The sequence below is a fragment of the Bos indicus x Bos taurus genome, chromosome 21 (genome assembly GCF_003369695.1).
Source record: "Bos indicus x Bos taurus breed Angus x Brahman F1 hybrid chromosome 21, Bos_hybrid_MaternalHap_v2.0, whole genome shotgun sequence".
In the NCBI taxonomy this organism is placed as follows: domain Eukaryota; kingdom Metazoa; phylum Chordata; class Mammalia; order Artiodactyla; family Bovidae; genus Bos; species Bos indicus x Bos taurus.
The window spans coordinates 19547668-19617489 of NC_040096.1; the positions used below are offsets into that span (position 1 = coordinate 19547668).

Sequence of the window (69822 nt, forward strand, 5' to 3'; positions counted from 1 at the left end):
ATCTTATCTTCCTACCAACGGCTGATTCTTATTCATCATTCTCCCTCCTTGAAGTGCCTAATATAAGACCTAATACTGGTAAACAGCAGTGCTTAATACCTGCTTCTTGAATTGAAATGAATATCTGCAGCAGACCTAATTAGCACTGTATGCAGCACATTATACCATTTAGCAAGCATTCTTGTATCCATTATCTAATTTCATCCTCCCTAAAGTCCTGTAAGAAAGGCATCATTAGTCTTACTTTATAGGTAAGAAAACTGAAGATTAGGGAAGCTAAATAGGTTATTGACTAGTAAGTGACTTGTCCAGCTGCTAAGTATGGGAGCAGAGTCTCACAACAGGACTTCTCAGCCTAAGGAACAGGCTCTTTCTTCTCCACTGTGCAGTCACCCAGGGGAACAAGGAGAGGACATCAGCACCACGGTTTGGATCCCTGCTGGCCCAGCCCAGCTAGATTCAGACACAATCAGCCACTGCCCACCCAGTAAGCTGGTCATCAGAGTCTTCAACCCTACATACCTGGAGATGGTCTTGCTGTCAGACCATATGTCCTCGGGACTAAGCCCTGGGGGCAGGAATGAATGCTGAGCTGAGAACTGTGGTACTAGGCAACCTGATGGATTCTCTGTCAGTGCTCCCACCTCCTGCTACTCTTCAGGCCTCTACTGAGGCTGGAGCGAAGCAGGGCTGAGTTATGAACCTAATAATTTATTGACATATAAAATCCAAAGGCTTATTTCCCCAAGATTCTACTGATCGTGCATATTTTTAAACAATGACTACGGCCACTGAAAAACATGCCTATCCATCTGGTGACTGCCTTTGAAAGAATTGATATGCTTCTGAACATTTGTTTACCTGGTATTTCTAAACTGAATTTAGAATTTCTACATATTGATATTAAATGCATGTCATCTATTTGGAACTGTATATAAAAGTATTTATAAGAATGATATGCAATAGAAAGCCCAGAGATAAATCCACGCACATATGGACACCTTATCTTTGACAAAGGAGGCAAGAATATACAATGGATTAAAGACAATCTCTTTAACAAGTGGTGCTGGGAAAACTGGTCAACCACTTGTAAAAGAATGAAACTAGAACACTTTCTAACACCATAAACAAAAATAAACTCAAAATGGATTAAAGATCTAAACATAAGACCAGAAACTATAAAACTCCTAGAGGAGAACATAGGCAAAACACTCTCTGACATACATCACAGCAGGATCCTCTATGACCCATCTCCCAGAATATCGGAAATAAAAGCAAAAATAAACAAATGGGACCTAATTAACCTTAAAAGCTTCTGCACATCAAAGGAAACTATCATCAAGGTGAAAAGACAGCCTTCAGAATGGGAGAAAATAATAGCAAATGAAGCAACTGACAAACAACTAATCTCAAAAATATACAAGCAACTCCTACAGCTCAACTCCAGAAAAATAAATGACCCAATCAAAAAATGGGCCAAAGAACTAAATAGACATTTCTCCAAAGAAGACATACAGACGGCTAACAAACACATGAAAAGATGCTCAACATCACTCATTATCAGAGAAATGCAAATCAAGACCACTATGAGGTACCATTTCACACCAGTCAGAATGGCTGCAATCCAAAAGTCTACAAATAATAAATGCTGGAGAGGGTGTGGAGAAAAGGGAACCCTCTTACACTGCTGGTGAGAATGCAAACTAGTACAGCCACTATGGAGAACAGTGTGGAGATTCCTTAAAAAACTGGAAATAGAACTGCCTTATGATCCAGCAATCCCACTGCTGGGCATACACACTGAGGAAACCAGAAGGGAAAGAGACACGTGTACCCCAATGTTCATCGCAGCACTGTTTATAATAGCCAGGACATGGAAGCAACCTAGATGTCCATCAGCAGATGAATGGATAAGAAAGCTGTGGTACATATACACAATGGAGTATTACTCAGCCATTAAAAAGAACTCATTTGAATCAGTTCTAATGAGGTAGATGAAACTGGAGCCTATTATACACAGTGAAGTAAGCCAGAAGGAAAAGCACCAATACAGTATACTAACGCATATATATGGAATTTAGAAAGATGGTAACAATAACCCTGTGTACGAGACAGCAAAAGAGACACTGATGTATGGAACAGTCTTATGGACTCTGTGGGAGAGGGAGAGGGTGGGAAGAATTGGGAGAATGGCATTGAAACATGTAAAATATCATGTATGAAACGAGATGCCAGTCCAGGTTCAATGCACGATACTGGATGCTTGGGGCTAGTGCACTGGGACGACCCAGAGGGATGGTATGGGGAGGGAGGAGGGAGGAGGGTTCAGGATGGGGAGCACATGTATACCTGTGATGGATTCATTTTGATATTTGGCAAAACTAATACAATTATGTAAAGTTTAAAGATAAAATAAAATTTAAAAAATAATAATAAAAAAAATAAAAGTATCAGCTAATTAAAAAAAAAGAATGATATGCATTTTCCATGTATTTATTTAATTTTCTAAATTAACCTTTGAATTTCTAAAAAATGCTGTGCTAAACATGTCACCTTTCTCTTAACGTAATATATAAAAATATTCACAAAATTGCATGCTTTTGAGCATTTCTCTGCTTAATCAAAAATGTGCATGTTTGTACATTTATTTATTATAACTAATTAAAGGTTTTAAATTTTCAAGAGGAGCGAAGATGGCTAATCAAATACAAGAACTCTGAGGAACCACAAAGAAACTGCTTGGACAACTTTAGAGAAGCAATGAGATGAACTGTAACGCTGAAGTGAAACAATCACAGTGAAGACATGCAGGGAAGACTACAAACTGAAGGAAAGAAAATGTTGCAGAACAGACTAGACAAAGAGATAGTGTGATATCCATCGTCAATAAGTACCATGGATTCAATGTTTGTGTCTCCCAAAATTCATGTGTTGGATCCCTAACTCCCAATGAGATGCTGTTAAGAGAAGGGGCTTCTGGAAGGTAATTAGGTTTAGATGCGCTATTAAGAATGGAGCCCCCATGATAGGCTTAGTGCCCTTATTTTTTAAAAAATAGGGAGTTTGGGGAGAATTGATACATGTATAACTTATGTATGGCTGAATCCCTTTGCTGCCCACCTGAAACTATCACAACACTGTTAATCAGCTATGTGCTAAATCACTTCACTCTTGTGCGACCCACGGACTTTAGCCTGCCAGGCTCCTCTGTCCATGGGATTCTCCACGTAAGAATACTAGAGCAGGTTGCCATGCCCTTCACCAGGGGATGTTCCCAACCCAGGGATCAAATCTGCATATCTTATGGTTAATCAGTTACGCTCCAATACAAAATATAAAAGTTTAAAAAAAAAAAAAAAAGACACCGGAACTTCCTCTGTCCACCTTATGAGGACATAGTGAGAAGGTAGCCATCTGCAAGCCAGGATGAAAGCCCTCACCAAGAACTGAATCTGCCAGCACTTTGAGCTTGTATTTCCTAGGCTCCAGAACTATGAGAAATATGTATCTGTTGTTTAATACCTGGTTTTTGGTATTTTGTTACAGCAACTTGAGCTATATCAAGATGACTGGGGCCCAAGATAGGAAATACGTAATGAATATGAGCATCACAGTGATCTCAGACACTATTCACCTCTCACTCCTGCTGTTGCCCTCCATATTCAAAAAAACGGGTTCCTGATTTTTCAATGATCACCTCTAAGACCCCAGGGGAAAACTTTTGGCAGAACTTCAAATAATGGAGAATGATAGGCTCTGTCAAGAATTCTATCATAGAGCTCATTAAGGGTTATATCTGAGAAGAGTAAGATTAACTTTTCACAATGAGATAGATAAAATACATATATATATGATTTTATTAATATCACATGAGATCTGCTGAAATGAGTGTGTTACTTACACTGGATATGGCTCATCTCCCGGCCCCTGCCCCTCAGGCTGTTCTCTATCTTTTGGATCCTTCTGACAGACTTCTTGATTCATGCTTCAGGCTCTCACTGGACTCGGAAAAAAGAGCAGCCTTGCATTCTGCCCAGGTCTTTAAAATTATACACTACACTGGACTTGACAATCTGGACTACCAATTGGCCCTATGCAGCTAACTATTTTTCCCAAGTGCTCCCCACCCCCAACCCTGCATACACACATATGCGAACACACAACCCTAGCAACTACAGTTCTTTCCTTGCCCCCCGCCCCCACCCAAAGATCTCATCCTATTTGAACTCAAAGCAGAGCGTGCTGTGATCCAAGGATTTAAGTGGTTGAAGGACTATTGACCATGGGCACCAATGGCCTTATCAATCAGATTCTTCACATTTTCCCCTGTTGTAACACTTGAGAGATATGTGAAGAATGTAAGAATGAAAGACACCCTAAGTACAGACAGATTTAACAAAAATTTCAAAGCATTTCTCAGACAACTAAGATATTACAATAATTCAGTTATCTCATCAGTAATGGTGAATTATTTAAGATCAGGGGATACAAACCTACAGCCTTATGGGCTAAAAAGCAGTTAGCCCGCAAAAGTATTTCCTTCATTCTGCAGAACATTTTTTAAATATTGGAATTTTTTGCTACCTTGAAAATGAGATGATTTCACACTAAAAGAACAATCATCTGGGCTTCCAATCAATAGAGAAGGTCATAGAAGACAGTCACTATCACCATAACAATGGGAAAACATCAAATAAACCGTAAAATTATATATTGGAAACCCAACAAAGAGTTAAGGATGCAGAGAGATCTAAATGAACTAAATTCTAGACAGAGACAAGCCTTTCATAAATGAATAGAGACCAGCGGCTGTTTTTATTCTTGGAAACACGGGCAGGCAGAGAAGCAAATTTATAATAGACAGGGGTACTTTGCTGAACTAAGAGGAAACCAGATTAACTCATAATGACCAGAAGGGCTGGGATAATGAATTGGATTTTTCTGATTGAGCCCTCAGGTAGAGATGGCAGTCACTACCTGCCAATCCTCCCCCACAGGATGTTTATCAACTATGCCGCAGCATGTGGACTTGGGCTGGAAAGAAAGCAAGAAGTCTCCCACAGAAGGAAAATGTGAAAGCAGGAAAGGGAATCAGAGAGAGAGATTAAGGTCATTTACTATTTAGGGCCCAGAGAAGAGCCCTGATCCTATCTTTAAGGCATTTGAAACCAATGATAAAACCACTATTTTACTGCCGAAGAAAGGACATCGTCTTTCCAGGGATAAATGTTACCTTCTTCACTTTCTACTGTTCTTTTCTATAAAACATCTAGCTTTTGACCCCAAAATACAATAAATGCAAAGAAGGATGACAACTCTAATCAAGAAAAAAATGGTCCAAAGGAGCACACCTACAGATGACCTAGATAATGAATTAACAGACAAGAACTTTGAAATGACAATTGTAAATATTTTAAGAAATTAGTAGAAAGTATAAACATGATGGGTAAAACAATGGAGAATTTCATCAGAGACAGAAACTCTGAAGAAGAATCAAATGGTAATTTCAGAACTAAAAAAAATCTGAAATAAAGAAGTAACTCAATAATGAACTGAACAAAGAAGAAGAAAAGACCAGTAAATTTTTAAAAAAAGATCAACAAGAAAATAACAAAATTGAAACACAAAGAGAAAAAAAAAAAAAAAAGAAGGAAAAAATACGCACATCAGAATGCTGTGGGAAAAACAAATCAAACAGTGTATATAAATGCAACTGGAGTCCAAGAAGAGGAAAGAGAGAACTGAGGTAAAACAAATATCTGAAGGTAAAATGACCAAAATTTTCAAAAGTTTATGGAACACATCAATCTACAGATTTGGGTTTAGTGAATGTCAAGTTGGATAAATACAAAGAACAGCACATCTGATGACGTAATAGTCAAATCACCGATAACCAAAGATGAATAGGAAATTATAAAGCAGCCAGAAAAGGGAGGGACATTAAATTTAGAGTAATAACCATATGATTTACAGAAAATATCTCAATATGGCTTATAGAAAACAATAGAATGACATAGTTTAGCTGCTGCAAGGAAAAAAATCTATAATTCTATATGCTGTGAAAATATTATTCAAAAATGAAAGCAAAATAAAGACATTTTCAGCAAAACAAAAGAAGAGAATATTCACCAATAGCAGAGTGCACCAAAAGAAATACGACAAGAAGCTCTCTGACTGAGGTACAAATGGAGGTCTAGATCTTCAGGAAGGAAGGAAGAGTAAAAGGGAAAGGGTAAATATTTTTTTAACTTTTTATTTTATATTGGAGTATCCATGCATGCGTGTTAAGTCGCTTCCGTCGTGTCTGACTCTGCGATCCTATGGACTGTGGCCCACCAGGCTCCTCTGTCTATGGGATTGTCCAGGCAAGAATACTGGAGTGGGTTGCCATGGCCTCCTCCAGGGGATCTTCCCCACCCAGGGATGGAACCTGTGTTTCTTGTCTCCTGCATTGGCAGGCAGGTTCTTTACCACTAGCGCCACCTATGGTTGATGAACAATATTGTGATAGTTCCAGGTGCACAGCAAAGCGACTCAGTTCAGTCCAGTCGCCCAGTCATGGCCGACTCTTTGCAACCCCACGGACTGCAGCACGCCAGGCTTCCCAGCCCATCACCAACTCCAGGAACTTGCGCCGGGACTCAACCATACACATACATCTATCCATTCTCCCCCAAACTCCCTTCCCATCCAGGCTGCCATATAACACTGAGCAGAGTTCCCTGTGCTATACTGTAGGTGGAAAGGGTATATTAGTATATTACATATTGGTATAGGTAAAATACATTAAAAATAACACCAATGGTGGGAAAGGAAGTAAAGGAATCATACTTTCTAAGGTTCTTACATTATTAAATGGAATAACACTAATACTAATTACAAAATTTAAGTTAAGAATACATATTATAATGTCTAGAAGAGACATTTAAAATAATATAAGGAAGTACAATTTAAAAGCCAACAGGAGAATAAAAAGGAATAATTTAAAATGCTTGATTAACTAATCAAAAGAAGATTGAAAATAAGAAGCATATAAAAAAGAGATAGAAATTGGACACAGAGTAAAAGGGCAAACTTAAAGCCAGTTATATCCTTAATTACACTAAATGTAAATATACCAGACACTTCAACTTTTTTACAAAATGATTGTCTGGATAAAGAATCAATCTCAAATTATGCTATTTGTAAGAGGCACACTTTAAAGACATAATTTGAAAGCAAAGGATGAAAAAAGATATACCATAGAAATGTTAATCAGAAGAAAGTTTGTATAGCTATATTCACATCAGACAAATATTCTTCCAGACAGGAATATTACTAGAAATAAAGGGAACACGTCATAATAATAAGAGTCAATTCATCAGGAAGATCCAACAACTGTAAATGCATATACACCACATATACACCTAATAATAGAGCTTCAAAACACATGAAGCAAAAACTAACACAACTTAAGGAGAGAAACAAATTCACAATCATAGACGAATATTTTCAACTAATAGAACACCTAGTCAAGAAATCAAGAAGTATATAGAAGATTTGAACAGCACTATCAATTAGCTGGATCGAATTAATATTCCCAGAAAACAATATTCAACGACTACAATCTGCACCAGTCACCAAAATAATCCACAGTCTGAGAGACAGAGCAAACCTTGATAAATCTCAGTGGTTAAAGTCATACAGAATATGCTCTCTGATCACAATGAATCAAAATAGAAATCATCAACGAAACAAAACCTGAAAGTCTCTAAATATGTACAAATTAAGTAACACTCTTAAAAGACAAAACAAATAATAACAACAAAACTCCAGGCATCAAAGAAGAAATCCCAAGGAAATGAGAAATATTTTTGAACTGAACAAACAGCATGCTAAAATCTGTGGGATGTAGCCAAATAATGCTTAGAGGGAAATTTATTGCTTTAAAAGGTGCCTATTAAAAAAGAATAAATGTATACAATGGCCAAAGATTTTACCTCAAGAGGCTAAAAAAGGAACAAAATTAACCCAAAATAGAAGAAAGAAAATAAAATATAGGAGCAAACAATCAAAAGAAAGGACGACTTCTCTGGTAGTCTAGCGGTTAAGAATCCACCTGCCAATGCAGGGGACATGGGTTCGATCCCTGGTCCAGGAAGATCCCACATACAAAAGGGCAGTTAAGCCCGTGCGCTGCAACTACTGAGCCCTAGAGCCGATGCTCTGCAACAAGGAAAGCCACTGCAACGAGAAGCCCACGCACAATTAGAGAGTAGCCCCTGCTTGCCACAACTGGAGAAAGCCTGTGAACAGCCACGAAGACCCACTGCAGCCAAAAATAAACAAATAAACAAAAAAATTTAAAAAGACAAAAATAACAGAAATCTCAAAAAGTAAAAACTTCTGTTATTTAAAGATTAATTAAATTGGCTAATGTCTAATAAAAATAATCAAGGAAAAGGAGATTAAACATAATACTAATATTAGGAATAAAAAAGAAAATTATTATAGATCCTACAGATGTTGAAAAGATAATACGGGATATTATGAGCCACTTTATGTTAATAGATTAGACAACTCAGAGGAAATGAAAAATATCCCTTGAAAATCACCACTGAAACTGACGTGAGAAGAGGAAATCCTATTTCATTTTGTTCATTTAATCTGTAGTTTAAAATCTTATATAAACTTCAGACCCAGATGGCTTCACTGATGGATTCTACCAAACATTTGAGGAAAAAGTAGCAGCAGCACCAAGAAAGTGAAAAGGCAAGCCACAGACTGGGAGAAAACAGTCATAGCACACATCTGACAAAGGACTAGTGTTCAGGATATATAAAGAACACAGAGTATATATGTCCTTCTCCAGGGAACCTTCCTGACCCAGGGATCGAACCCGGGTCTCCCGCATTGCAGGCAGGTTCTTTACCATCTGAGCCACCAGGGAAGCCCAATAAAATAAGGCACTCCAATTTTTAAAATGGTCAAGGAATTAAAGAGGAACACCAGAACAGAAAATATTGAATGGCCAATAGATGCACATAAAGGTATATCAGTAGTCACTGGGATATACACACTGAAACCACAGCGAGGCACCACTACACTCCCACTAGGATGGCCAAAAGTGCTGTTGAGGATGCAGAGTCGCTGGAACACCCACACACTGCTGGTGAAAATGTAAACTGACATAACCTCTATGGAAAATTGTCCATTTCTCTTCTTTAAAAATTTATTTATCTAGTTGGCTGTGTTGGGTCTTGGTTGTACATGACACCTTTGTTGTGATACGCAGGATCCTTCACTGCGGTGTGCGGGTTTCTCTCTAGTTGTGATGCATGGGCTTAGTTGCTCTGCAGCACGTGGGATCTTAGTTCCCCAGTCAGAGACCAAATCATGTCCCCTGCATTGGAAGGCGGATTCTTAACCGCTGGATCACCAGAGAAGTCCTGAAAATTGTCCATCGATAATTAAGTGTCAGATTTATACTATGGCCTAGCAATACTACCGGAGAAGGCAATGGCACCCCACTCCAGTACTCTTGCCTGGAAAATCCCATGGACGGAGGAGCCAGGAAGGCTGGAGTCCATGGGGTCGCTGAGGGTCGGACACGAATGAGCGACTTCACTTTCCCTTTTCGCTTTCATGCATTGGAGAAGGAAATGGCAACCCACTCCAGTGTTCTTGCCTGGAGAATCCCAGGGACGGGGGAGCCTGGTGGGCTGCCGTCTACGGGGCTGCACAGAGTCGGACACGACTGAAGTGACTTAGCAGCAGCGGCAGCAGCAATACTACTCCAAGCTGTGTGTATCTGTTATACACACACACACACACACACACACACATATGCAATAAACCCAAGAGAAATGAGTGCCTGTGTCCAGGAAAAAAAAAAACTTACACTTGAAGGCACATGGCAGTTGTAGTCACAGTAGTCAAGAAGTAAAAGCAGTCCAAATATCCCTCAACAGGAACATGGGTAAACAAAGTGTGGCATTTGGTAGTACTCAGCAATAAAAAGGAATGAACTACTGATAACATGTGGGCTTCCCTGGTGGCTCAGCTGGTAAAGAATCTGCCTGCAATGCAGGAGACCTGGGTTCGATCCCTGAGTTGGGAAGATCCCCTGGAGAAGGGTAAAGCTATCCACTCCAGTATTCTGGCCTGGAGAATTCCACAGACTGTATAGTCCATGGGGTCACAAAGAGTCAGACACGACTGAGCAACTTTCACTTTCACTGATAACATGCCAGATGGAAAACCTCAAGGGTCCTATATTGAACAAAAGAAGCCAGACTCAAAAGTATACATGCTGTAAGATGTCAATCGTAGGAAGTTCAAGATTAAACATAGCTAACTTACAGATATAGAGGTCATGGTTACCTTTGGTGAAGAAGGGGTAGGTACTGACTTAGAAAGAAGCACAATGGAACTTTTAAGAGATGGAAATATTCTCTATCTTCATATGGACAGTGGTTATGTATGTAAAATGTATATATATATGCTAAAAAATTTGTATACTTTATTGTATGCACATTATGCCTCAAAAATAAAATCCCACATGTATCCCGTTTCTTTTGAAAACATGAGAAAATCTGGCAATACAAGGTCCTTATTTGGCCACAACTGGCTGGAGGAACGCACGCGCCACTTCACCACAGTCCCCACCACTCTCTATTGTCACCCACAACCCAGCACACTCATTTCTGCCACCTGTCTGGGTCCCTACTACCCCAAGATCCAACTACCTCAGCACACAGGTCAGGCTGGGAGTCCTGAGGGAGGGCACCACAGCGGCCACTCACCAAGACAGCCTGTGAGCAGACTAGTCAGACTCCAGTTGTTTTTCTGCCTGGAACTTAGAAGTAAGCCTTCTTCCTTCATCCTGAGCCAGTGATTCACTGGGGCAGGAATTCTCAAAAGATAGCCCCTGAATAAAACAGACTGCTCAACCAAGCACTTAACTGAAGACATAAAAGAAATGTGATAGCATCTGCATTCCGAGCTGGTGAAGCAGGTCATATTGATTACATTTTTTAATCATTGAAGCAAACCATCTTTAACAGAGGTATATACTGTTGCCCCAGTTCAACCTCCAGATAGATGCAGGGCTCTGCCTTTGTCCTATAGCTGTGCTGGGGAGCACTGTGGGGATGGGGCTGCACAAGGTACCTGAGGGTGGTGGGCCAGGCATCACATCCACAAGCCAGGGTGACTCAGCTTACTGGCCCGACACCCCCAGGCTATAGACCTGTGATGCCAAATAATTTACCTACCGGTCTGGCACATCCTTGAGCAATCAGAACTGACACTGGCCAAATCACAGGAAAGGGTTCCCATAACTGCTTTAGTTAATGGACCGGTGGGAGCTCTGGGAGGATGGTAAGGGGAAGGCCAGGGTTGCTAGAGTGGTAGGAGGACTCTTGAGCCAGTGGCTATTTACCAACCAGTACGGAAAGTTTTAATATTTATTAAGCAGCCTGATCACACCATTAGTCCTGGACCAGAGCTGTGCCAGAACCAGTCTGCACCAACGCCTAAGAGTCAACGATGAGCACACCTCCCCAATCCTTTATTTAGTGGTACCACGGTGGTGGCTCAAAACCAGCCGGGTAGGAGGATTCACACCATGAAGTGAAAAAAGTGAGTGTTAGTCAGTCCTGTCCAACTCTTTGCGACCCCATGGACTGTAGCCCACCAGGCTCCTCTGTCCATGGGAGTCTCCAGGCAAGAATACTGAAGTGGGTTGTCATTTCCTCCTCCAGGGGATTTTCCTGACCCAGGGGTCAAACCCCAGTCCCCTGCATTGCAGGCAGATTCATTACCGCCTGAGCCGCCTGGGAAGCCTTATTTACACCACAGAAAGTGGCAAGCTCTACAAAGCAACACTCCTGCCCCACTGCCCACCACCTCCAAGGACCTGTCCACCAGCACACCACTGGCACAGACTAAGCATCAGCCACAACCTCACACTCGGGATGGCCTCTGGACTCAGGGACCCTTCTGTTTTATTATAATAAATGTATTATAGTAAACATACGCACTCATTTGATACTCACAGCTACCCCATAAGCTATGTCCTCTGTGTAACCCCATTCTGCAGACGAGGCACAGAGAGGTCGAATGACTCGCCCCAAACCACACAGACATCAGCGGGGCAGAGCTAAGTTCAGACTTGGCTATCTGGAGCCAGAGTCCAGCTGCCTCTCCCCTCCATGACACAGCCCTGCCTCTCTTCCTCCCTCAAAAGCTTCGGTGGACTCTGGGCCCATGAAAGTGTTAGTTGCTCAGCCATGTCTGACTCTGTGCGACCCCATGGACTGTATAGCCCTCCAGGTTCCTCTGTCCATGGGGATTCCCCAGACAAGAATACTGGAGTGGGTAGCCAGTCCCTTCTCCAAGTGGATCTTCCCGACCTAGGGATTGAACCCAGGTCTCCCACCCTGTGGACAGACTCTTTACCATCTGAGCCATAGGGGAAGCCATAGAAAGCAGAACCCAAATTACCAGCTACAGAAAACCTGACTTCCTATTCCTTGAAGGCAGGGCAGGCTAGGCTTCAGAAACACATTCTATCTCTCAAGCTATCTCCATTCTCATGGAGGATGGGAGATCTTTGCATCTAATCTTGATAAAAATCCTCCTCCCCTCAAACCCCCAGACCCAGAAATGTGCCTAATGAGGCCTTTGAAAATGCAAGGTTGAGTTTTCATTACATGAGCAGGTGGGCCGTCCATCTGTGGTAGTAACGGTAATGAATGGGTTCCCGCATCCCTCCTTGAGCTGCAGCTGCTGGGCCCTGCCTTCCTCTCTCTGGCACAGGGGGTAGAAACCCTACGAGGACCCTTGGAAAATCCTGGACTGGCCCCGGGCCCGACAAGCACATCCAGCCCTGGCCCAGGCCCACGCAGGGCCTGAAAAGACCTCAGGGAGGTCCTGGCCAGCAGTGCCAAGACCAGATGGCAGGGGAGATGACTATACTTTTATTTCCACATAGCCCATTAACATGGATGAGCCCGTGTCCCTTCGCATGCCTTATCCTGGAATCCCAGGGAAGCTGTGCAAAGAGTCCAGTTCTCCCACCTCCACAGGCCCCAGATACTGAGCAATCCCGGGTGAGGGATATAAGGGCCAGGGAGCCCTACCAGAGGAGAGGCCATCACCAGTGCCGTGGCAGCTCTTCAGAGCCTGGCATTTGAGAGCGGGAGGGGAGTTCCCTAGGCTTCTAGAAGTAACATATCTCACACTGGAGCCATGAAGACCCCACGTGGCGTCTGGGAAACAGCCTGGGGCTGGAAGTCTGGACTCCCTGGGTCTCCTGCCTGGGCCTCTGGCTCTATATGAGGCCTGAGATGAGAGGCTCTCCCTCTGGGCCTTGTTATCTGAATGTAAAGAGAGGCACTTCCCCGTGGCACTGCAGGAGACAGAAGAGATGCAGGCTCGATCCCTGAGTATGAAGATCCCCCGGAAGAGGGCATGGCAACCCACTCCAGTATTCTTGCCTGGAGAATCACATGGACAGAGGAGCCTGGCAGGGCTGCAAAGAGTCAGATTCGACTGAAGCAACTCAGCACGCACACGCACAAAGAGAGAAACCGAAGCATAGGTGATTTGAGGAGCTCGCTGGCTTCCTGTCTGCCACGTGTGACTCTGGGCAGCACTGCCTTCATGTCTCACGGACAGAACCATCACAACCACCCTGAGGCAGGTAATCACCCCATTAACTGTTTCCAGTACCCAGGGGTATCCTTACTGGCTCATGAGGACCCCGGTTGACATTCCAGCTCTGTGACTGGGTAGGTATATGACAAGGGCCTCACCACTCCACTTCCCTGGCTCCCGGTTACCTGTATCCATCAATGGGGGCCAGCTCCACAGCCCTGCTGTCCTGGGGCATGCTGTAAGGATCACATAAATGTAGGAAGCTGGACGGCAGGGAAATACAGCATGTCAGTCAGTTCAAAGTAAAACTGTATTAAATTGAATCATGTATGTGTGAAAATGCTTGGATGTTGTTATTACTTTATTTTTTCTTGGTTCTGTCTTTCCTTTCAAATTATACCTGTCCCGGGTACCCACACCCTCTTCGTGATTCTGTTTAATCCTACGAGCTCATTCTAATGTGTTAATGACTCCGCCTCACCCTGTCACTGCATATTCGCAGTGATCTTCGATGCTTCAACTCAATTTGTTATAGGCGGAGGACTACTCAGAGGAACTGGCATGCCGGGGAGGCTCTGGGGAGGAAGAACATGGGCTTTCTGACTCCAGGGGCATCGTGGCCGCTTGGGCTGGAGCAGCGTCCGGGGCTGTGTATGAATTTGTGTGTGGCGCCTCCCTGTGGACAACATAAGTACTGCCTGAGACCCACCCCGACCACCAGTCACCAACCCCTGGCAGCCTCCAGCCTTGTGAAGACAACTTCCCTAGGTTGCAGATGAGAAAATATACGTGGGTATGTATTAATGTTCAAGACTAAACCGTTCCTTAGACATTTTATAAACGGAAGTAAGTGATGGGTCATGGTCCCTCGTGATTCTATAAGCAGGATCCTGAGACAAATAACAGCTTGCCCAAGTCAGTTTCAGAACTAGGAATTTACATTCGAGGGCATTTCTCAGACCACAGGTGCACTCAAATCATGAGAGACAGACACTCCCATTCCACTCCGTTTATCTCAGGCATCGAGAGTCCCCTTGCTTCTGATACCACATCTGGCCCAGTGATGCAAAAATCATAAGGCTTCATGACAGCTTCCACGACTCAGCTGAAGGTCACTCACCCTCCACTCTCCAAATGGGCTCTGGCTGAGATGGCCTGGATCTCTATGAGGCTGTGCTAAATGTGGTCATCACAGTCTATCTAGAGAGGGCGGAAGGTGCCCCGAGCCACCTAGTTCAGGGGTCCAACAAGCTCCGCCCCAGAAAAGTCCTGGAACAGGAAGGGGCACTGCACCCATGCATCAACAAATACTGAAGCCCTACTCTGTACCAGGACACCATCCAACACAGACACGAGCACGGCTGGAGGCAAGTGTCGGTCAGGGATGAGACTGTTTTAAAGGGTGGAGCAGTGGCCAGGGTCCAGTTAGGGAAAAGTCACCCATGCCAGGTAGCTCAAAGAAGGAATTTAATACCAAGAGCTAGTTACAGAAGTGTCAGAAAGACTGGAAAACTAAAACGGGGGATGATGAAATGACGCAGAGGTTAGCAAGAGTAGAAGCTGCCACCACCCCTAGAGCTGGAGGGACAGAGGAAGGAGGTGGTGCTGTCAGGACCCTTGCCATCCTTAGGACCTGGAATCATGAAGAAGGCTGCTAGCAGGGGAGGGGACCACAGAGGGATGCTGGGAGAGCGACCCAAACAAAGGAGGGGAAAAGCCTAGCTTCTCCCTTCACCCTCCCACCTGTCACAGGTCAACTCTTATTGGCCAAACCCAGCTGGAATCCAGTGGCAAGAAGGCTTGGAAAATGTAATCTTCAGGGATCAGCATCCCCCCTCAACACACACACACACACCCACACACACACACACACACACACACACACACTGCAGAGCAGAGCAGGGGAAGGGAAGGGAATAAATCTGAGAGAAATAGGTAAATGACCTAAACAGTGAACAGCACGTGAGGTGAATCTTCAAGGGTCTGTGTGTGATGTGAATATGCAAGAATGCGCATGTGTATTCTGCTATCAGTTTCAAAGGCATGTGTGTGTGTGTGGAATGTGCGTGTGTGTGTTTCAGTGTGACTGTTCAAGGATACGTATGTATCAGATGGATTTCAGGGGGCTGAATAAATGGGTGATAGGAACAAGCATCCAAGGGTTTGTGTGTGATGTGAACATTCAAGGGTATGTGTTTATGTGACAAGAATATTTAAAGCTCTCAGGGTGTGTGTGTGTGTGTGTGTGTGTGTGTGTGTGTGTGTGCGCTGTGAATGTTCAAGGAGGTGGGTATGTGCTGTGCATGCTCAGAGCTGGGTGATGTGAATGTTCAGAGGTGTGAGACATGCAAGGTGTGTGTGAGACTGCTGAGGAGCGGGGCTGGGAGAGTGGAAAAGCAGAGATGTTCCCTATGGACATTATGGACATGGGAGAAGATGGGGCCATGTGTCTTTGCTGGGGACAGATGTGTAACTGAAACTCTTCATTCAAAATGAGTAAAAATGATGATGTTCAGAGAAGGCTGTATGTAAGAGGCGACTACAACAAACAAACTTTTTTACTATGTTTCCATCCAAATGAGTGTCACCTGCTTCAAAGTAGCAGTCTTAAAAAAATAAGTCTTCATTTTTTTAAAAAAGGAAAATGTTAAATTTGTGTTTTATTGATGCAGCCAAAGTGCAATGAAGTTTTGGGACCTGCCTTCAGTCAGTTTGTGTGCCACATGTAAAGTCTACACTCCTTACTATCATCGTCACTTATTCTTATTGGTTGAGGTTAGAATTATCCAACTCTAATCACTTAATCAGTCTCATCTCTGGCTTTACTTGGAACTTTTCCAAAATGCAAATCTCTCACCTTAAAAAAAGAAAAAATGCTTGTTGATATATGGCAGAAACTAACACAATACTGTAAAGCAATTATCCCTCAATTAAAAATAAAAAAATGTTTTTAAATGCTAATGTGTCACCTTTGAGGTCAAGCCTCCTCTGGGTATGTTGGTTATTTGGGTATAAGCATCACTGCGTGATAATGAGCTGCTGCAGATGGGAGTGTACTGGGAGCTTCAAAAAGGAACTAGGAACCAAATGAATACCATACAATCACATCATATGTACATCTGACTTTTATGAATTCAAACTATTATACTGGGGCTTTTTTTTAAACCTTTTGGCTACACCATGCAGCATGTGGAATCTTAGTTCCCCAACCAGGGATGGAACCTGTGCCCCCTGCAGTGGAAGCATGGAGTCTTAACTGCTGGATCACCAGGGAAGTCCCCTATACTGAACCTTTTAAAGAGGGGACCAATAATCTGTCAATAGCACAGGCATTTCCACCCACGATTGATGAGCTTACTGCTCCCAGGGCTCCCTCCCCGCAGCGAGCCTTCGACGGGTGAGGCAACTCCATCTTGGGTCCTGAAGGCCTATTTATGTGTGAGCATCTCATAACTATGTGTGAGCAACTCATAACATTTCCTCATCCTCTCCCAAACTGCCCCAATTCAGGCCTTTCCTGGTGGGGGGAACAGACCTGTAGTCAATTGCTCCTCAGTGACAGGAATGGGAACCCTAGCGATTTATACAATAGAGACCTAAAGCCAAGCCAACCGGTTCATCTTGTGCTCAACCAGATAAATCATGATGGGTTCCATCACTGGGGAAACACTGGCCATGCTGGATTCCCCCGACAGACCATGTCAGTCATATATGTGATACCTTTCTAAGGGACAGTTCAACAGTAACTTTAATTGTGTATGATTGTGACTTGTGCACTTGGCTTTCTTTTGTTGTTTTGTTGGCCACCCCATACGGCTTGTGGGATCTTAGTTCCCCAACCAGGGATTAAACTGGGGACCAAGGCCATGAAAGCACAGAGTCCTAACCACTGGACCACCAGGGAATTCCCTAGGCACTGACTTTGGAATTCAACCCCCAGGTCAGATGCAGCTTCACTGTAGTAAGAGACCATGGAACTCATTTTCCTGCCTTCGGACAAAACAACTCAAACTGTCTGGGACAGTTAAGGAGGTCAAACACTAAAATAATTTCCACATGCAGCCCCACAGAATTTCCTTCAGGCCTCAGAAGGCAGGAGCTCCCTTCCGCTCTTCCCTCCCCAGCTCACTCCTTCTTATCCTTCTGGCCTCAGCTTAGCCAAGTCTGTCAGCCCAGAGGCATTCTCCGAGCCCCTGACCAGGCTGAGTGAGTGCCCAGCACATGCATGTCCTTCTGTGACACGACACCCTTTGCTGGTTGATGGGTCTGTCCCCTGCCCCCAACCTCAGCCCTAAACCATCAAGAGGACACAATGGCCAGGAGGCTTTTGATCACCATTTTATCCCCAGTGCTTGGCAGTCAAGCCACCTCCTCCACACACATTTGTTGAATGAGGACTGGAATGTCTCAGGAATTCATTTGAATGTTTAGTAATCCTAAATGTCAAGGAACTCTTCCCATGTTGTAATTTCCCAAAGACTCCCTCGCTGCATTCCGAGCTTATTGCTTCTAACTCAAAGGAGACTGGTTGACTTCCCCTGCATAATTAACACACGCACTCGAGGACCATGACTCTCGTCCTTCTCTTCTCCAAGCTCAGTAACTTCAATCTCTTCAGTCTCATCGTTCTCCCCTCCAAATCCTCTTCACGTTCTCCCAAACTTCTCCCAAAGCTCTGGCCTTTCCAGGGGCCTGGGGGTCTGCAGTAGGTTGCCCCTTGGGGACAGGTGTGGGAATTCTGACCCAGAGGTAATCATCCAGGTAACACGGGCAGCAGTGGGCTTTAGAATCTCAAAGTTCTGGGTTCAACGGCTCCACCACACACTGGCACGGAGACCCTCACAGACTTCCTTCACCTTCCCGGGCTTGTCTGCTGATCAAAACACAAGAGAAGCTGCCAGGCAGGGATGCTGTGAGATCAGGCGAGGCAGAGTATGTGAACACACCCCATCTGCCCTGGCCAGTGCATGTCTCACCCCAGGGGACAGGGCGCCGGGGCCTCTCCAAGGCCAGAACTGGTCAGGCTGTGGGGAACAAAGCGGTTGTCAGGCGAATCCTGCCACCTTGTGGAGCCCATGCGCTTGAGAGCCCACCCCACCCTGCTGAAGCCCTGCCTCACCCCTCTGCCTCCAGCCAGCTTATTCCGGGGTGTTCCCTCTCCTCCTCTCAGCCCTGCTACCCCAAGGCTTCCCAACACATCTTCCCAAACCCCCAGCCCCAGGGTGTTCTCAACTTTACCAGTCCTGTCGTCCTCAAAACGTCCTCTTCTAACACTATTAGAACCATTTTCTCCCTCCTGGACCAAAACAGAGCCTGGTGGGGGGTGGTCCTGTCCCCTATCTCTGTCCCTTCATTAGCCACTTAGCAGCTATATGAGACCCAGACATCTGATTTTTTCAGTGATCAATGGTGCGTCTGTGATGCCAAATCCTCTAAATAGAACATGTTGCTGGCTCCTCTGGCCCATCGAGGATGGTTTGGGGCAGGGGGTGTGTGTGCACATGTGGTTTGGGGCAGGGGTGTGTGTGTGTGTGCTTTGGGGCAGGGGTGTGTGTGCGTGTGTGAGTACACACGCACCTGTTCCTTGCTCTGGGCTAGTGATGTCCTCCTTGGCCATCCCCTCCCGACTCACAGGGGACCTCCCAGGGCCAGCCTCTCAGCTGCAGCAGTGTCTCACTGTCTGGACCCTTCACAGAGGCACCTATTCTGGATACTTCTGCAATCAAGGACAAGACCAGTTTCCTCCTTCATGTCCTGTAGTCTTATGCACTGACATTCCAAGGCAGGTGGGTGGTGACTGCTGGCCTGGAATGACTGGTTACAATCCAGGCTTCTGGGAAATAAAGCAGAAGACACTAGGGGACTGAGGCTGCCTCAAGATTTCAGGCAAACAGGCTTTTACATGCTGCGAGTGCTTGCAGCTTGATGATCTATAAGTTCTTTTTTTCTGATTTACTTACTTGGTTGCACTGGGTCTTAGTTGCAACATATGTGATCCTGTGGCATGTGGGATCTAGTTCCCTGACCAGGAATCGAACCTGGGGCCCCCTGCATCGGGAGCAGAGCCTCAGTCACTGGAGCACCAGGGAAATTCCTGTGAGTTCTTAATAACTGGGTTGCTGGCCCTTCTGCTGTGCTCCTCTTCCCCCTGCTGGGGTGATGGAAAGGGTCAGCCCGTCCATTCTGGTTTTAGCGCCCCATAGGAATGGGCCTAACAGTGGCTCTGGATTTCCTGGTCCACGGTGGGAAACAGGCCTGTCCAGATGCATGCGTATGTGGGACTGACCTGCCATTCATCCACTCTGAGATGGGCTGATGGAATCCATCAATGTCCAAACACCCATGTCCCTCTCCAAATAGGTAAGAAATGCTTGGCTGTCACACGTATAACTTGGAAAAGGTGAGGACAGGAGTTGTAAAAGCTAAAGACCACACAGTTGAACTCTGGAGATTTCAGGCACCTAACTATGTCGGAAGACAGGAACCATTTACTGAGTGTTTATAACAAGCCATGCATGGTGCTAAGTGCTTTCACATAAATTAACACATTACCTGAGAAATAGTATCATCTTCATTTTAACAGATGACAAAAATTAAGACAGGTTAAGAACTAGTTTTGTACACAGATCTGGGTTCAAATGACTAGTGAGTAACCCTAAGCAAGTTGACTAACCTCTCTGGAGCCTATCCTCTCATCTGTCAACTGGGAGTAACAGTTGCCTGCCCTGCGCGTTGCAGGTGCCAGCTCGTCTGGTTTCCGGCACTCAGGGGTCATTCCACTGTTGTTAAACAGTGACAGTACTTGTAATTCGCCTAAGGTCATACAACAAATTCAAAACTGGATTTTCTGACTTCCAAGTTCAGTGCTCATGAGGGAAAAAGCTGATTCACTTAAATATGTCCTGAGTATGGCCTTGAAGCAGGTTCTGCCCTAGGATCTGGAAGACCAGTTAGGCTGGGAGCCAGACCATGGCCCTACGAAGTGTGATGCGTAGATACACGTTCAAGGTGCAGAAGCGGCCCAGCAGGAGGTGGCTCTTGCGGCTACATCACCAGGAAAACAAGTTGACAAAAGTGGTGGTATTTTTTCTGTAGCCCCCGCAAAGGGGGAGAAACAGAAGTGACTGGAAATCATTGGGGAAGAAGATGACCAGGTGGGGCTAAACTTCTAGAGAGGTCTTCTAGTGAGGTGGTCTGTTTTACATGTTACACACACCCACACCCCCACCCCCACCCCCACACCCACTGAGGTGGTCTGTTTTACATGGTATACACACACACACACACACACACACACACACACACACAGTGGCATTTCTCTACTCAGAGCATACAAGCACACCTCAACTTGCAACTCCTAACACCCATATCACACACAGTATTCTTTCCTCCTCTCACTGATTTCCAAAATACAGAGAACATGTATTTTACTTTGTTCCCTGGTCATCTCCCCCGCAAGAACATGCCAGAAAGTTTCTCGGTTATGTCTGGCAGGCAATGGAAGATGCAGGCTGGCACTCAGCATATCTGGTCATTTCTACCAATAATATAGTGTCAAAAACATTTGCATTCTGCAAAATCACACTCCCAAAATAGCAGGACTCGTGAGCTAAGGAGGCTGGGGAAGACCACACAAAATCTATAGAATTTTGTAGCCAGGGTGCTAACAAACCAGAATCGAGTCCCACACCACACTAACACCATTAAAGCCCCACTGCCATGTGCATTGGGCCCCTGCAGCCTCAAATCCTGACATTTCTTTCTTCTTCCCGAGACATACAGCAGCTTCTTTGGGATGGGGGGAGAGGGGGTGGGGAGGGTCCCAGCAGAAACTAGTTCCATCAAAATCAAAAATGTGACCCAGGATGGGGCCTTCGTCATCAACTGCATAAAACAAAGCAGGGTTGGGGGTGGAGGGGGAGGGTCTTCCTTCCCACCTAGTTTCCCCCAGATAGTCTAACAGAGTAGGAAAGCTCGTGGTATGTCTTGAAGCTACTAGACACTCCTTGTGATAAAGGAAGGCACTTCTATAAAATTCTTAGCTTTTGTCTTAAGGTATTCCACCCTGACCCTGATCACTTCAAAATACTGGGGAAAACCTCACAGGAACCGACCTATAATTTCAGGTTGACATGACACAGTTTCTCCCCTTACCAATTTTACAGATGCTGTTTCCCTTTAAAGAAACAACTCTGTAACAAAACAGCCCATCTTATGAATGGCCATTAAGATTGTGGGATCAACTTGAAAGCGTGGGATTTTTTTCCCCACACCAAGCAATTCTCAGACACCAGCTAGATGTCCAACAATTCAACTCAATTCTGACCCTATCTACCTGAAGAAAGCGGTGGATCCCACAGGCTAAGGGCTTCCATCCTACCAGACCCCTTCTCTCCCTCTTAGGTGTCAGCTGCACCTAAGCACTTGGACTTCCAAGTGCTCATGTGTGCTTCTGACCCACTGGGTATAAACCAGAGGCTCCCAGGATCCCTCTTGTGTGCAGACTGCTAGAGGCCAGTCTGTTTAACCCAGAATGCCTTCTGAGAGGAAACCAGGAAGTCTAATAGGATCCAGGACTGCAGTCTTGTTCCTGGGACCACTATTCTGGGCAGAAACAAGCACGCTTAAGACCCTCCCTCCCCTCCTCTCATTTAGCAAATGTTCACTGAGTGCCCTCCATGTGCCAGGCACCAGGCCCAGTGGGGACCCAGGCAACATGGCGAGGGGTCCAGAGCCCCAGCCAAGAGGCAGGGGATAGGCAGTCTCCTCCTGCACCATCAGTGACCTGCAGCAACTCTCAGCCAGTCACACCTGACCAGGACTCCCACCCCCAAGATGGCAGGTAACAGGCTGACCCTGCTCACTTCACATGACTGTTTCAAAATATATAAGCAGCAATTCTATTGCTTAAATAGAAAATGCCGTTAAAAAAAAAATGAAAAGAGGAAGGAAGGGAGGGGAGGGGGAAGGAAGCAAAGCAAACAGAAAACAAGGAAGGAATCGTTTCCTCGGCTAAATTGATACATTTTCATATCAAGTAGGAAGAGAAATACAAAACAGAAAATGACTAAGAAACTACAGAGCACGAGGTGTTGTTTTTTTTTTCTTGGACCTAGAGGCTTTCACAGAAGCTCAAGGTTTTTAGAAAGTTGATTCACTTCCTTCTGCTCTTTCTTCCTGGGCGCACGAAGCCAGCTGATTCACTACGAAGCAATGCAATACTACTTAATCACGAGCTCGGGAGAAAAAGGATAAAACACCCTAAGAGATGGCTCTCTCTTCACAAGGAGAAGACAACAGTCCTCAAAGGATAAATCAACTGAGACCCACACAATGGTAAACCCATTTATTTCTCAGAACTTAGTTTGCCGCTTGATATTCCCGTAGAGATGGGAACACCACACCACGTCCTTGAGGCCCAACCGCAGACCTGTCCAAGCACTGTCCACAGGCAGCTCAGTCCATCAGAGGTTCGTCAGAGGTCCAAGAGAAACCTCCTAACCTGGGCCAGGTATTTTGGCTTCAAATAGTCACCCAGTTCCTCCTTGCTGGCCCACACGTGACGGCCCTTCTCCACGGCCGGGGAAAAGTCTCCGGTTAGCAGCAGGGCTTTGAAGAAGAAGATCTTGGCCCCGAGGCTGCCCTCCGCCCGCACTGCCTGGGGGAACTTGAACTTGTAATGGCCGCAGGGCGCATTTCCCAGGAACTTGGCTTCCAGGTTGTTTTCTGAGGAGGAGGGGAGCGGGGAACAGAAGTAGAAGATGAGGACACACCCACCTGTTTACCCTAGTGCCTGAAAGCATTGGGGGGTCTCTGTGAGAGCTGCTTCTGGCCTGAGGGGAACGCCGTCCCGAGGATGAGGACTAGGGTCGGTCCTGAAGACCCTCATCTCCTTTCAAGCCAAAAGCTCCTGGCCCGTGGGTTCCAGATTCTCTGGGTGCATTCCTCATGCCAAGCTACTGCTCTCAGACTGAAGTCCACAAGGCAACCTAAACAGCCCTACCTGGGAGTCAGAGCACTGAGCTTCTAGACTCAGCCTGGTCACCAGCTGTTGACGAAGGACTGAGACACTTGTATCTGTAAAGCAAAGTTCATCAGCCCTTTTAAAGGGAATATCATGGAAAGTATGGAAAGGTCCCAATTTGACTGCTGCAAGGTGAAAACCGAAGTTAAAAGGCAAAGACAGATGGAGCATCTCTGCAATCTATAACAATAGGTTAATAACACCAACACAGCATTTCAAAGGACAAGGAAATAATGGATCAATTACTAAATGGAACCGGGAGAATGGGCTAGCGAAGAAATAAAACTGGATCACAACCTCACTCCTCATATCCAAACTGACACCCTACAGATCAAAGATCTAACACAAAGTTAAAATTTTCACAAAAGGTTTGTTCATTTTTGAGTGATGGTTTCATGGATGTTTAATATTTTCTGAGTTTTTCTGTATTTTAAAATTCTTCACTAAAGAAAAAAGAAACCATAAGAGTACTATTAAAAAAAAAATGTGGGATACTTTCTGTATCATTTTTGAGAGGGGAAGTGCTAACCAAGACACAAAATGCAAAAAAGAATAGGCATATTTATTTACATAAAAGTTAAAATCCTTCTGCATAGAAAAATGAAGCATAAAAAAGTCACAGACATAATGACAAACTAGGAAAAATATTTTCGACACACTGAACAAAGGAGCATCTTAAGATAAAGTGTTAAATAGGACTTAGAAATCAGTGAGGAGAAAGCCAACAACTCTGAGAGAAAAACGAACCAAGCATGTGAACAACAAGTTCCCATGAAGATAAATTATCAATGAACTATAAACTCATAAAGACGCTCAACTCATTAATAACTCAATAAATACAAACTAAAACAACAAAGACATACCATTACTATTTAAGTTCAAAAACTTTGAGCAGTACACTGCTCGTCAAGGATAAAGGCAAACTGGGTTCTCTCAAATGTACGTGGTATATAATTAGCATAACTGCTCTACTTGGCAGGAGATATCAATTTTAATAATACAAACCCTTTGATCTAACAATTCTGCTTCTAGAATTTCACCCTCCTCAATATATTTATTTGCCCATGTGAGCAAAGGAGTGTACACAGATGTTCACTGAAGCTTTTTTTTAATAAAAGTGACAGACTGCTTAAACAAACTGCAGTACATACAAATATGAAACATTACACTGGTGTTAAAAGTATAAGATATGTCTTCACTTGCTGATACAGAGATATGCTTAAAAGCTGTGTATAAGAAAAGGAAGGTACGTAACCATGTGTATATACATATATGTACATGTTTAAGTACATGTTAAGCCCATTTCATGGAAAAAAGGAACAGATGAAAAAAGTATGTGCTTGCAATTGCTAAAAGGATACACAAAAAAACTATTCATGGCGGTTGCCTCTAAGACGGGAAAATTACCTATTACTCTTACAGTTTTACATTTACCAGACACTGTGATACGTTTTCACCATATACAATGAATGGCTTTTGCCAATATTAAAAACAGTAACAACACTATCAGCATTAGATGAGGAATCCACGTATGATGTGAGCTCACCTACAATATAAAATGTCAGCAGTGGGGATCTATGGGTGGTGGAATTACACTGGCGTGATTCTTTACACGTTTCTGAATTTTCCACTTAAGTCAATGGATACATATTACTGTTCTATGACCTGGGGAAATGGATTAAATTAAATCAGAAAGGGGGAAAAAGATGGTTCATTATAAACATGAGCAAAGAATCTAAATAAGCGGTTCACGAAAAAAGAAGAACCAATAGCCACGTGAAAAATATGCAGAGATGGCCACTCTAACCAGTAGCCACTAACCCAAATAAACACATTACCTAACAAAAAAGAAAGGAGACCGCTAATCTAAAGATCTTTTTTTTTACTGACTGGACAGTGAAAAATTTTTAAAGTATGTTCTGCAGGGCACTTTGGTGGTACCTTAGCAAAATCTTAGATGTGTCCATCCTTGACCATGAATTTCACTTCTAGGAATACCATCTTGCAGAAATACCCAGGAAGTATGCCAAACAGAGGGAAAGGAACAGACTCTGACTTTTTTGTACTTATAAGCTGCCCGAGCTTTCCTTTGTCATTTTAATTATTTCATATTATTTATGATTTTAATGAATTTGAAATAAATCAACCTATTTCATTTTCTATGCACCTATAAGAAACCACTATATCTTTTCACTCTTCGTTATGGCAACAGGAATGTTCAAGGGAGGAAAGTGTGGTACCAAGAGGAGGGGAGCCCCTTTCCATGTGGTGCCCAGCAGGCGAAACTGAGCACTGTGAGTGAGCAGAAGAAAGCTGAGGATCTGAGCTCAACGATCCTGGGAAGAAACCCAGCCACCAACTTTTGCGTGATGGCTGAGGAAGCCTGGAGTGTAGCAAAGGGCCCTCCTGTTTTCCCATTTCATTCCACCATCTCACTCCCTCTCCTGCGGCCATACAGGCTGCTGGCGGGACAGGATCAAGGGGGCCACACAGAGGCTGCTTATGTCTCATTAGCAGTACTCACGCTGGTGGCAGAGCCAGAACAGTAGTTGTGTGCTTACACTACCATATCATTTACTCATTAAACACTCAGCATTGGAAGAAAAGCTATGACAAACCTCGACAGCATATAAAAAAGGAGAGACATCACTTTGCCAACAAAGATCCATCTAGTCAAAGCCATGGTTTTTCCAGTAGTCATGGACGGATGTGAGAGCTGGACCAGAAAGAAGGCTAAGCGCCAAAGAATTGATGCTTTTGAACTGTGGTGTTGGAGAAGACTCTTGAAGAGTCCCTTGGACTTCAAGGAGATCAAATCAGTCAATCCTAAAGGAAATCAACCCTGAATATTCTTTGGAAGGACTGATGCTGAAGCTGAAGCTTCAATACTTTGGTCACCTGATGCAAAGAGCCGATTCACTGGAAAAAATCCTGATGCTGGCAAAGACTGAGGGCAAGAGGAAAAGGAGGCCACAGAGGATGAGATGGTTGGATGGGCCTACGGCCATACCACCCTAACACGCCCAATCTCGTCTGATCTCGGAAGCATTTGGATGGGAGATGGTTGGATGGTATCACCAACTCAGTGGACATGAGTTTGAACAAACTCCGGGAGATGGTGAAGGACAGGGAAGCCTGGTGTACTGCAGTCCATGGAGTTGCAAAGAGTCAGACATGACTTAGCAAACGAACAACAGCAAACATTCAGCAAGTGCCTGCTCTGTGCCGGGTACTCTGCTGAGAACCAGGATGATGGAAAGGACAAAATCCTATCCGTATTTTCAGAATGCTAGCTGAGAAGAAATCGTCTGTTAATCAACAATTAAACAGCAATGGAATGAAGAGCATCTTCTTCCCTAGGACATAAGCCCCCAGGAGGCCCAGGTAGCGTCCTGTAGATCACTGTGACACCACTGCCTGGACAGTGACCAGCAACAAGTAGGCACAGAGAGAGTGTCTGCTGTATAACCTGAGTAAGGGCACTCTGTGAGTGTTACAGCAGCCTAGAGGGAGGAGTCGAGCTCTCTACCCAGAAGCTTTCACCACGGAAGGCAGAAGGGACGAGCTGAGTTTTTAAAACCGAGCAGTCAGACTAGGTAGAACCAAAGCTTTGTCTTGGACAGGCAGGCCCCAAAGCCGGGACACAAGAAATACCACATTATTCAAAAGCCTTGCTAGGTTTGAACTTAGAACATACATGAATGAGCAGCAAGACGGAAGACTGATGAGCTTGGGACCAGAGCAAAAAGTATGCGTAGGCCGTGCTCAGAATTCTGCTTTTATGGGAAACCTTTTAAGATTTCGAGCAGAGAAGTGACAAGGTATTTGTGTTTAAGAAGGCTTGTTCTGGCGGCACTGAAAACGACAACACAGAAGCAAGAACGGGGCTTGTGTGGTGTCTGCCTCAGTACTCCAGGGTGGCGGCTCTCAACCAGAGATCCACACCCCAGGTAATTTCCAGCAGTATTCAGTCATTTTTGGTTGTTACACTAGGGACAACCAAAGTGATGTTACTACAATCAAGCAGATAGAGGCCAGAGATGTTGCAGTAAATAACCTAGACAGAACCACAGAAGCCCCCACAAAGAATGATCCTGCCCCAAATTTCCAGAGTGCCAAGGCAAGGCTCAGAAACCCTGATCTAGTGGGAAGTGAAACGACTCCCTGAAGAGCTGCAGGCACAAAGACGGGACTATTTAGAACAGACCAGGTAGAACTCAGGAACTTAGCGGATGCCGGAATGAGGTCACAGATAACTCTGAGGTGTCTAGTTGGGTGAATGCGTCAAGTGGTGCTGCCAACAAGCAAGGCCACAGGGACAAAAAGAGAAGCAGGCTGAGGCTGGCAGGAGCATCAGTTCTGAATGGACTACATTTTAAAACCTCCACGGGGCAAGGAACAGCACAGGGATAGCACCTTCAACCTCTGTCCCCGAAGCGTGTTTCTGCAGGCCCCTAGATGTGTGAACTGTCCCCCACGCTGATGCTTTACGTTAAGCAAATGAACCTCTTTCAGAGAAAGTCTGGGCGTTTCTTGGTTGGCTTTCTCTGTGCTGGGCCCTGGGACAGAATCTAAATCACAGGTCTGTTAGGGACAACCCATATTGTCAAATGCTGAGCAATATGGAGTAAAAGATAATTACCAACCAAGGGATCTTCCTCAAAATGATACCAGATGGCCAAGGAATGAAAAATCTCATTTTTCAGTGAGACACCCAAAATTCAAAGTCAATTTGAGAAGGCAGTGGGTCCCCTAAAATCAGGTTCTGCAACACTTGTTTAGGATCTGAACTATGAGATGAGGAGAGAACTGAGTACGACAGACCATGCTCTAGATGTGACAGAATTAAAGAAATTCCACGTCCTCTAAATCCTTAGCACAAAAACGCTGCCTTAATAGGGGCGAGGGGAAAGGAGTGACTGTGTAAAACAGATCAGGAAAAGATTCACACTATGTGGAGGCACACACACACAAAATCCACTTCCTCAAGAATCCATAATTATAAGAATCAAAAATGTAGGAAAGGAGAAAACCATATAACTAATCCTAATCAATTTTGTGACAGGAAATCACGAACAATGAGAAATGACACTTTGAGTGCCATAAAAACTGAAGCACATTTTACTGTAAGTGTTGATCACCAGACCCCGCTGGAACAAATAGCTTCACTGGTGCTCCGAGTGGAAGGGCAGAAATGCCACTGAAGGGAAGGCGAGTAGAACCTATTAAAGCAACAGGATCTCTCATAGCTATGATGACAAAATATTTTATGATACTGGGCCCCAAAGAAGATCGGGGCCACTTAAGCCAGAAAAAGTACTACAATCACCTATTTTTATAGATTGAAAAATTTTAAAGAATGCAAAACTGGAAACTGAGAGGTGAATGTTTTGTACTTTCTTGGGAAGACAGCTTTAGTGAGCAGAGGCTGAAACTCTCCATCCTTCAGGTAGGCTCCTCTGTCCATGGGATTCTTCAGGCAAGAATACTGGAGTGGGTTGCCATTCCCTTCTCCAAGGGATCTTCCCAACCCAGTAATCGAAGCCCAGGTCTCCTGAATTACAGGCAGAGTCTTTATCGCAAAGCCACCTGGGAAGCCCAAGTTTCCACTAGCCTACTATTAAAAGCCAGGCCCACAGTCAGCCTGCAAATCCTGAGGCTGAGTCTGGAGTGTGTCTTGCGGGATTTAGCAGTGAGGCAGAGGGCTCACCTGAGAGTGTGGCCAGGGTTCGTTCAGCTGTTTGGCGGAGGGTCTCCCCGGGTTGCCACTCGGCCTGGGGCAGCATCCAAACATCTTGGTCTCCAAGCTTGTCTTTGACCAGTAGAATAAGGTTCCTGTCAAGCTTCCGGTGCAGTGAGCTTCGGTCATTCTTTACGTCAGCGTCTGTATAGAAGAGATGGGGAGGGTCACAGGAGACAGGAGGAGCATGTTCTGCCAGAACCAAGAAGATTAGGGCTTTAGGATCCTCCTTTAAGGCAGGGCCACAATCTTTGCCCTCAAAGAACTTATAATCAAATTAGAACCCTGACCACATCTCTCTAACTCTGACCTCTCTCAGGATAGAGTCCCATAATCTTGAGGAAACTAAAATTTAACAAGAAGAAACCCAAAGCTGCACTCCTCCTTTGAAGAGCAGAACACAAAATACCTTTGAGCCTTTGGAAAAGAAGCAATTCCCAGACACTACTAATTCTTTGGTTTTGACACTATTACTGACTTAACCAGGCTCTACTTCAGTTTTCACTGTGAAACAAGAATAAGAGAACTTAACCCCCTGCTTTGGGAGGGATTCCAGATAAAACACAGGAAACGAGTGGGAAAGGCTTAACTTCCCCTACTCTCAGTCCCAAACTAGGAGTTAAATCCAGATAACATTCCTGAGGCTTAACTGAGACCCAGCTGTCCCAACACCCATGTGTACTCAGTCACTCAGTCGTGTCTGACTCTAGGCCACCCCAAGGACTGTAGGCCACCAGGCTCTTCTGTCCAAGGAGTTTTCCAGGCAGGAATACTGAAGTGGGTTGCCATTTTCTTCTCCAGGGGATCTTCTGAACCCAGGGATCAAACCCACCTCTCCTGCAGCTCCTGCACTGGCAAGCAGATTCTTTACCACCGAGCCACCTGGAGAGGTCCCTCAATAACCATACATCCTACTCAAAAATAACACAGACTTTTAAAATATTATATTAGGATGGATGTGAAGAACTGTGAAAAGAATTGTTCTCCCATGTTAAAAAGTTTTATCATTTGAAATTATTATTTAAAACACAAAGCAGAGAATAAGCAATTATTCTTTATTTGCAAATCAGAATATCCACTCTCCTACCTCTAACTGGCCTGAAGAGACCACAAACCTGTTATTCGAGCTCCAGGTTTGAACTGCAGGAATTTCTGCTCCCACATGTCTTCCAAGTCCTGCACCAGCAATATATTCTTCTCGTCTTTTTCTTCATAAAGGTCACTTTTTTTCTTTTCCAGTTGCTCAGCTTCATCCAAGGCACGAAGTTCATGGTCTGAATACAGGCTTCTCTCTATCTCCATCTGGGAAAATTAAAAGAGCAAAAATCTACCCCAAACTGGGAAAATTAAAAGAAAAGAAAAACAATAAAACACAGTTACAGTGCACTTGACAGATTCAGAAGTTTACCCCCAACATAACCAGACACATGATCAGAACACCACAAAGAAAACAGAGGAAAACTGCCCTGTGGGCTTGAGCTGCATTTCCTGAAATATTAAAATGCGTTCAAACATCAAGACTGCCACAACCAAGAGAGGACTAGGACTGGCAGTGCCTGCCCACTCACCACCCTCCAGTCATGCCAGTCTCTGCCCAGAATCTCACTCTCCATGGACTATCCTGCCTCAGGCATTTTACAGATGCTATTCCTTCTTTCTAGAATGTTTTCCCTCATGCTCTCCTGGGAGATTCCTACTCATCCTTCAGATCTCAATTTAAATATCACTTATTTTAAAAGATATTCCTTAACACCTTCCATTAAAATCAAATTAACATCCCTGTTAAACAGTATTACAGTACCCTGTGTTTTCCTTTATTACACTCACCAGAGACTGCAATTCCATAACCATGTGGTTATTTGGTTATTGATTGACAGCCCCCTTCACCAAACTGAATCCCTCTAAGAACCAGGGTTATGTCTGTCTTATTCACCACCACATCCCTACAACCTAGCACAGTGTCTGCACAAAGTTTAAAAGGTGATGTTTAAACGTTTGCAGAGTAAGTTAACAAGCCAAATAAAAGGCACAGAAAGGAAGCTTGTATCTCTCAGTAGCTAAGACAAAAACGCCTCAGGTTCTAGGTAGACATAGTATCTTTAATCACTACCTGTGGGGATTTAGGACCTTCGTTGCCAATACACCGTTTTTGTCCATGTTTCTTCACCTGCCCCTCACATAAACAGACTCTATCACAGACATCTTACGGATGTGCCCTTTGCCTTTTCTTTACGCTCATCACATGACAAAGCCATTTTCCTCTCCAAACTGTCAACCACCTATGATGGGGACTGAATCCGTCTACTTCACCATCGCACCCCTATGTGTCGGAAAAAAAGAAGAGCCTCTCCAGAGAGCTGCCGAAGGTAACGACAGAGAAGATCAATGAAAACGACGTGCCTCTTACTGAACGCGTACAACGTACCGCAGGAACCCAGAAGGTACGTACCATTTTGCAGGAAAGCATACCGAAGCTCAGAGAAGTGAAGTGACTTGCCCAAAGTCACACAAGCTAATCAGTGGTGGGGCCAGGATTAAACCCAAGCCAGCGTACCTCTACTGCGTCCCCAAATGCACCTAGAAGCCACAACCCGCACCTCAACCCACCTGCTGTAGCAGGGCTGCCATCTCTTCCTGCATCGGGGTCAACTGCTTCGAGACCAGCGGTGGCCGCTGCAGGCACAGCGCACCCAACAGGCGCCATGGAGATGCGCTATTCGACGGTGCAGCCGCAAGGGTCAAGCTACGAGAACCCAGACTCCAGGGGCTCTCGAACCGCCGCCAGCACCTCGCCAGCCCTAACACAGTGCGCCTTGTGGGCGCCGCCATCTTTCAAACTTCCCACAACGCTCCGCGGTTCCCGGCGCGGTCCTGGGCCAATCCTATGTTCCCACAAGGCAGCGCGGGAGCAGCATGACGGGAAGAGCTAAGTCCCGCGGTCGCCGCGGATGGGAGCTGACTGAGGTCAACTTAAGTTATGCAGGTTTTAAGAAACGCTGGGTCCTGGCTATTGCGGTCATGGGCTTGGCCGCCGACGACCAGGTAAGATGGTTACTCATTCCGAGCGTACAGTCAATGCGCTCCTGCCCGTGTCCCATGAGCCACTTGGACTCCTAGAGTCCAGTTAGGACTCGCTTAGGTCTGGACCTCCCCGAGCTTTCTTTCTCCGCAGGGTCGTGGCCGGAGTGCCGGCCCCCACCATCCACATGAGCGCCCAACAGATGCAAGACGCAGCGGCCAAGGAGGAGGTTGAGAAGGCGGAGACTCCGGCTCCAGCTCCGAGCCGCAGCAGCTTCAGGTAAGGGCCACTTAGGTCCAGCCCTCTGGCGAGTAGCACCACCTTCCAGGGTCAGAACACCAGTGAATTCCCAGCTCTTTGTCACTGTGGAACCTTATGCAGATTAACCTTAGAGCCTCAGCTTTTTCCTCTTAAAGTGGAAAGAATAGTGGAAAAGGTTGTAAGGATCAGTGAACTTTTGATGAATGAGTGGATGTCGAAGGTGTATAATAAATATCACCACTTTTGTTTCCCTCATGGGATCAGAGTCTCCGATACAAAATGGGCGGAAGGGGTAGTAAGGTAAAGGTTGTTATGCGTTTTTTAGAGTTGGTCTAAGGTCCAGGGTGGTTTTTGTACTCAGCTTCAGCCAGCAACTGGCATCTTGCTTCCTGCCAGGGACACTGCCTCTGTGTGCTAGTTGTACTTCACATGCATTTAGCAGACATTTACTAAGAACCTGCTTGGTTCTGAGGGTACAAATGCAGACAATCATTCCTTCGCACAAGTAGTTCACAGTCAACCAGGAAAGACAAACATGCACACGTCTTCACCGTTAACTGATCAGTAGTTTACTGGAGGTAAGAGCTGGTTGCTTTGAAGTATGAAAGAATGAGTGTCTAACTTCTGAGGAAATCAGACAAGAGTGCCAGGAAAATAATGTGATGCTAAGAGCTGAATTGAATGGGAGCTCAGCTGGAAAAGATGAAAGGTCATTTTATGCAAAATTAACAGTCTGTGTAAGGCACGTGGTATGAATGTTGTGTAGTCAAGTGTGTGTGTGTGTGTGTGAGATGGTAGATGAGGCCAGCAGGGTGAGAAGGAATCAGAATGCTAAGAGCCTTATCTGTAGATAACAAGCAGTCTAAAACCGTTGGCCTAAACAACTGGAAGGTATTCCCTGGTAGCTCAGATGGTTAAGTGTCTGCCTGCAACGCGGAAGACCCAGGTTCGATCCCTGGGTCAGGAATATCCCCTGGAGAAGGAAATGGCAACCCACTCCAGTGCTCTTGCCTGGAAAATCCTATGGACAGAGGAGCCTGGTAGGCTGCCATCCATGGGGTCACAAAGAATCGGACACGACTGAGCAACTTCACTTAAACAACTGGAAAGATAGAGTTGTCATTAATCTGTAGGAGCTTGGATTTGTATGTTTAAGTTTGAGATATTTGATTAACATCCAAGTGGAGATACAATATTGGCTATTAGAGATGAAGTTCAAGGGATAGATGTGAGTCAGACATAGACATTTGGAAGACTCATCACACAGATGATGTTTAAAACTACAAGATACAGTGGGGCTTTTATCCACTCCCCACTGTGGGCAGTGGGGAGCTGCCAAAGGAATTGAAGCGAAGATTCTGTTGTGGTCACTCAACAATGTCAGATACTGTTCAGGGTGTTGGGGACACATCAGTGACCAAACACACAAAAATCCCCGCTCTGGTGAAACTTAAATTTGAGGGGATAGGGGACAGTAAATAGAAAATAAGAAAAAGAAGTATGACAGATTATAAGAGTGTGTCTAGTGTCTGAGCAAGTCTCACTCCACTGCAAGAAAGCCACAGTGGAGTGAGAAGTAAAAATGAATGGTGAGAAGAAGAGGGTGAGGGGTGCGTCAGGCATGCAGGGCTACATCCTGTTGTCCCCTGTGGGCCATTGTGAGGAGACAACCTCACCTTATTCTGAGAGAAAAGGGAAGTCACTGGAGAATTCTAAGTGGAGGGTTGACATGCTCATGCTTACATTTTAAAGGATTCTTTTGGCCACTGCGTTGATATTAAACTGTAGGAGAGCGAGGATGGAAGATGGGAGAAGTCTCCTAAGCAATCAGAAGACTAATGAGATAATCTCAGTGAGAAGCGATGCTGGCAGGGACCAGAGTGGCAGCTGTAGAGATAGTATAAATGGTCAGACAGATGCACTTAGAAGGTGGAACCAACAGAATTTGTTAATGTAAGGTATGAGCAAAGGAGAGAACTGAAGGGACATTCTAAAATTTTTGGCCTAAACAACTAGAAAGATAGAGTTGTCGTGAAGATGGGGAAGACTGCAGGAGCTTGAATTGTAGATTTGAGATGTTTAATTAACATCCAAGTGGGGATACAATATTAGCAATTAGAAATGGAATTCAGGTCACAGATCTGAGGTAGACATACACATTTGGAAAACAATCCATAGATGATTTCTTTTTCTCTCACACGGCTTTTAAGATTTTAGTTCCCCAATTAGGGATTGAACTCAGGGCCCCTGGCAATGAGAGTACCAAGGAATTCCCTAGATGATGTCTAAAATCATAAGATACAAGATCATCAAGAGAGAAGGGGAAGGTAAAGTGAAGGAGAGGTCTAAGGACTGAACCCTGGAGCCTCTGGCTTTTAGAGATTTGGGGAATCAGCAGAAGAGAAAGAAGGACCCTCCAGAGAGGTACTAAAAAAAACCTGGAGAGACTTTTTTTTTCCTGTGATTCAAAAGTAGGTTAGCTTTATCACATGCTACTAATATGATTGACTAGTCCATAGACTGATAACAGAACTGCTCGTAGGGCTTAATACTGTGAATTTGTGGTGACCTTGACTAGGGCACGTTTGGTGGAGTATGAAGGGCTAAGGTTTGAATGGTGTGGGTTCAGGGAGAATAGAAGACAGGAAGAAGCAGCAGGTATGGTCAGTCCTTTAAGGGGGATAGAGAAACGGGCAGGAGCTCAAGGAGGCTTTGGCATCCAGAGGCTTCTGTTTGGTTTTAGACTGGGGAAATGACTGCATGTTTTGCCGATGGGAATGATGCGGTGGAGAGGGGGAAGAATGCAGATGATGGAGCAGGAACGTTGCCGGAGTGCTGTCCTTGAGGGGCAGACACGCAGGTGGAATGTCATCACGGGAGACAAGGCAGAGACTGGGGGCACAGCTGTTCAGCAGTGGGAGCTGAAGGAAAACCTGATTGCTTCTATTTCTTTGTGAAGGTCATCAGCTGGCAGCAAGGAAGCAGGAAGGAGTTGAAGGTCTGAGGGGACAAAAGAAAGTACAAACTAGCCATCCAGGACAGTGAATGGGCAATTAAGCAGGGGATGCGCTGTGTGATTGCCAGCTGTACTGAGGGCCCACTTGATGCTGGAAGTCATTAAAGTAAACCAGCAGTTCCCAGCCTGGGGCCACTGTGTCTCCAAGGAGACTTGTAGCAACGTCTGAAGACATTTTTGATTGTCACAGCTTAAGGGTCAGTACCTAGTTAGGTAGAGGCCAGGCTGCTGTTAAGCACCCACAGTGCTCAGGACAGCCCCCCTGCCAAAGAATCCCCCTGCCCAAAATGTCAGTGGCACCGAGGTCAAGAAACCATGACATGGAGAGAGGACGGTAGGCACTCCTGTGTATTTTCCTCTGGCCACCTGTGCCTCCTATTTTCAGTCCTCGTCAGCCGTTTGAAAGACATGCTGTGTGTGCAGACGTGCTTTGAGGATGGGTGTGAAGAGCCAGCAGAGCAGCACCAGAAAGCTTTGTCTTTCCCTTTCCTGGGCTGCCTTGGGGTGAACCACTTGTTCACTGGACGTGGGAAGCTTAAAAGCTTGATCTTGTCTGCACCCTCAGTTAAATGATTCAAGCTCCGGATCCTTTCTAGTTGGAAAATCTTGCCCTATTAAAGGCACAATGCTGGCATGTTCAGACTTCAGAAGGCTTAAGTGTTTGACCTGCAAGTCCATAGAAGAAATTATTAATGGGGAACTTATAAGGTTTTAAACATTAATGTCATCTCAGAGCCTCATACTCTGTCCAAGGAAATCTCAAGGACAGAGGAGCCTGGCAGGCTATAGTCCGTGGGGTCGCAAAGAGTCCGACACGACTGAGCGACTGACTAAATAACAACAGAGCCTCCTTCACAGTCAGTCTCAGCATGTAGCCGATAAGCTGGCAACCTGCCGAGATGCTAAATCATCTCTAAGATCAGGCAGAGCAGGAAGGAATACACTTGTAATTCCTGAATACCCAACAGTGTTACAGTTTTGTTTTGTTAAATATCTCCAGGAAAGCCAGTAGACAGGATGGTGCTCAGATAATAGTATTCTCTGGATCAGAGCCCACCGTAGTTCAGGTGGCTGAGCAGGTACAAACACGGATCTGATCTGTGCACGCGGGCAGGGTGCAGCAGCAGGTTTGCTTGAGTCTGGAATTTAAAAACACAGGTGGTGAGCAAAACTCTGAACCAAGGTAAAGCCCCTTAGCCCAAGGCCTGGCTTCCCTGTTCCCCTATCAGTACTGTTTCTCGACCTGAAAATGAAGAGTCCTGAGCAAGAGATAGCCAGAGGACAGAGCAGACTGGCGGGTGGCGGGCAGGGGGGTTTTCAACTCAGCAGTGTCTGGACCAGTGTGGTGAACCCCTGAGTTCACATCTGACTCACCTGGGCTACTTCAGAAATGGATTCTTAGGTCCCATCCAGAAATCTAGGGCAGAGTGGAAGCATCAGAGTCACATGGTCCTGCCATTCAGCCAGCCTGATATCCACTGGTCTTGGTAGGGGCTGGCAAGTTGGCCCCTACCCACCCACCTGTGGCCAGTTGAGTGATTTTTATAAATAGAACTTTATTGGAACATAGTCACACCTATTAACTCACTGTTGTCTGGGCTGTTTCTGCACCTCAGTGGCAAAGTTGTGTAGTTGCAACAGAAGCATCATGGCCAGCAAAGCCTAAAATATTTACTCTCTGGCCCTTTACAGAAAAAATGTGCAGGCCTCCACTCTAGGGGATACTGGATTTTTTTTTTTTAAACAACAATGATCTTTATAAGTATTACTGTAAGTTTATTTTGTCTTTGTTTTTAACAAAGATAGTCGAGGTATCTGTGGTTGATACAGCAAGAAATAGAGGTTTGACTTAATTTTTTAAATAATTTTATTTATTTATTTTATTACTTATTTTTGACTATACTGGGTCTTTGTTGCTACATAGGCTTTTCTCTCGTTGCAGCCAGTGGGAGCTACTCTCTAGGTGTCGTGTGTAGGCTGCTTGTTGCAGTGGTTTCTCTTGTTGTGGAGCACGGGCTCAAGGGTGTTCAGGCTTCTGTAGTTGCGGCTCCTGGGCTCTAGAGCACAGGCTCAATAGTTGTGGCGCATGGGTTTAGTTGCCCCGAGACATGTGGGATCCTCTCAGATCAGAGATCAAACCTGTGTCTCCTGCATTGGCAGGCAGATTCTTCACCACTGAGTTACAGGGAAGCCCATGTTTTATTTAATTGCAGAAAGAATAGTATATAGAGGACAGAAAAGAGTGATCTGATTATACCAGAAGAGATAAGGGAGGATGGGGATTATGGATTAAGTTCTCTTTCCAGCAGAAAGTCATTAGCTGTGTCCAGAGTCAGCAACTCAGGGAAACAGCCACTGGAGGACGGTGTTCACATATGCCGTGTTCTGGCAGCACCAGAAGTGTTGGGGGCAGCAACCTCAGCAGCAGGTCGGGCAGAGGGCGGCTGTCTTTTGTTACCAGTTTGTTTATGCTCTTGGCTTTTTTTCAACTACGTGGTTGTTTTTTGGGGTTTTTTTGTTTTTTTTAATTGAAAAACAAATATCAGAACAACTTTACCTAAAATTTTTCTTCTAATTGCAGCATTTACCCTCCAATTCCAGGACAGGAAAGCTCTCTGAGGTGGGCAGGAAAGAAATTCGAGGAGATCCCAATCGCACATATTAAAGCATCCTACAACAAGTAAGTGCGGAAGGGACTCCTGGGCAGGGCTGGGGGGGAGGCTTCTTTCCCCTGCAGGGGGGCGAGCAAGTCACATGGGCCCCGGTGCACAGCACCCCACCAAGTATTCCTTCTTGTTTGGGGAAATCTCCTCTCTTTTTATAAAGTTGATTCAGAATAAATGGAACTGTGAACTGGGTGCCCGTATCATATTGTTAAAGATTCCTTTGCTATCCTTGGGAATTGTATTTTCTGGTTCTGCTCCAGAGCTAGAGTATATTTTAGGGCCAGAAGGTCTTCCTGTGAAAGTGTAGTTGTTAAGTGTTGGTACTGGGGATGGATGATTAATAAATGAGGGAGATTATTTCAGAATATAGGGTTTACTAACAAACTAAGCAAAGGGAAACCTCCAAATAAGGGTCAACTTAAAGTACTTGCCCTTGGTCCACTGTGGACCAGGTCTCTGCCTTTGTGGGGCTGAGCGAGGTTGGAGGATTCGCATTCTGTGTGGCTTTCAGATGGTGCCGGGGAAGTTCCCAACTGTGTGTTGGCAGCGGAAAGCTTGCTGACATCAGTGACATCCTCACAGACCAGCCCGCACTTAGAGATGGGGTTGGTATTTGGTCAGCAGTGGCCTGCGAAGCAACTTAGAGGACAGTACAAAAGACGGTGGATGGTCAGGGCTAGAGGTGAGGCGCCAGGCAAGGTGCCGTAGGACGCGTTTCAGCTGTCATCTTACAAGCCCAGAGTCAGAGCCCCTGGGTGTCCCTCTCTTCTCAGGCTGGTAACGGTTAGGCTAGCTCTCTTTGTGTCTTTGCTTTTTTAAAGAGGCCTACTCTGTAGAACTCTGCTGAGGTTGTCTCGGGGACAAGCAATCCTCTTGTGCTTCTGTTTGGTGTAGAAGACCCAAGAAGCCGTGGGAGGGAAATGGCAGCCGTAGCCAGGCCCGCAGCAGCTGGCCCCAGCCCGGGGCTGGTTCCAACAGGTCACCTTATAACCACCCTCCACTTCCCCTGCTTGTGAGTTCTCGAGGGCTTTTCAGCCCATGAGACCGGGTGGTGATTAAGGGGGGAGTGGAAAGCAAATCTAGGGATTTATGGAAGTTATTCTTAGTTTTAATTTAACTTGTTGAAGACTACTTATGTTTTAGAGATATATACTGAAATACAGATGAAATGATGGGTCTAAGATTTGCTTCAGAATAATCCCTTAGTAGAGAGTAGAGGAGAGTAGAAGAAACAAAGTTTATAGATGAAACCAGATTGTATATTAGTTACTAATTGTTGAAGCTGAATGGTGAGCCCAGGGGAGTTCAGACTTTATTGTATCCGCTTTTGAGTATATTTGAAACTTTAACAATGAAAAGTCATTAAAAATTACGTGATGAAAAGTCATTAAAAATTACGCGATGTGAAAATTCAATTTATTGGGGAGGTGGGGGGCTGGAGAATGCCAAAAAAGATTTTGAATCTACTTTAAACACTGTCTGCAGGGAAGATGTGAGGGGGAAAATACGCCACCCCTCCTGTGGATGACACTCAGCGCCCTCAGATCATGGCCTTGGTGTAGCAGCTCAGGCTGCTACAACAAAGTACCAGACTGGGTGGCTGAAACAGCAGACGTTTATTTCCACAGTCTGGAGGCCACAGGTCAGAGATCAGCATGACAGCAGGGTCAGGTTCTAGCAAGAGCTCTTCCATGCTGCAGGTGGCTAGCTTCTCCTCATGTCCTCACATGGTGGAAGAGACTGCTGAGGCCTCTGGGGTCCCTCTGACAGGCCATTGATACTCGCAAGGGCTCCACCCTTATGACCTCATCGCCTCCCAAAGGCCCCACCTCCCAGAGCCATCACATTAGGGGTTCGAATTTCAGCATGAATCTAGGTAGGGGGACACAGACTTTCCATGTATAATAGCTTCTTGTAGAGTTTGCGACTTGTCAGTTTTCAGAGGTTTAGGGGTTGATTCTGACGTTTTCTGACGCCTCCTACCAGAGTTCAAAATCTGATAACCTCAGGGTGGAAGCAGCTAAATGGTGTTTTCCTTGCCTCACTGGGGCTTGTCTGGGCATAGGTTGGTGCTCTCTCACTCCCCTGAACAGACATCATATTCTGTACACCTTCCCTCCGTCCCCAGCACACAGATCCACGTGGTCTCGGCCGCTCACCAGCCCCTTGCCCGCGCCTCCTGTGGCACAGAGGGGTTTCGGAATGCCAAGAAGGGCACGGGCATCGCAGCACAGACAGCAGGCATAGCTGCCGCGGCGGTAGGTGTCTGTGTGTGTGTGTGTGTGTGTGTGTGTGTGTGTGTGTGTGTGTGTGTGCGCGCGCGTGCGTGCGTGTTCTTTCCGGCTCCCTCTGTGCTGGGCTCCGCTTTCTGCACGGCTGATCACCGGGAGGAGGATTGTCCTTGCACTAGCCCTTCAGAAGCACGAGTTTGCCAACTCGTGTCGGGTCCCCTAACGTGAGGGTAGCTAGAAGGAGCAGGGGCCAGGTGCTGAAGTCTCAAAAGGCCTCCTGGATTTAAAGACCAGAGGGCTGGGTGGGGTGGGGTTGTGGTGAGAGTCCACCTGGAGAAGGTGTGGTGTGGTGAGGACGCTTCTGCAGTACTAGACTGAGCATGAACTGCTGCAGATCTTTCTAGAAGCAAATTGGCAGTGTGCTGCTGTTAGTATGTATTTATGGAGTATCTACTATGCAAGCTTCCCTTATGGCTCAGCAGTAAAGAATCCACCTGCAAATGCAGGAGACTCAGGAGATACGAGTTCAGTCCCTCGGTGGGGAAGATGCCCTGGAGAAGGGCATGGCTACCCACTCCAGTATTCTTGCCTGGGAAATCCCATGGACAGAGGAGCCTGGCGGGCTACAGTCCGTGCGGTAGCACAGAGTCGGACACAACTGAGCAGGGCAGAGCATATCTACTACACACCAGATACTTTATGTTCATTATCTTGAATCCTCGAAGACCCTCAGTATTACCCACGTTTTTAAGAGTCAGTTGGGATTCAGAGTGTGTCGCTTGCTCAGAGCCGTGCAGCCGGTCAGGTTCCCTGAACTAACCGCCCAGGTCTGGGCCCAGAGTCTGTACACTGGCTGCTGCGACACAGGCTCCACAAAGGTTCACACTGCCAAACCCAGCGTGTCCCCTGAAGGAGACCCTGACCCTCGAATGAAGCTCCATGCCCCGAAATACTGACAGCACTGTATTAGTGACCATCAAAATGCCACCAACGGCCACTAAATGAACACGTTATATACACTTAGAAAATAATGTCAGTGTTAACTAACGGTGGCTTCCGCATGGTGGGTTGAGTGACTTCTGTGAGTTTTCCAGACTTTCTGTAATAAACCGCCTTTATAATCAAGAAAGAAAGCTTTCAACTGTAATGAAAGATTTAAAATGGTCAAAAAATACGCTCTAAGAGGGTACTGAGGCTCAGCCAGGAGTCCAGGGATTATTATGGTCTGAAATTCTGCATTTATCCAGAGAACAATCTGAGCAATATTTTGAAGTATCCACTAGGTGGCAGTGCCGTCCCGGGCGGAAAGGGCCCCCAGCTGACTGCACTAGTCTGTCCTGCACCGTAGCCGTCAGCCCTCTGCTTCCTTCCCTGTCCTCTCCTGTTTGCCTGTGTGGGTGCCTGTCCCCTGGAGCTCATAACCCTGTCACTCCAGTGGGTGGTAGCAAGGGCTGGGGTTGTTGCAGTTCTTTCCCAGGAGCACTAACCACTTGCTGCTCCTCGCCAGAAAGCTACAGGGAAAGGCGTGACCCACGTCCGAGTTGTGGTCAAAGGCCTGGGGCCCGGGCGCTTGGTAAGTGACCTCGCTTCTTCACAGTCCAGCCTGTGCGCTTCGTCCTTCAGTTAGTGAGAGAAGTAGGGGTAGGGGCAGAGGAGGGACTGGACTTCCCTGATGGCTTGAAGTTTGTCTCCGTTGCTTCTGATCCACTGAACCTCTCCAGGCCAGCCCTGATCACGTAGTTTCAGTTTCCCAGACGCTTACTGAGTGCCTGCTGGGGACAGGAAGGGGTTCCCTGGGGCCTGTCACAAATGAGTCCCTCGGGACAGACTCATGGGTGCAGCAGGGAAGCTTGTGCCCCGGGTGCTGGGAGCCCCTTGGGTGTGATCACCAAAGTGATCACATATGATCCCCATAGAGGTGACATTTCTACTGATTTCTCAAGAATGACAAGGGACTAGCCAGGTGTGTTTATGAGTTTGGGGGTGAGGGACTCATTCCAGGCAGAGGGAACTACAAAAGCAATGCTTAAGACGTGTTGAGGTTTACAGTAGTCTTTGTCTTTAAGTTGTAAAGGGCAGGGTGGGGCGTGGCAGGTGGGACCCGACGTGGGCAGCGCTGAGGGCCTGGGGGAGGGGTTGGGAGGAGGGGATTGGATTGCGGGCGCAACCCCTCATCCCTGTCCGAGCCCTGTCTGGACACCGGGGCATCGTCTCTGGTCCGTGCCATCAGCCTGTTCCTCCTGCCCCTTCCAGTCTGCCATCAAGGGCCTGACCATGGGGGGCCTGGAAGTGATCTCAATCACAGACAACACCCCCATCCCACACAACGGCTGCCGCCCCAGGAAGGCGCGAAGGCTGTGAGGGCCAGGAAGCCTACACCTGACACCATCTGCCTCCAGCTGGGCCTCGTGGAAAATGCACTGTCCAGCCTCTCCAGGCAGGGCTCATTGAGACCCTGAGACAGTAAGGGAGAGCTTCACCTCCTGACTCGGGGGCCTCTGCTTGTTCCTCTGACTGGAAAGCGGCGTGGCTAGAAGTGAGGCCGTGCCTCTCTTGGACACAAGGGGAGTTAAAGGACAGCTTGACCCAGACTCCCAGCAGTAAATGCTGTTTCTCTTCTGAAAAAATAAAATTATTTCCACCATCTGTAGTAATTTGTGAGTTTTTGGTTAATTTTTTTGCTTCCAGCATTGCAGACCTAAACCTCCCTGCAGTTCCTGAAAACAAGACTGTGAATTGAGGTGAGACCCTCAGTGGAAGGAGTCAGATGTAAATATGGGCAACTGAGCACCAGACACCGTCCCCCTTGGCTTCAAGTATTTCCTCTTTAGCCCCTAAACCAAGGTTTCAGAGCTCTTTAGCAACTTTGCTTATTAACTTGTAATTTGACCCCAAATTGAGAGGTTTTTGCCCCCTACCTCTGGAGTATTCTGATAGTAGGTTTCACTGTTAATGGAAACATCTAAAGTTAGCCCTAACAATACAAGAGAATTGCCCTGGGATCGGGTTTTAAGCGTGAACCATCACCTCTGCTAAATGGTCTGTGGTTACCTAAATGGGAAGGAGATCCAATAAAAGAGGGAATATATATAGGCAATTCACTTTTCTGAACAGCAGAAACCAACACAGTATTACAAAGCAACTATACTCCAATACAAATTTTAAAAATAAAGATGTCAACCCTTACGTGTAAAAAAAAAAAACCAGCGTGAACCATCAGAGATTCCCCACAGTCAAGGCATCTTTCCACATTCCATGGGCGTCAGCAGTCCGAACACCCAAGATTGTGTGGCCCTGAAGGAGGGAAGGGAGAATGGTATAAAACAGGAATTAGTGTGGATGGTGGGATGGGCAAGCACAGAGCCCAGACAGAAGTGCAGGAAAGGGAGTCCCCACCCAGGTGAGCTCAGCCGGCCCCACCAAGTAGCACTGCCTGCTCAGCCTGGGCTCTGGGGTCACTGGATGCTACACAGAAGCCACAGGTGGGGGCTCCAGGGGCCCAGCCGGAGAGACCTCTCCTTCCTCAGACGAAGAGGACCAAGGATGAAAGCATCACAGGAGATGAAAAGGTGCACGACTCTCAGAGGTGAGTCTACAGGAAGGGCCTGCTGACCTCTGACAGGTTTCACGTGGGCCCAGCCAGCCAAGTGCTGCGATTTGCCTGAGCTCCGTGTAGTAAGTCCACAAACGCCCTCTCAAATAGGAAAGCTGCTGTGCTGTACAGGCTAGAGAAGGGAGAAAGACCATGATCTAGATGTGAATTTAGGAGGAAAGTGTCTCCCTGCTGCCTTCTCCATCCTGAGAAGGACCTATGAAGGATAACTTGTGACCAATGACTAAGGAACCCAACTGAAGGTTTCTGGTGTTAAAGCCACTGCCGTAGGGAGTTAACACTTTTCACCATAAAACTGCATGTAAACATGATGCTTAAAAAACACAGGGCTCATGCGGGCCTGGAGCAGTTAATCAGAGCAAGAGGCAGATGGTTCAAAAGAGGGGCTTACTGGTGGCTCAGATGGACCTGGGTTCAACCCCTGGGTCAGGAAGATATCCTGGAGAAGAAAAGGACAATCCACTGCAGTATTCTTGCCTGGAGAATTCCATGAACAGAGGAGCTGGTGGGCTGCAGTCTATGGGTTCGTGAAGAGTCAGGCACAACTGAGCAACTAACAATTTCACTTTACAGAAGTGCCAACAGGGTCAGGATAAGCACGTTGGAGCCCTTGAGGACCAGCAGGGGCAGGAGAAGGACCTGTCCCCCGAGCCTGGCCAAAGCTCCAGTCACAGGAACGCAGCCTCTGCCAAAACTTCAGCCCCTCAGAGGCAGAGTGAAGAAACACCCTGACTGCTCCAGCCTCTGACCACCCAACATCCCCAAGGGCTGAATCCAACAAGAACCAGAACACACGGCAGTTTCTGGTCCATCCTTGGAGGGCATGCCTCCGAGGGAGCAGGTGTGGAACTGCTCGGGAGGGGCATGTGAAGAGGAAGCACAGGTGGTCTCCATCATTCCAGAAGTGAAATCCTCCTTAACGCTGTAGTTTTAGGAAGTGTTATTCCCAAGAGGGCTTTGAAAAGGACGATACTAAGAGTGCCTACAAGTAGCACGCTGGGGACCTTAAAGGATCACTGGTCTTAGACCAGAAATAGCGGAGGCCTAGGAGCCAGCTGGGGTGGCGCTGCTGTCAGGGTGCCCTGGAAGATGACACAGCTTTACTGCTGGGAGCCCCAGGGCCCTGCTGGGTCCAGGCTCTAAGAAGCCAGTGAATGTGTGCTTTCTTAGACTATGCATCAGAGAAGGCAATGGCACCCCACTCCAGTACTCTTGCCTGGAAAATCCCATGGATGGAGGAGCCTGGTAGGCTTCAGTCCATGGGGTCGCTAAGAGTCGTACACTACTGAGTGACTTCACTTTCACTTTTTCACTTTCATGCATTGGAGAAGGAAATGGCAACCCACTCCAGTGTTCTTGCCTGGAGAATCCCAGGGACGGGGGAGCCTGGTGGGCTGACGTCTATGGGGTTGCACAGAGTCAGACACTACTGAAGCGACTTAGCAGCAGCAGCAGACTGTGCATGAGTTCAGTCGTGTCCAATTCTGTGCGACCCTGTAGACTGTAGCCCACCAGGCTCCTCTGTCCATGGGGATTCTCCAGGCAAGAATAGTGGAGTGGGTTCCCATGCCCTCTTCCAGGGGATCTTCCCGACCCAGGGGTCAAACCCACATCTCTTACGTCTCCTACATTGGTAAGTGGGTTCTTTACCACTAGCATCACCTGGGAAGCCCCTCTTAGACTATCACCTCTTAATCATGGGGTCTTGACCTCAGAGAGTGGACCCTCCTCAGGGGGCACTAAGGCATCTTCACTGACCACTTAAGGCTTTATTGTTCACCCAAAATGCCAGTCTGCCTTGTCCCCACTGGCACAAGCCCTTCTCTGAAGCCAGCCTGCCAGGCCTGAGACACAGGTGGCCATGTGCTTGCACTTCCCCTGGGCAAAGAAGACAGAGCCCAGCCCTGGGTCCTGAGTGTTTGCACAAGCAGAGTGTTGGCATCAGCACGTGTGACACACTTCCTTGTTTCCTGGCAGCAGGGCCTCCGGTTATTGCTATGAATTTGTCTGCAGCTCAAAGCTGGTGGCCTGGGACTGGCTACATGAAGAAAGCCTCTCCTCCCCTCTCCCCTCACTTCTCCTCTCCTCTGCAGGCGAAAAGGCAAATGTAGTTTCTTTCAGCATAGATGCAGTGTTTTCCCTCCTTTCAGTCAAGGTCAGTCACTGACACTGAGCTGTACCGTCACCATCAAAATAAGCCTGTTTAACACTCAAGTGATCAAACCAGTCAATCCTAGAGGAAATCAGTCCTGAATATTCACTGGAAGGACTGATGCTGCTGAAGCTGAAGCTCCAATACTTTGGCCACCTGATGGGAAGAGCTAACTCATTGGAAAAGACCCTGATGCTGGGAATGATTGAGGGCAGGAGGAGAAGGGAGCAACAGAGGATGAAATGGCTGGATGGACATGAGTTTGAGCAATTCCAGGAAATGATGAAGGTCAGGGAAGTCTGGCATGCTGCAGTCCATGGGGTCGCAGAGAGTCAGACACGACTGAGTGACTGAATAACAACAAAACTCAGGTACCTGGATGCTCGCAGAATATAACCAGGCACTTTAGGAGAAACCACTTTCCAATCACCTCTGCCTGCAGCCTGACTCTGATGTGTCCATTTGTAAAAAATGCGTGTACGCCTTCCCCCGGCTTCCTTTGTTCTTTCCTTTTCCTACTCTGGATAGACCCATTGCTTTTCTGGTTTTGGTATTTTAATATAATTGCTTTACAATGTTGTGTTCATTTCTGCTGTACAACATCATGAATCAGCCCCATGTGTACATATATCCCCTCCTTCTCGAGCCCCACCTCCATCCTGCCCTTCCAGGTCATCACAGAGCATGGAGCTTAGCCCGCTGTGTGCCACAGCAGCTTCCCACGAGCTATGTTTTACACGTGGTAGTGTACATATGTCAGTGCTCCTCTGTGCCTGGAATTCACAGTTCCCACTGAGGTATTTCCCTCAGTGGAGCAGTATAGTCCCGGCTCATGGACGTGCCCTGGGACCACAGGGCCAGCACAGCACCACCAGCACCTCCAGGACACGCCATCACTTTCAGTGTGGCCAGCATGACCATGTGCGAGGAGCTGAGAGTTCAGTTTTATTCCATTCAAATTAATTGGAATGTATTAGGTTGGCCAAAAAGTTCGTTTGGGGTTTTTCCCGTGACGTGCCATAGAAAGAGCAGAACACACTTTTTGGCCAACCCAATAAATACTTGAGGCCGTTGGCTACCGTAGTGGACGGTGCGGCTGAGACGGGCTTCCATGTGGGTGCGCGTAGGCAGAGACGCATGCTCACTGACTCACTGAGTAATGGAAGGAGACTGCAACCTAAATGCCCATCAACAGAGGCTAAAGAAATTACAGTCCATCCGTATAACAGCATGTTAGCCCTGAAACAAGCCAAGATGTATCTGCTAAGTGAAAAAGCAGAGGTTGTGGGTGGGACGGGCAGGAGAGTATGTGGAGGACAGTCATGCATTGTTGTAGAAAAGGGCAGGATTTGTATACATAAATGCATATGCATTGAGTTATCTGGAAAGACATACTCCAAATGGTAACATTCTCTCCAGGGAGAGAAATGATGTGACTGGGAAACAGGAAGACTTTTTACCTTTTCCACCTTCAGAAGAAGTTGCCATGTACAGCTGACCTTGAACACCAGGCCTAGGGGCACCCACCTTCCACGCACTTGGAGATCCACACAAAACATCACAATGACCCTCTGGATCCACTGTTCATATCCACGGATTCAACCTGGGACATCGTAGTACTGAAAGGATTTAGTGGAAAAACAAAAACTCCACGTATAAGTGAACCCTCAAAGATCAAACCTGTGTTCTTCAAGGGTCAGCCGTCCATGTTGTTGCTTATTCAGATTAAATAATGAACTGACTAAAATAAAATAGAAATAGCTGATTTATAAGAAACATGTAGAAATTGCAGAGTCAGGCGCTATGTCAATTACCTGAAGTGTGCAGATCACATTTTTTAATAGACGTTTTGACACACTCAGACCTGTAACACCCCCCACCCTGCAGCTGGCCCAGTATTTGGGGCAGGTCTTCCGACCTGGCTCTGCAATTTGTTCTGGTAATCAATCTGGCTTCTCCCCTCTGCCTGCCCAAGTTCAAATTAAATTGTGCACATGCCCTGCAATTCAGCCTAACAAGTCTGGCCAAAAAAGTCAGAACAGCAGTGTCATTACTGCTTGGCTGGAAGGTGGGGGCAGACAGAGCTCAGCACCCCGTTTCCATAGCGCCCTGAGGCAGCTTAACCACCTCGGATTTGTGTAATCCCCTTGGACCCAAAGCAAATGTCAACTGAGGGGCAGTGTGGTGTCACGGGGGGCCCTGGCTGGCAGGACACTTGTCTCAACCCAGCTGGAATACTGACTCAGCAGGCTGTCAGCCACATCCCCTCCCCAAGATGGACCTCAGTTTCCCTCTGAGGACCAAGAGGCAGTTGATGGATGGGACATGGCACCTGGGAGCCACGGCTCCTCCATGGCGGGGAGGACAGCCTCGGATCAGATGTACTAGCCCACACTGGGTAGAGGGAAGCCGCAGGGCTGCGACACAGACCTACTGGCTGCCCTGGAAACGCCCTTGGCTCTTCTGGCCTTGCATTTCCCCCCAGGGCTCCCAGCCGCCCGGTCCTGCCAGCCTGCTTGCAGTGGAGAGGGCTGGGGCTTTGGAGACAGCCAGCCCTGGCTGGAACCCTGGCTCAGCATCAGTCTGACCCTCAGTTATTCCACCTGCATGTGGCAGTTAGGTGCATCCGCCCAGACAGCTGTGTACACGCTTGGCCCTTGAGCTCTTTCCACACTGCTCCCTCGGGCCCCAGTCTATGGGGTCCTGGCAGAGAACAGTGGCGGATGCAGATGCAAGCCCATCTCACTGCCAGGATTATCATTACTATTCCCAAAGCTCTCTTCCCTGTGATTTTAATCAGAAAATGTTCTGTAGGAGCCAACCACTCAACCTCCTCCTCCCTTAAATCCACTCAAATGTAGATTAAGCCAGATTGTTACAAATGTGCAGCCAAAAATTAAATTTAAAAGCCAAATGATTCTGAAGTCTATTTTCCAGGAGTCTTTCTTCATCCCTCCTTCCTTGAAAATGTTTCCATGCTCAGATAAAATAAGTCTAGAGCCTAGTGGCTGCCCCTCAACAGCTTTGAGGCTAGCAGGAGAGAGAAATTCAGAAAAAGTCCATTGTAATCTCCCTGGTCCTACCACAGACAGGGGAGTGTGTGTGTGTGTGTGTGTGTGTGTGTGTGTGTGTGTGTGTGCTGGTAGTGGTGATGAGAAGAGATGTCACAGACACTTCCTACAGGAGGTGAACCTGAGCTCAAAACAAGAGTAAGCATTAGGGAACTTCCTTGGTGGTCCTGTGGCTAGGACTCCAAGCTCCCAGTGCAGGGGGCCCAGGTCTGACCTCTGGTCGGGGAACTAGATCCCACATGCTGCAACTAAAGATCTCGCCTGCTGTAACTAAGACCCAGTGCAGCCAAATAAATAAGAGAGTGACCATCAGGAGACAAGTTCGGGGAATTAGGGGCGACGGGTGACCTTTTCTGCAGAGAGGGTGCACGCATGGACAAACGGTAGAGGGCAGAAATGACAGTCTGTGCAGTAAACTGCCAACAGGTCACAGCATAATGTGAGGGGAGTTGCGGGGAGGGGCGCTGCAACAGGTTGAGTAACGGCCCCCAGAGACAGCAGATCCTAACCCTGGAATCTGAACGTGTCATCTTATTCGAAAACCAGGTCTTTGCAGATGTGATTAAGTTAAAGGATCTTTAAAAAAAATAAAAAATGGGGATATTATCCTGGATGATCAGGGTGGACCCTGTGGGATCACATGAACCCTTAAGAAACAGAAGCCACGGGAGACAGGACTACACAGGAGGACGAGGTCATGTGACCATACGACCGAGACTGGAGCCAGACAGCCGTCAGCCAAGGACTGCCTGCAGCCAGCAGAAGCTGGTAGAAGCCAGAAACAGGTTCCCCCCTGGAGATGAGACTGAAAGTGAGAGTAGGACTGAGAGCAGAGAGGCAGGACTGCAGGGCAGGACGCGTTCAAGAGTGGTTTACGAGGCAAACTTGCTCTCTGGGTTGAAGGGGGCTGAGAAGCACCAGAGCTGCCATAGTGAGTGAGTGTCTAACAGGAGGGGCAGGAGGGCATGCGGACAGATGCCCTGAGCCAGTGGGCCTTGCCTCTGCGATACTGACAGGGCTGCCTCCCCAGGCCAGGCAGCTGGGCCTCTGAAGGGAAGAAGAGCCTCAGCCGTCGCAAGTTGTTGCTGTTCAGTTGCTCAACTGTGCCCGACTTTTTGTGACCCCGTGGACTGCAGCATGCCAGCTCCTCTGTCCTTCACCATCTCCCAGAGCTTCCTCAAATTCATGTCCATCGAGTCAGTGATGCCATCCAACCATCTCATCCTCTGTCATCCCCTTCTCCTCCTACCCTCAACCCTTCCCAGCATCAGGGTATTTTCCAATGATTTGGCTCTTCACATCAAGTTGCCAAAGTATTGGAGCTTCAGCTTCAGCATCAGTTCCTCCAATGAATATTCAGGACTGATTTCCTTTAGGATTTACTAGTTTGACCTCCTTGCTGTCCAAGGGACTCTCAAGAGTCTTCTCCAGCACCACAGTTGAAAAGCATCAATTCTTCAGCACTCAGCCTTCTTTATGGTCCAACTCTTACATCCATACATGGCTACTGGAAAAAACCATAGCTATGACTATACAGGACTTTGTCAGAAAGTGATATGCTGTCTAGTTTTGTCATAGTTTTCCTTCCAAGAAGCAAGTGTCTTTTAATTTCGTGGCTGCAGTCACTGTCCACAGTGATTTTGGAGCCCGAGAAAATAAAATCTGTGCTTCCAAGGATCCTCTCCAGCCCTCAGCCTTGAGAGCAGAGCACACACAGCCTCTGGGAGAAAAACATGGGGACCGTGAGATACGTCCCTGGGAGCAGGCAAAGCACAAGTTTTTGTCCTATTCAGACTGGGATAATTGGAGCATTCTTGGAAATGCATTTCTCACCTATTTTCTGTCTGATTGAAAAGTTCTTCACAGTCATTTAGGACCTTCACACCCCTATAATCAGAGCGCGTGTTGCTCAGTCGAGGCAGAAAACTGGGTCACCACAAGGGCTCCAGAGCCTCTTGGATGCGAGAAGCAAAGAGTGCAGGCCCACTCCCCTGCCGTGCTCCACCAAGGACACCGCCAGCTCTGTGCAGCCCCTCAGCCAGGGCCAATTCAGGAAACAGGCTGAACTTGGACTCTCAGGATACAACTTTATTTTTCTCCCATCACTGCCTCGCCTTACCTATATCAGATCTCCTTTTCTATACAGACCTAAACCCTCATCTCAGGAAAATTCCATGGCCTTCTTTTAATTGTAAGAATAAGTCCCACTTGGGGACATCCTTGGTGGTCCAGTAGTTAGGAATCCGCCTACCAATTCAGGGGACACAGGTTTGACCTCTGGTCCAGGAAGATCCCACGTGCTGAGGAGCAGTTAAGCCCATGCTCCACAACTACTGAAGCCCCTGCACCTGGAGCCTGTGCTCTGAAACGAGAAGCCACTGCAGTGAGAAGCTTGCACATGGAAATTCATGAGTAGCCCTCTCTCAACACAATTAGAGAAAACCCACGAGCAGCGATGAAGACCCAGCGCAGCCAAAAAAATTTTTAAAAAGAAGAGGTCCCATTTTGACTTATCCTGGTCTTCCAGGGATCTAAAAGTCCAGTCAAATCTCTTAGAAAACTCTGATCTCCGGGCCTTTCAAAGCTTCTCCCCTCGCCTCTCTGTAGAGTCTGTCTTCACTTCTCCAGGGTCAGGATAAGGGAGGATGGAACGAGGCGGAAGTGCAAAGCTCCTTCTGCCTCCGTGGGGCTCTCTTGGCCGACACTGGCCATCACTGCACCTCCGTCATGACAGGCTGGCTCTCACCTGGGCCCGTGGTGGCTTCTCTGGGGCCAGTCCCCACCCCCGCCTCATGCAGAGTGCTCTACCCTGGGCCTTTCTGTGGTGGACATGGAGATGCTGCTTAGACACCCCACAAAGGAAGGGTCTGTTGCCTAGCTGCTGTCAGCCCCAGAGATAGCCACAGAGAGCAGTCACCCTTCCAGTGGCACGTCCATCCAGTGGCTGGTAGAGGCCCAGGCATTAGGGCCTGGCCAGCTCTGATGGGCCCCTGGGGTTCGGTTTAGGCTGCAACATAGCCAGCTTTCTCTCTGCCCACCATGCCGCCTTCCCTCCCTTCCCTTGGGTCACTCCTGGACCACTCCCTAATAAATATCCCCCACCCAGGAGTGTCTCCGGGTCTGCTGTCTGGAGAATCCAAACACGACCGCTTTAGTGAGAAGCACATGCTCTCTGGCTGACCCCTCCCCACCCGTCTCAGCTCCTGACCCTGTGGCCCATCCCACCCAGGGTGCTCCTACAGGGACCTGTGAACCCCATTAGGTGAGTGGGGTACCAGCAATGCTGACTCAAGCCCAGCTCCCTCCACAGTCCCCACTGAGCCACAGGGATCCTAGGGACACCTCACTTATCCTCGACCCACCAAAGGCCAGCAGTGTGGCTTACCCAGCTTACCCTATCCCTTTGCCCTGCTCTGCTGACTTCCCCCCTCCAGAATACTCCTGGCCAGAAGCAGGCACCACCCTCCATCTTCATGAATACGCCCCGCCCACGCTTCTTGAGATACCCTCAGTGTTTTGCTCCTGAGAACACTTGAACCCTGCTTGAGAGATGGCACAGAACACGCTCTGGTTTTTTCCACCCCAGTATGCTACCAGCCAAGGCATGAGACACCACTGTCTCCTTCTGATAAGTGCCCCAAGTTCTGCAAGCTCTTCTTCCATCAGTTAACCTCAAAGCAGGGGAAAGGAGCCGTGGCTACACAAGCAGTTCCGCAAATTAGTTGTGCTTGCGCTAGGTTTGGAAGGAAGAAGAAAGGCACAGGCAAGCTGCCTTGGGCAGGGGGTTCCGTGCTGCTTCGGTTGGGGAGATGCTGGATTTTTTTTTGTCAGTGTTGAGAGGCTGCTGTGGCAGTGGCCGTGGCAACGTCCCCATCCTCAGGTCAAGGAGAAGCAGTGGACTGAGGTTGCCCACAGCCTCAGTCATTCCTGCAGCCCTGCCTTCCAGGTGAGGCTAGGCAGCAACTCTGTAGAGATTCTGCAGGTGGGTTCCGGTTCCTTCCATCAGTGTAAACACTGAATTTCCAGTAACAAATCTTCTTCTACTTAAAACCACCAAAGTGGTTTCCGTTTCCTGCAACTGTGAACCTGACTGGCGTAGAACACCCTTTTCGAATCCCGAATCTCCTTTGGGGTGGTGGGCATTGGATTCATTTTGCTCTCCTTTATTAAGTCCTGTGTGGGTATGATAGTCCTTCCCCTTCTCATCCTCTACTGAGCATGCAAAATCCTTGGGGACCCTGTTAAAATGTGGGTTCTGATGTGGTGGATCTCAGTTGAGACCTGAGAGTCTGCATTTCTGACAAGTGCCAGCTAGCGCTTTTGGAGTCACTCCCACCCCCTGCAAAGAGCACAGCTATAGCCTGGGAGGATACTGAACATCTCTGGTCCCCCGTTGGGGGCCTTTAGCAGAAGTTCCAAGGGAGCATGAAGAAGCCCCTTTACCATCCTGCCTAAGTGCAGGCTGGGCTAGGCGCATGGTGGGCGTCGTGAGGAATGAGACACACTGGGGACCCCCAGGATCACGGTGGGCCAGCTCCTACCTTGCACAGAGCCCCATGGGCCCTGGGGACCTAGCTTCCCACCTTCCATGTCTTGTGACTAAAGGATTCATCCCGCTCCTCAGACACAAGCAAGCAAGTGCTTACTGGCTGGATGGGGGTTTCAGTCCCTCAGTGGATGAGCTCGTTAGGAGCACAGCAGAGCAAGGCCCTCATTCTGGCGGCAGACCAGGGGAGGACAGCGCAGGGGGCTGCAGCTGCCAAGCATCACGTGCAGGTGTGGAGCAGTGGAATCATGACTGGAAGGCTGGAAAACATCCAGGTCAGGCTGGGCGGCGTGTTCTGTAAACAGCCCTCCTGATCCACACGTGGGTCAGGATGAGCAGAGTCGGGGGCAGGGTCGGCTGGGAATGCCAAGTGGAAGGCCTGAAAAGGGGCTGAGGCCAGGCTGGTAAGGCCAGGCAAAGGAATCTGGTGCACCCCTAAGGATTCTGAACAGGGCTCTGATCAGAGGCATGACAGCATTCGGGGGATGGAATGGGGTCCAAGGAGCAGACATATAAGATAAAAGGGTTCTAAGGTCACATGTCCTTCCACCAGCCCTGGATTATAGGAGCCCAGCTTCGTCGGCCTTATTAACTATCTTATAAACAGAGCCACTCACTCCGCTGGCTTTCATGTCTTTTTTTTTTTTTCCAAAAGTAGAACACTAAATGGAACACCAGAAAAGAACATGTTGTCCATTTAGATTACACAAAAACATGCACTTTTGAGGGGCAAATGGAAAATAACCATCACGGCACTCAATAAATATGTGTTGAATGTGACCCACGAATGAATGAATGCAGAAGTCTAGGGCAAGCTGCCTTGGGCAGGAGGATTCCAGGGGAGTCCAGGGTGGCCCTAATCACAGGCAGTGTGGCACTGGGCAGCCTGTTCCTTGCGGACCATCCCTCTGCTCCTGCACACCCAGCCCAGATTCAGAGAAGTGCTGACAGATCACTAGAAGTTTGTGGAGCTTTTTACTGACTGTCTCATAGGTATCTCGACCCAGTCTGGCCAAAATAAAACTCTTGATTCTCATCCCCTCTCCAGAAACCCTTTCCCTCTCCCAGTCTAACATAAGATAGCTAATGGAACCATTTCCCAGTTCAGGCCAGAAAACTCTGGACACATCCTTGATTCCTTTGTCTTACCTCTACGCAGAACCCTGCAATTGTCCCAGTCTGATCGCTTATCACCACATCTGCTGCCGCACCCTTGTCTTGCCTGGCCTGTTGCCCTGGCCTCTCAAGTGGGCTCCCTGTTTCCCACCAGCCCCGGCCATGAGCACAACCCATTTTCTACCCAGCAGCCAAAGGGATGTTGCCAAAACATAAACCAGATGATGTCACTGTATTAGTTTTCTCATTTGTGTTCTGTTTTGTCTGCTAGGACGGAACACCAAGAACGCAGGGACTGGTGGATTCACAAGAGCCTAAGAAAGTGCTCAACACGTGCATGCTAAGTCGCTTCAGTCGTGTACAACTCTGTGCAACCCCATGGACTGTAAGCCCACCTGGCCCCTCTGTCCATGGGATTCTCCAGGCCAGAAAACTAGAGTGGGCTGCTGTGCCCTCCTCCAGGGGATCTTTCCGACCCAGGGATCAAACCTGCATCTTCTACATCTCCTGCATTGGCAGGCAGGTTCTTTACCACTAGCACCACCTGGGATCAATAAATGTCTGTAAATCTCACTGAATCAAGGGGCCTAAACCAGTGACTGCAGTGGGGGCCTCGCCTCCAACCTCAGTCACCCAGGACTTCCCAGACTGGCCCATGCTGCCGGGGAGCCAATACCCAGTTACAAACGCAGCCATAATCCAGATACTATGAGAAAGTTGGCGAGCGTTAGAAAAATGTGATTTTTTAAATGGTTTTCTAGAACATTTCTGGAGAAACATTCCAAGACAATAAGGAAAAGACTCTGGCTTACCAAGATGCACACTTAAAATGATACGTAGTAGTGAATTCTGAAGTGTTCACTAGAATTTAAAACACTAGCCAGCATATCTGATTCTGAAAGACCACCATACTGATGGCCCCAAAACATGACAAAAGAATTTAGAAATGCAAATAGTGGAAATACTTTGCTGCTTCTTTTTTTTAAAAAGGTACTTAATATTTATTGAATTAATCAAATTCCTTTGTTACATGAAAAACAAAATATGCCCCAAATGTCGTTCTAAGCATTAAAGTATTAAAGACTAGAGTGGTTCCAGAAGCAGTATTGAGAAAAGGGGTCGCTAAGGGATCCTGGCATTCCATACACACCTTGATGGCTTACCCATACAGTCCTCTGGCCCCAAGTTACTCAAATACATATTTCACTATTCTATTCTCCACCGGCTGTGTATGGAAGTGAGAGTTGGCCCATAAAGAAGGCTGAGCACCGAAGAATTGATGCTTTCAAACTGGTGCTAGAGAAGACTCTCTAGAGTCCCTTGGACTGCAAGGAGATCAAACTAGTCCATCCTAAAGGAAATCAACCCTGAATATTCATTGGAAGGACTGATGCTGAAGCTGAAGCTCCAATACTTTGGCCACTTAATGCAAACAGCCAACTCATTGGAAAAGAGCCTGATGTTAAGCAAGATTGAGGGCAGGAGGAAAAGGGGACAACAGAGGATGAGATGGTTGGATAGCATCACTGACTCAATGGACGCGAGTTTGAGCAAGCTCCGGGAAATAGTAAAGGACAGGGAAGCCTGGTGTGCTGCAGTCCATAAGGTCTCAAAGAGTTGGACACAAGGGCTTCCCTGTGGCTCAGAGGTTAAAGTGTCTGCCTCCAATGTGGGAGACCCAGGTTCGATTCCTGGGTCAGGAAGATACCCTGGAGAAGGAAATGGTAACCCACTCCAGTATTCTTGCCTGGAGAATCCCATGGACGGAGAAGCCTGGTAGGCTACAGTCCAGGGGGTCGCAAAGAGTTGGACACAACTTAGCAACTGAACAACAACATTATTTTCAATGTATTTTTGAGAGCTGCTTCAAATCCTTTGTGAAATGAGGCAGGAAACAGACAGGAGGGCAGACAAAACCAATGAAGTCTGCAGCCCCAAATCAAAGCAGATACAAAGCATGTGGACCAAAGAGGGACTGAGTAGGACAGGAGAGAGACAGTTCATCACAGTTACAGATGACCCTGGGCCCATCATCTTAGTTGGGCATCTTACTTTCTAGGAGAGAGGAGTTTCTCTGATCATTTGGAAAAGCTCCCTGGCCATCAAGAAGTGGAAGATTCCACGGCCTTAGCGATGGCCCTCTCACCTCCTGCTGCCATGGGGACAGAGATTAGCAAGCACTAAGCTCCCCAGGTTTGGAGGTGCTGGAGGGACCAGCCAGAAGGGCGCAGTGTGCATCTCCTCCCCCCTCCCCCCGTGGTCACTGAGGTTGCAGGGTACACCTAATCCAGCTGTCACCACGCACTCTGCAAACAACAGCTGGTCAGGGCCGGGCTCCATGGCTGCCCATCTGTCACCCACCCTTCCTGGCCAGAGATGCTCAGGTGTCCTTAAGATGGCCCTTATCCCTCACAGCATCCCTCCTCTGTCCCCCTGCCTTGGCTCTGCGGCTCATATGGGGATTTTCCACCCTTCCCAGAGGGCTGGCTGCTGGCAGTGAGTCCCAGACATGCCATCTGCCCTCAGGGATCTCATGCCCTTTCCCCGGGCCCCTGATTACACACAGCGTGGAGCAGGCCTGAGCTGCTGACACTGAACTCCATTTGAATTCTGACTCCAGCTCTGTGACCTTTGGCAAGTTACCTCATCTCTCTGTGCCTGAATCCTTATCTCTAAGATGGAGACAAGGCACTTCAGAGAACTGAGTCAATTAGTTAACATGCATAAAGAATGTGTGACTCAGTGCCTGGCTCATATGCTCAAGAAATGCTCACTCTCTTTAGACCCTTCCATTCCCTCTGACCTCTAAAAGTCACCCCTGGCAGCTGACCTCCCCTTTAACTCCAGCAGAGCCTTCAACTCCAGCTGTCTGCACTCTCTTAAGGAGAGCCAAAGAAGTTATTTTAAAACTCTCTTTGGAAAGTGTCTTGAAGTCTATGGGGACCTTAAGAATTCAGTGGAGAGACTTTCCTGGTGGTCAAGCGGTTGGGAGTCCCCCTGTCAATCAATGCAGGGGACACATGGGTTAGATCCCTGGTCTGGGAAGATCCCACTTGCCTCTGGGCAACTAGCGAGGTGCTCCGTGAGCCAGCACTCTAGAGCCTGCGCTCTGCAACAAGAGCAGCCACCGCCAGGAAAAGCTTTCGCAGCACATCTACAGATTAGCTCCCGCCCGCGGCAACTAGAGAAAAACTACACGCAGCACAGCCAAAGATAAATTAAAAAATAATTTTTTAAAGTTATTAAAAAAGAATTTAGTGGAAAGGCTGCAGGCTGATGCTGGCCCCGTCAGTGACTCCCTTGCTCTCGTTCTGTAGCTGGTTTCCTGGTCCATAACCTGGGAATCATGTTGCCTGAGCCCCATCACTCCAACAGCAGCATCTCAATAGCTGACGCTGCTTCCTGATGGGAACTGGATCTAGAAAACAAAGTTTTAGACTAAAATATCAATATCTGGGGGCTACGGCCCTAGGAAGGGGGCTGCCTCTGTATCCTTCCTGTCCAGCGGGCCAGGAAGTCTGCCCTGGTAGGCCGACTGGCAGAGCCTCAGCTATGAGGCCCCATAGAGTAAGCTGGTCTTTGCTCCCTATTGTTTTGTCTCGTGCTCTGTCATGTTCAGCTCTTTGCAATCCCATGAAATGTAGCCTGCCAGGCTCCTCTGTCCATGGGATTTCCCAGGCAAGAATACTGGAGAGGGTTGTCATTTCCTTCTCCAGGGGATCTTCCCGACCCAGGGATCGAACCTGCATCTCCTACGTCTCCTGCATTGGCAGGCAGATTCTTTACTGCTGAGCAACCAGGGAAGCCCTGGCCCCCTACTGGGACTCATAAAATGTAGAATCTACAAACCCAGAAAGAGGCTCAAATGCCAGAGGAAGTCAAGATGACGAAGGCACTCCATGGTCTGAAAAGCAGAACCGTAGGGGAGAGCCCACTGAAGTCAATATAAGGGTGAATGGAGGCCTTGAACTTGAAACTGTTGGGCATGTCTGAATCTCATGGCCTCTCATGAGGTCAACACGGGAACGCAGCGATGCCTGACTGCCTTCCGCCCTGTGCTCCTTGCAGCACCGGTGGCCCGAGCCCGCTCGCTCTGTTCTGTTTCTAGAGAAGGCGTGTTGAGGACGCACTCTTCCCCAGCCTTCCTCCACACCCACCCCTCAGCGGGCGTCCTGTTGTGCTGTGGCTTGCACAATATAAAATCCACACCCAGAAGGTGTCCACAGGCTGAGACAAGCTGGCCTTTGCCTTCGCGGTGGGCGAACCCGGAGGGGGTGGCTTCCTATTTTCACTTCAACTACAAGCAGCAGCTGGAAGGGAAGGCAGAAACATGAGTCGCCATCTCCCATGGCCTCTCTAGAAATGGGAAAAGCTAGTCCTGGCTTGCCATGGGTAGAATGACTTGAAAATGCCAGGTTAACCCTTCAAACACTCACTTGTACCCACCCGGACCCAGGGAGAGGGCGTGTGCTCTCTGGGAGGGAGGCAGGCAGGGGCTGCCCAGCCTGGCATTTGACAAGCGTTTTCTGCCCCAGGTACTGGGCACCCGCTATAATGCAGGTGGGGCCCAGATGTGCAGGCTCTAATTCCATCCTCACAATGGCCCTCGAAAGTCAGTACTCTTATGCCTTTTTATGGGGCTTCTCCAGTTGCTCAGCTGGTGGTGAATCCGAAGGCCAATGCAGGAAATGCAAGAGATGTGGGTTCAGTTCCTGAGTCGGGAAGATCCCCTGGGAAAGGAAATGGCAAGCCACTCCAATATTCTTGCCTGGAGAATCCTGTGGGCAGAGGAGTCTGGCGGGCTACAGTCCATGGGGTTGCAAAGAGTCAGAGACAACTGAACTCACGTGCATCTCTATGTGAAGAATCAGGCTCTGAGAGCCCACACTCTAGGGTCAGAGACTGAGAAGGTACGGAATGAGAATTCTACAGAACAAAGTCTCAGCCACTCCCTGGCCTCCCTCCCTCTGGGATGGTCAGTGCCTCTGGTGGACTTCTCCTCTCCCCTTTTCTCATCAGGCTAACCCTTCTCATCCTTCAGAATTCAGCTGAGGTCTCAGCTTTGCCAGAAACCTTCCTGGACACCACCAGCCTGGGTCAGGTGCCCGAGTCTCTGCTCCCCTGTTTCCTGCGCATCCATCTCCTGCCTGCTCTCAGTGACCTCCCTCACCCCAGCCTGCTTCCTTCTCTGTCTCCCGATCCAGTCCATAAACTCAGGTCTGCAAGGACCATGCCTTCCCATCCTATTAGCCCAGTGCCTAGCTCAGGCTGTGATGCTCAGAAGAAGCTCAAGAAATGTTTGTGTAAAGAGCTGAGTAAAAAAAAAGAATTAAGCAGTAAATACAAGTGGACCACTGCAGAAGCAACCTTGTTCACACCATGGATACAGAAAGGTGCAGAGGTCACAGGGCAAATGGGCCAATACATGAGTGAAGTGGGTTATGCAAGCTGGAGACACACACGCCCGGTCTAAGAGGACCCCAGCCGTGGGACTCAGGCTGCCTAATGGCAATGTGAAAAGGCAGAATATTTTATAAACCTTCAAATCTGTAAAAACACCACTATGGGGCTTCCCTGGTGGTCCAGTGGCTAAGACTATGCTCCATGCTGAGGGCCTGGGATCAATCCCTAGTCAAGGAACTAGATCCCACATGCCGCAACGAAAGACCTGGCCCTGCTAAATAATTATTTTTAAAAACCCCACATGGGGTTTGCAGTGTCCAGTTTGCAAACTCTGTGCAAGCATTTGGGTGGAATCAGGCCTAGAGTCTGTTCCTGGGTAGCCATTGCTCACACCCTGGAGGGTGGTGAGTTCAGATACAGGGTGTGGCTTCTGCTGACATCTTCTCACCCCCAACCCCTTTCCAAAAGCCCAGGAAACCCAAAGCAGTTGGGGCCACCTGGAATGAGGCTTTCTTTTCTCTCTGTGCCCAGGATAGGCGCCCCCAGAGACCCCCTCACACACACACCCACAACCATCCCAAAAGTCAGGCTCTGCCTACTGTGGGGCAAGTTCCCCTCTCTTGCCCCCGAGTCTCCCAGCTGCACTTCACAAGCCCTGCAGACTTTCCTGGATCACATTGCTCCATCTGTGTTATAACTGGTGACCTTCTCTCTGCTCTAATCATGAACTTGAGGGAGCGGGGTGAAACAGGTAGGTCAGAGGTTTTAGCCCCCTTTCTGGCTTTACAGGAATAATAGGTTCAGATCACCCACTTCCCCTGGAGAATTAGCCACCCCCACCCCCTCCCACCCCAGGCTGTGACAGCAGGTGGGCAGGCCACCCACCTGGCCTGGGGAGAAGCAATCAGGCGAGAGTGCCCCCCCGTTGCTAGGGAGCCACTGGCAACAGCTGGCTGAGGAATAAGTCGTGTCCTTGGGAAAGCATGTTCTCAGCCTCTAATTAAATGCTGCTGCACGTCTCTTCCTTCAGGGAGCTATAGAAATGTGCCGAATCAATGCAGGTAGGAGCAGGCAGGGAGCAGCAAGTTCACAAGCATGTTAAGGCCTCTCTGTCTGGGCAAAGGAAAGGCTCAGGGGGCAGGAATGAAATTGCTCAACCTCCAGGAGGCTGGTAAAGTAAAGAAAATCATGACCTCAGACTACTCAGCTCAACTAAGCCCACAGAGTGGCTACTTCTGTTGCTACAAGCAAATTCACATTAAACACTTTTTAAAAAGCTCTTTAAATCCCACTTCTGGGTATTTATCCAAAAGAACTGAAAGCGGGATCTCAAAGAGATATATGTTCATAGACACATCATTCACAATAGCAAAGAGGTAAAAGTAACCTGTGTCCAGCAACAACGAATGAATAGATTAAACAAAATGTATTCAATTGTATATACATTTGAAAGTGAAAACATGTTAGTCTATCAGTCTTTGCAACCCTATGGACTGTAGCCCCCCAGGCTCCTCCATTCATGGAATTCTTCAGGAAAGAATACTGGAGTTGGTTCCTGTGCCCTCCTCCAGGGGATCTTCCCAATCCAGGGATCCAACCCAGGTCTCCTGCATTCCAGGAAAATTCTTTAGGGCATCTGAGCCACCAGGAAAGCCCAAGTATATACATATAATGGATTATTATTCAGCCTTTAAAACCGATGCTCTCACATGGATGAACTTTGAGGACATTGTGCTAAGTGAAAAAAGCCAGACACAAAAAGACAAATACTGCATAATTCTACTTATCTGAGGTAATTAAAGTGGTCAAATTCATAGAGACAGAAGGTAGAACAGTGGTTACCAGGGGTGGCGTGACAGGGAAATGGGGGAATTCTTGTTTAATGGGTTTGAAGTTTGAGTTTCGCAAGCTGAAAAAGTTGTAGTTTCAGATTTGCAAAATGAAACTGTTGTAGAGATGGCTGCTCAACAGTGTGAGTGTACTTAACACTACTGAGCTGTGCACTCAGAAATGCTGTACGCGCAGTAAAGATGGTAAATTTCATGTCACATGTTTGTTTACCACAGTTACAAATTAGGAATAAACTCATTTAAAAATTTTAAGAAATACATGTTCACAGTAAAAGAATCGCAAAGATAAAGAGGATAAGCTAAAAAGTGAATGTCCACCTTCCCTCAGCCCCAGGCCCAGAGGGAACCACCATAATTGTGTCTTCTGTGGGCCTTCAGAAATGTTTTATGACTCTAAGAATATGTATGTATTTATGTCTATGTTGATTTTCATTTCAGATTCATTTTTCTTTTTTACAGAAAAGAGCATCACACTAAACACACTTGTTCAATTAATATGTCTCAGAGAGCTTTCCAAATCAATATGTATGGATCTGTTTCATTACTTTTAACAGCAGTATCAGATCCCATTTTATGGATATTTCATGATCTATTTAGTCTGTCTCTCTTGACGTACATTCAGCAGTTTCCACTTTTTCATAATAAAAAAGTTGCAATGAAAAGCCTCATGCATATATCTCAGGCACATATACATATGTTTTGGCTTAATAATGTACCATCTAACTGAGCTAAAAGATATGCACATTTATTAAGACGCTGCTCTTTGTCTTTCAAGAAATCTGAATCAACTTTCTGTCCCACTAACAGTGGGTGAGAGCACTCTACCTTCTTGACAATACTGGGTCATCAAATATTTTTAACCTTTGCTAATCTGATTAGTGAAAAATAAATATTATACACATTTTTCATATAGTTTTTGACCATGCATTTATTTTTTCTGTGAACACCCTGCTAATAATACCCTGGGCCCATTTTTTCTTTGGGATAGTTCATCTTTTTGTTTGACTTAGAATGAAAAGAATGCTAGATTTCCAATTTTAAAAAAAAACATATGCAACAAGCAACAAAGGTTTACTGTGTAGCACAGAGAACTATAGTCAATATTTTAAATGTTTTTAAACTAAGGAAATCAATCCTTTGACAAACGGGTTGATTTTATTTTGGTAATTTTTCCCAAGTTTCCATTTGCATGTATTATCGAGGATTTTTTTTCCCCTTCTTAAAAGGGGCTTACTCACTGCAAAATTATAAATAGAAATCTAGAAGACAACAGCACCTCAGCAATTACAGGTTCATTTTGTATCCCTTACCTTTCTCTGACCTTGGCACTTGCTGCCTGCCCCTCCCTGAATCTTCTCTTCAGGAGCTCATAGAAATGTTCCTTCTCAGGGGCTTCACTGGTGGTCCGGTGGTGAAGACTCTGCCTTCCAATGCAGGGGGTGGGGTTCAGTCGCTGGTGGGGAAACTAAGATCCTACATGACCCATGGTGAGGCCAAAAGATTGAAAAAAAGAAAGAAAGAAACGTTCCTTCTCCAGCTTTTTCCATTCTACCTTTTTTTGTGTGTGTGAAATCCAACTTCTTTCTAACACAATGCTTTCCAGCCTCCCTAAACACATCTCCCTATTTGATAACCAGAAAATCTTCTGTTCCTCTAGGATGTTTTAAAGGATGTGTCCCAGTTATGAATCCCTGTGTCTTCTTGCTTAACCTCAGCAGATAAGATTTTTTCCAGTGTCTCCAGTTTGTAATGTGAAAACTTATACGTATTTTCCATTTTTTCAATAAAAATGGTTACCAACTTGTTTTTTCAACAGAATCTCCCTCAAGATTTGAATATGCCCACCGCTTCAATCTTAACCTTAACTGATGCTAAGTTGAGAATCACTTTTCAGGTAAACTTTATTTAAAAAAAAATATAAACAGAATGGCATCTAAAGTTTAAAAAAAAATATTGTCTTGGGAAAACAGTCCAGAGGCAATTTATTCTGAGCAACACATTCCTCCATAAGGATATATTTCAATCCTTATAACCCCCAACAAAAACTATTAGGGAGAAGCCTGAAAATTACCTTTTACTTTTTTCAACTGTTCAGAATATTTCCATTCCTTTTTTTTTTTAGTAGACATATAGACCCCATGTAGGATCTTAGTTTCCCCACCAGCAACTGAACCCCACCCCCTGCATTGGAAGGCAGAGTCTTCACCACCGGACTATATGAATATTGATACCACGTATAAAATAGATAACTAATGAGAACCTACTGTGTAGCACAGGGATCTCTACTTAATGCACTGTGGTGACCTGAATGAGAAGGAAGTCCAAAAAGAGGGTGTATATGTATAACGGACATCTGGCTGATTCACTCTGCTGTGCAGCAGAAACTAACACAGTATTGCAAAGCAACTATACTCCAAGAAAAAATAATTTAAAAAACAATGAAGGATATAAGCTTCCCTGGTGGCTCAGCTGGTAAAGAACTTGCCTGCCAGTACATGAGACGCAAGAGATGCGAATTCAATCCCTAAGTCGGGAATGTCCCCTGGAGAAGGGAATGGCAATACACTCCAGTATTCTTGCCTGAAGAATTCCATGGACAGTTTGGCATGAATTGGTCACACCAGGCCTCTCACTGCATTAGGAACTTCGTCCATTTAATCCAAAGGATGGGATGGTTTTCCCATCATTCATTTGCCCTGTTTTGTGTTTGATAGGCAAGCCTTTTGCACCATTCTCAGCATGTCAGTAAAATTTCAATTACTAGTGTGTATCTTTCTTTAATTCTAAGGTGCACTGGGGGCTTCCGTGGTGACTCAGGAAAGAATCTGACTGGAATGCAGGAGACCAGGGTCGGGAAGATCCTCTGGAAAAGGGAATGGCAACCCCCTCCAGTATTCTTGCCTAGAGAATTCCGTGGACAGAGGAGCCTGGCAAGCTACAGTCCATGGGGTCACAAAGAGTCAGACACGATTGAATGACTAACACTTTCACATCACTTTCAAGATGCATCTGATTGCTGTTTTGCAAAAAATACTACCTCATGTTCATTCCTAAAATGGCAAACCTTTGCTTCATTAATACCAAAATGAATCCCACTGCTCTGCTTCTATGGGCTTCCGTGGTAGCTCAAATGGTAAAGAATCTACCTGCAATGCAGGAGATGTGGGTCTGATCCTTGGGTGGGGAAGATCCCCTGGAGAGGGAAATAGCTACCCACTCCAGTATTCTTGCCTGGGAAATCCCATGGACAGAGGAGCCTGGCGGGCTACAGTCACAGAGAGTCAGACACAACTGAGTGACCAACACTTTCATTTTCAAACTGCTGCTGTACCATTCTGAGTACAAAATAACCTTTCACTGTAATACCAAATCATGGTACAACGCCTTTTTTCTTTTAAATTGGAGTGTAACTGCTTTACAATGTTGTGTTAGTTCCTGCTGTACAACACAGCGAACCAGCTATCTGTATACATACATCCACACTTCCCATCTACCCCTCTAGGTCCCCACAGAGCACAGAGCTGAGCCCCCTGTTCTATGTAGCTGGTTCCCACGAGCTGTATATTTTACATATGACAGTGTATATATGTCAACCCTAATCTCCCATTTCATCCCACCCTCCCCTTCCTGCTCTGTGTCTACACGTCTGTTCTCTACATATGTGTCTCTATTCCTGCCCTGGAAATAGGTTATTTTCTAGATTCCACATATATGCGTTAGCCAGGACATGCAAACAACCTAAATGTCCAACGACAGATGAACGGGTAATAAAGATGTGGCACATGTATGTGATGGAATACTACTCAGTCAAACAAAGGACAAAGGAATGAAATTGGGTCATTGCAGAGATGTAGATGGACCTAGAGTCTGTTATACAGAGTAAAGTAAATCAGAAAGAGAAAACCAAATATTATAGGTCAGTCTTTTGGAAGACACGTTAAACAGCACAGAACTTTAACACATGTCACATGTCAGTAATGCATATTACTTGGTAGAAATGATGACACAATGACTATGCTCAATGTGATCACTCAGAGGAGGTGACAGTAGTGACGTCACAACTGTCACCTGGCTGACACTCGAAGATGCCAACTTTAGATAGGGTCCGATTTTGAAAACTGCATCCCAGAATGGATGCAGTAGTACACAAATCCCTTCCTGTGTGAGGTGCTTAACAGAGCTTCTGGTCCATGATAGACGTTGTGAGTCACTCAGTCACGTCTGACTTCTTGCAGTCCCATGGATTATAGTCCGCCAGGCTCTTCTGTCCATGGAAATCTCCAGGCAGGAATACTGGAGTGGGTTGCCAGTCCCTTCTCCAGGGGATCTTCCCAATCCAGGATCATACCCAGGTCTCCCACGTTGCAGGCACATTCTTTACTGTCTGAACCACCAGGTCCATGATAATAAGCTCTTACTAAATGCTAACAATCAATGGTAACAAACTCTCAGCAAACAAAGTTCCCTTCTAGCCAACATGTCTGGCTGCAAAGAGGGTTAGGGATGTTCTGATCCTCTCAGACATGGGCGAGTGGGGACAGAGGTAATGCTACCAGTCTCCTGGGGGTGATCAGGAGCTGGGCCTGGAGGAGGCAAGCTTATGTTGCTTGGTCACCAAGGAATGAAGAAGCATTTAGTTAATGCTCATTCAGTGCTCACACTGACCCTGAAAATGAGAAATTATCCCCATTTTACAGAGGAGAAACTAAGACTCCATCAGGTTCTCATTATCAACCCCAGGGTCACATAACTAGCAGCACAGACCTCATTTGCAAACCTGAGCTGTTCTCATAATTCTATCAGGGCTCCATCTGCAAAGGATCTGAGTCTTCCTATGCATCTCTCTGCTTCCTACATTATTTCTGCCTCTGGTAATCAAATGTTGTACAATGGAGACAGCCTTCAGAATTTTTTTTAAAAAAAACAACAGAGGATTATAGCTATAAAGGTATACACTGAGCAATGTTGTTTAATGTTGTAAACAAAATTACCCCACAGAACATCAAAACCACTTAATACACTCAAATGCTTTGGAAGCATGCACTGAGGAGAACCGTTATGCTGATTACCAATAATTATGATCTACTCATTAAGGAACATCCCAAAGGGCTTCTGCAAAGGAACACTTCATAGCTGAGATGGAGTTACTCTGTGTACTTGAAAATAATGAAGCTACGGTTCTTTTAAAAATTATCTAATTTAGGCTTTTCACTGATTTATGTGCTTCTCTGTAAGAACTCTAAATGAAAGAGGTTCTGCTGAATTTACATGGAAGCTTTCTCTCAAGGGTCCACAGCAGCCTCAAACTGACTGTTGACATGCCAGCTCCCTGCCGAGTAGGAACGAGAGGAAAGAGGTTCAGAGAAGAATTTAAATCTGAAGTCTCTGCATTTCTTAAACATTTTGGTTTCAAAGAGCTTTTTTCTCCATAGATTCTTGAGGTTTACTGGGTGAACATTTGCAGAGAGAAGACACTAGAGTTTACTTAACACAGCTTTAAATCCTTTAGAAACAAAGTTAATGTAAACAAATACACAGGATTTGAGAACTAATTATGGGTCAAGTATTCAATGTGCTGAGTGCTTTATCGCCCATTTTAGTTAAGTCATTTTAGGGACGAGAAACAGCCAGCTCAGCTCAGGTGTGGCTGAAGAGGCCTACAGGAGGGCCAGAAATCTGACAGAAATTCAAGAACAGGGATCTAAGAATGGGAATCATAATGGGGCCTCATGGACACTGGAACGGGATCTAAGAAGGTCCCCAGACACAAGGAACTTTCTGACTCTTGCCATGGGCAACTTGCCTTTCTCTTTGCATCTATTAATTTGCTTTCAACTGCAAGAAACAGCAAATCCAATTCAAGCAGCTTAGACAATAAGGAAATTACTGTCTCACGGAACTGGAAATTCAGATGTAGGGTGGGTTTCAGGGTTGGCTGATCTCATCAGCCACCTCTGTCATCTATGATTCAGGTTCTTTCTTCATTTTACCACCCAGAAGGCCAGCTTCATCCTAAGGCTGATTCTCAGTGAAACATGATCATAGGGTGTTGGATGGCAGGAGTGTGGGCTACATGTTTCCTCACTAACATATTCTTTTTTTAGATTATCTATTTATTCTTGGCTGCACTGGGTCTTCACTGCTGTGCACAGGCCTTCTCTAGCTGCAGGGAGTGGGGGTACCCTTTGTTGCAGTGCTCAGGTTCCCCATTGCGGAGGCTTCTCTCGCTATGGAGCACGGGCGCTGTGGCTCACAGGCTGCAGCAGTTGTGGTTCTCGGGCTTGAGAGTTCAGTAGCTGCAGTGCACGGACTCAGTTGCTCCGTGGTATGTGCACTCTTCTCCAGCCAGGGATCAAATCCATGTTTCCAGCATTGGCAGTCAGATTCTTAACAACTGGACCACCAGGGAATTCCCCCTCATTAGCATATTCTAGAGAGAAATGTTTCCTCAAAGGCACTAGACACCTTTATCTCAGGGTATTATTGACCTGAACTACATCACATGACATTCCTACACTAACCCCTATGCCAACTGGTCTTAGCTTAGTTCTAGTAACTAGCAGTTCGTATGAGACCACCATAATTGGCTGAGACTGCTCAGGGCACTTCCCTGGAGTGAAGTCAGATGCGTGGGGGGTGGGGGAAAAAAAAGAAATTGAGAGTAACTCCTTAGGTTTTGCAAGTAAATGGCTAGATACTGAAGTCATTTGGGAGCCTTGTAGGAAAAACAGGTTGGGGGTGGGAGTGGGAATGGAAAATATTGTTTAGGATGCACGGATTCTGAAATGCCTGTTAGATCTGCACATGAAGAGGCCACGTAAGCCAAGGGATATGTGAATTTGGCACTCAAGGAAGGAGTCAGGGCTGGAGTTACAGTTTCGAGAATCATTAGCTTATCCCTAGAATTTAAAACCATAAAATGGATGAAATCAACTAAAGAATATATAGAGAAAAAGAGGTGAGGACTCAAGGCTTCCTCTGTCCTGGCCCACATGACACACTCCCACCTACCCAGTTTCAGCATCCCTTCCCCAGCGCGGCTGTCCTTCTCTGCTTCTCCTCCAATCTCCTCTACGGGTCCGATACACACCTCGGGGGCTTTTTAGCATTTTGCCTACTCCTCCCCTCATCCTCAACATCTCGGCACAGCATTTACCTGACACATAGTAGGTGCTCAAATCTTATGTTGAACGCTGAACGAGAATGAATTTAGCTGTTCAAGACTGAAGATGATGAAATTAGTTGAACTGGTTTTGGTGGGGCTCAGCATCTCATATCCAGAGAAGGCAATGGTAACCCATTCCAGTACTCTTGCCTGGAAAATCCCATGGACGGAGGAGCCTGGTAGGCTGCAGTCCATGGGGTCGATAGGAGTCGGACACAACTGAGCGACTTCACTTTCACTTTTCACTTTCCTGCATTGGAGAAGGAAATGGCAATCCACTCCAGTGTTCTTGCCTGGAGAATCCCAGG

The 69822-nt window shown here is 46.7% G+C and overlaps 2 protein-coding genes across 3 annotated transcripts; one reads left to right on the forward strand and one right to left on the reverse strand.

Moving 5' to 3' along the window:
* Positions 1–22972: 22972 nt before the first annotated feature.
* Positions 22973–32263, reverse strand: MRPL46 (mitochondrial ribosomal protein L46). Its single transcript, XM_027520991.1, has 4 exons — positions 32013–32263; positions 30521–30707; positions 29376–29549; positions 22973–23367 (listed from the first exon to the last, which is right to left on the reverse strand). The coding sequence occupies exons 1-4, from the start codon at positions 32232–32234 to the stop codon at positions 23117–23119; spliced, it is 834 nt and encodes a 277-aa protein (XP_027376792.1). The 5' UTR covers positions 32235–32263; the 3' UTR covers positions 22973–23116.
* Positions 32264–32302: 39 nt separating this feature from the next.
* MRPS11 (mitochondrial ribosomal protein S11) lies at positions 32303–43252 on the forward strand. Of its 2 annotated transcripts, none has more exons than XM_027520993.1 (6): positions 32303–32447; positions 32578–32703; positions 38283–38381; positions 40496–40625; positions 42065–42171; positions 42852–43252. In XM_027520993.1, the coding sequence occupies exons 1-5, from the start codon at positions 32383–32385 to the stop codon at positions 42125–42127; spliced, it is 483 nt and encodes a 160-aa protein (XP_027376794.1). In that variant the 5' UTR covers positions 32303–32382; the 3' UTR covers positions 42128–42171; positions 42852–43252. The 2 variants fall into 2 exon arrangements, with proteins under 2 accessions (XP_027376794.1, XP_027376793.1); XM_027520992.1 differs by having other exon boundaries at positions 32305–32447; positions 42106–42171; positions 42852–43248.
* The last annotated feature ends 26570 nt before the right edge of the window (positions 43253–69822 follow it).

Coding starts and splice junctions, on each gene's coding strand:
- MRPS11 (XM_027520992.1), top strand. CDS start 32,383: ATGCAGGTTTTAAGAAACGCTGGGTCCTGGCTATTGCGGTCATGGGCT. Junction 32,704..38,282: donor CCGAGCCGCAGCAGCTTCAG/GTAAGGGCCACT, acceptor TTCTAATTGCAG/CATTTACCCTCCAATTCCAG. Junction 38,382..40,495: donor ATTAAAGCATCCTACAACAA/GTAAGTGCGGAA, acceptor CTCCGTCCCCAG/CACACAGATCCACGTGGTCT.
- MRPL46 (XM_027520991.1), bottom strand. CDS start 32,234: ATGGCGGCGCCCACAAGGCGCACTGTGTTAGGGCTGGCGAGGTGCTGG. Junction 30,708..32,012: donor TGGCAGCCCTGCTACAGCAG/GTGGGTTGAGGT, acceptor TAATTTTCCCAG/ATGGAGATAGAGAGAAGCCT. Junction 29,550..30,520: donor ACCTGGAGCTCGAATAACAG/GTTTGTGGTCTC, acceptor TCTTCTATACAG/ACGCTGACGTAAAGAATGAC.